The 72,089-nt window shown below is 38.0% G+C and overlaps 1 pseudogene; it reads left to right on the top strand.

Moving 5' to 3' along the window:
- Positions 1-50,494: 50,494 nt before the first annotated feature.
- LOC145035842 (notchless protein homolog) lies at positions 50,495-52,527 on the top strand (annotated as a pseudogene).
- The last annotated feature ends 19,562 nt before the right edge of the window (positions 52,528-72,089 follow it).

Genomic DNA, 72,089 nt, shown 5'->3' with positions numbered 1-72,089 from the left:
CCAGAGGGTGGGCGATAGCGGCGAACGTCCAGGGCCCATCTTTCAAAAGGACCCAATTTTTTTATGAAAATTGTTATATTTAGAAGATAGCACAAGTAATTTTCTTTCAATTATTGAGTTATTATAATAAAAATTTGACGACATTTATGTATTTTAAGGGCCCATTTTTTTCACTCGCCCTGGGCCCAAAATATGTTTGGAACGGCCGTGCGTGTATAGAAGCATTGTGAGTCCACACATAAAACTAATTTTCAAGTTTAACTTGATGAAATATATTTCTTTCCACGGGTTCAATTTGGGAAGTTATACATGGGTAGATTATGAGAAGGAACTTAAGAATATTGAGCACGTCTATCACTCCCCCAAACTAGAACGGCGGAAACGTTCGGGGGCGGAGGACGTCATATTCAGTATCATAACAGTTCATAGAAAGGAAAGTACACACCGCCATATATATTAAAGTTTCCAAGATGTTTACATAATTGTATTCATTACATGTTCAAAAGATAAATACATAAACATCATTCAAAAGAAGTAATTAACGCCAGCGCGTTAATCCCAAAAGTTGATTCCCAAACCTGCTTAGTGGTTCCCTGAGAATACAAGTTATTTCAAAGAAAAAGTGTCAACAATTAAGTTGGTGAGTTCATAAGTAGTTTAGAAAAATTGGATGCCATTCCAAAATGGGTGTATATTTTCCAGAAAACGCAGCATTCAAATGTAAAGAGTTGTGATTTGTTTTGTTGAAAGTGAATGTATTAAATCCAGAAAATCCCATATTTTCCCTAATGGTTGAGATACAAGTTGTTGTGTTTCCCAAGAAAAACCCTTATTTTCTTATAAAAGTATGAAATGCATATGAATGTTCGTGCTATAAGTTGTAAATAATTGCACCAGGAAAATCCCTTATTTTCCTAACATAAATGGCAGTCTCTAAGACCAAAACTTTGCAAGAAACCGACGTTCAAAAGTTGTGTCATAGTTTTATATAATAAAGCTATACGAAGATCGCATTTGTTAGATGAAGAATAGCTTTAATAGCTACTCGTTCATAAAAGCATAATACCATAATAATTGTATATCCGATGAGTTTTATAACAATACTAAACATAATATGCCTGTAACGACGTTCTTCAGGCGTCGCAGCGTTATGACAACTGTCACCCCAAAAGACGGACTGTAGCTAACAGTCAGGGCGCGGGATCATGACTTCCCGTATAGATCTATACACATTTGACACGTTCTCCGAACGGGAGACTCTGGTTATAGACAGGACTTGCAGCATTACTTTCTAATAAAGAAAAGTAACGTTTGAAGATATACACGTCTCATGGATTCTCAACTAAGCCTGTATTAAAGTGATAGTTTTGTATGCAAAGTTTATCCTTTTTCACAATGTTTGACAAAGCAAAATCATAAGTTTTTAGAATGTATAAAACGACTTAACAATGAAATGTACTTTGAAATCATTATATACTTTGTATAAGTCTAATGCACACAAAGTATGACAAGAGTTTTCCATAATAGTAATGAATTCCAAGTGATTTATTCGGTAAAACAAGCGAAGTGAAACTTTATAAAATACACGATAATAACCGTATGTTTACTTGTATTCCCCCCTAAAAGAGTATAAAAGCATTTAAAATGTATTTAAAGTGTGTTTGAAAGGGGTATGAACTCACTTGAAAGCTTGAAGATAGCAAGATGGAAAACCGGGCAGAGTTTCGTCTTGGGAAATGGATTTTCCTCGGAAATCTCGGGATTCCTCGGGAGTAAAATCGACCTTCAGGACTTGCACAAAATGACCAGGGCTTCGGGGTAGTGCGAGCACGGAAAACGAGGTAAAACGGAAGAAAAAGGAGAGAGAATGAGCCATTTTCCCGGGAACCCTCGCATGCTATTTATAGGGGGGCCTGAGAAGCCTCGTACGCGGGGCGTACGCTCGTACGCGGGGCGTACGCTTGTACGCAGCGCGTACGCATACGTCATGCGTGACCGAAGCCTCGATTGCCTCGGCCTCGGATGGGACGGCTCAGGCTGTCGGGTCGGATGGGACGGCGGGTCGGACGGGCGGGTCGGATGCCTCGCATAGGGCGATGTGGACGGTTTGAGGCCAAGCTCCTCGGATACGCAGGGCGTACAGGGGTACGCAGCGCGTACCTCGGATGAGGACGCTGACTCCTCTTCGGATAATACCGAAGTTTTAATAAAAATTATATATAAATTATTTATCAAACTTCGAAAATTCATATCTCCTTCATACGAACTCCGTTTTTGATGTTCTTTATATCCCCGCGAAGGTGAGACTACGATCTACAACTTTCATTTAGATTCCGTTGGCAAATTCCGGAATTATTTTTATTATTTATTTATTAAAATGACATGATTAAGGAATTTCTTTAAAAATTCATAACTTATTCATACGATGTCCGATTTGAGCGTTCTTTTTATGCATGTTTGTAGTTTAACGATATCTACGACTTTCATTTAGACACCTAAGGTCGGAAAGTGTTTTATTGAAACTTTGCGTTTTTACGCAACTTCGTATTGCTGGTTTTTGTCGGAAAACTTAGAATGATCATAACTTCTTCGTTATAACTCGGATTTTTGTGTTATTTATATGTTTGGAAACCTTAAGACGATAACTAGCACATAGTGTACTCCAAATAGAGTTTTTGAATACTTCATTTTTCGATGATATTCTAATTCCTTTCTCAAAGAGGTTACAGGACTCGATTTTTACTGACTTGAAATAACGGGCTGTTACATCATCCCCCCGTTAGAGGGAATTTCGTCCCGAAATTTTAATAAAAAAGAAGAGTCTTAGGGGCTGGGGAAAAGATGTGGATACTTCTGTTGCATTTGATCTTCTCGTTCCCACGTGAACTCAGGTCCCCTCTTAGCATTCCATCGGACCTTTACTATTGGAATGCGACTCTGTTTAGTTCGTTTAACTTCCCTATCCATGATCTCGACGGGTTCTTCCACAAAGTTAAGATTTTCATTTAGTTCGATCTCATCGAGTGGAATTACAAGTGTTTCGTCGGACAAACACTTCTTCAGGTTTGATACGTGGAATATTGGATGTACTTTGTTAAGCTCGATTGGAAGTCGGAGTTTGTAGGCTACTGGACCAACCCTTGAAATGATTTCGAAAGGTCCAATGTACCTAGGATTTAGCTTCCCACGCTTTCCAAAGTGTATCATGCCCTTCCAGGGTGAGACCTTCAGTAGTACCCGATCGCCAATCTGAAATTCTAAGGGTTTACGTCTTTTGTCGGCATAGCTCTTTTGCCTATCTCTCGAGGATTTCAGTCGTTCTCGTATTTGCACGATCTTTTCAGTAGTTTCTCTGATGATCTCTGGACCAGTGAGGGTGCTATCAGGGACTAGACCTTTTGCTAGTTGTGTGTCGCCCACTTCCGTCCAGCACAGAGGTGATCTGCACTTACGGCCGTAAAGGGCTTCAAATGGAGCAGTATTGATACTAGTATGATAAATATTGTTATAAGAGAACTCAACCAAAGGTAAGTGAACATCCCATGCTGTACCAAAGTCAATTACACATGCTCGTAACATGTCTTCCAAGGTTTGGATCGTTCTTTCGCTCTGTCCGTTAGTTTGGGGGTGATAGGCTGTACTCATGTCCAGTCTTGTTCCCATGGATTTTTGCAATGATTTCCAGAATCTAGACGTGAATCTGCTGTCTCTATCCGAGATGATAGACATTGGCACTCCTTGGAGTCGTACGATCTCTCGGATGTAGATTCTTGATAGCTTTTCCATTTTATCTGTTTCCTTGATCGGTAGGAAATGAGCGGACTTGGTTAATCTATCGACGATTACCCAAATAGTATCTTGGCCACCCTGAGTTTTGGGTAGTTTCGTTATGAAGTCCATGGAAATCTGCTCCCATTTCCACTTAGGAATTTCAGGTTGTTGGAGTAGTCCTGAGGGTTTCTGGTGTTCTATTTTGATCTTGGCGCAAGTCAAACACTTGCTCACATATGTAGCGATCTCTGCTTTCATGTTTGGCCACCAGTAGAGTTGTTTGAGATCTTGATACATCTTGTCTGACCCGGGGTGTACGGAGTATGGAGTCTTGTGTGCCTCGCTCATAACTACCTCTCTAAGTCCACCAAACTTGGGTGTCCATATTCGGTTCATGAGGTAGCGTGCTCCGTCACTCTTGATTTCTAAATTCTTGTCCATTCCCCTAAGGGTCTCACCTGTCACGTTTTCGGGTTTTAGGGCCTCTATTTGAGCTTCCTTGACTTGTGTCGACAGGTGCGAATGGATTGACATGGCTAATGACTTCACTCTTCGGCCAGAGTACTCCTTACGACTAAGGGCATCTGCTACGACGTTAGCCTTTCCTGGATGATAGCGAATCTCACATTCGTAGTCGTTGAGCAATTCAACCCAACGTCGCTGTCTCATGTTCAACTCCTTCTAGTCGAAGATGTGTTGTAGGCTCTTGTGGTCTGTAAAGATAGTGCATTTGGTACCATATAGGTAGTGTCTCCAGATTTTAAGAGCGAAGACCACTGCCCCAAGTTCTAAATCATGAGTGGTGTAATTGACCTCATGCGTTTTCAGTTGTCGTGAGGCATATGCAATAACCTTTCCCCTCTGCATTAGTACACAACCCAGCCCTTGCTTCGAAGCATCGCAATACACCACAAATTCTTCGGTCCCTTCTGGGAGAGAAAGGATGGGTGCACTGCAAAGGGCTTGTTTCAAAATCTGAAATGCCGCATCTTGCTTTTCTCCCCAATTGTAGGTCACACTCCCAAACCAGAACGGCGGAAACGGTCGGGGGCGGAGGACGTCATATTCAGTATCATAACAGTTCACAGAAAGGAAAGTACACACCACCATATATATTAAAGTTTCCAAGATGTTTACACAATTGTATTCATTACATGTTCAAAAGATAAATACATAAACATCATTCAAAAGAAGTAATTAACGCCAGCGCGTTAATCCCAAAAGTTGATTCCCAAACCTGCTTAGCGGTTCCCTAAGAATACAAGTTATTTCAAAGAAAAAGTGTCAACAATTAAGTTGGTGAGTTCATAAGTAGTTTAGAAAAATTGGATGCCATTCCAAAATGGGTGTATATTTTCCAGAAAACGCAGCATTTCAAATGTAAAGAGTTGTGATTTGTTTTGTTGAAAGTGAATGTATTAAATCCAGAAAATCCCATATTTTCCCTAATGGTTGAGATACGAGTTGTTGTGTTTCCCAAGAAAAACCCTTATTTTCTTATAAAAGTATGAAATGCATATGAATGTTCGTGTTATAAGTTGTAAATAATTGCACCAGGAAAATCCCTTATTTTCCTAACATAAATGGCAGTCTCTAAGACCAAAACTTTGCAAGAAACCGACGTTCAAAAGTTGTGTCATAGTTTTATATAATAAAGCTATACGAAGATCGCATTTGTTAGATGAAGAATAGCTTTAATAGCTACTCGTTCATAAAAGCATAATACCATAATAATTGTATATCCGATGAGTTTTATAACAATACTAAACATAATATGCCTGTAACGACGTTCTTCAAGCGTCGCAGCGTTATGACAACTGTCACCCCAAAAGACGGACTGTAGCTAACAGTCAGGGCGCGGGATCATGACTTCCCGTATAGATCTATACACATTTGACACGTTCTCTGAACGGGAGACTCTGGTTATAGACAGGACTTTCAGCATTACTTTCTAATAAAGAAAAGTAACGTTTGAAGATATACACGTCTCATGGATTCTCAACTAAGCCTGTATTAAAGTGATAGTTTTGTATGCAAAGTTTATCCTTTTTCACAATGTTTGACAAAGCAAAATCATAAGCTTTTAGAATGTATAAAACGACTTAACAATGAAAGGTACTTTGAAATCATTATATACTTTGTATAAGTCTAATGCACACAAAGTATGACAAGAGTTTTCCATAATAGTAATGAGTTCCAAGTGATTTATTCGGTAAAACAAGCGAAGTGAAACTTTATAAAATACACGATAATAACCGTATGTTTACTTGTATTCCCCCCTAAAAGAGTATAAAAGCATTTAAAATGTATTTAAAGTGTGTTTGAAAGGGGTATGAACTCACTTGAAAGCTTGAAGATAGCAAGATGGAAAACCGGGCAGAGTTTCGTCTTGGGAAATGGATTTTCCTCGGAAATCTCGAGATTCCTCGGGAGTAAAATCGACCTTCGGGACTTGCACAAAATGACCAGGGCTTCGGGGTAGTGCGAGCACGGAAAACGAGGTAAAACGCAAGAAAAAGGAGAGAGAATGAGCCATTTTCCCGGGAACCCTCGCATGCTACTTATAGGGGGCCTGAGAAGCCTCGTACGTGGGGCGTACGCTCGTACGCAGCGCATACGCGTACGTCATGCGTGACCGAAGCCTCGACTGCCTCGGCCTCGGATGGGACGGCTCAGGCTGTCGGGTCGGATGGGACGGTGGGTCGGACGGGCGGGTCGGATGCCTCGCATAGGGCGACGTGGACGGTTTGAGGCCAAGCTCCTCGGGTACGCAGGGCGTACAGGGGTACGCAGCGCGTACGTCGGATGAGGACGCTGACTCCTCTTCGGATAATACCGAAGTTTTAATAAAAATTATATATAAATTATTTATCAAACTTCGAAAATTCATATCTCCTTCATACGAACTCCGTTTTTGACGTTCTTTATATCCCCGCGAAGGTGAGACTACGATCTACAACTTTCATTTAGATTCCGTTGGCAAATTCCAGAATTATTTTTATTATTTATTTATTAAAATGACGTGATTAAGGAATTTCTTTAAAAATTCATAACTTATTCATACGATGTCCGATTTGAGCGTTCTTTTTATGAATGTTTGTAGTTTAACGATATCTACGACTTTCATTTAGACACCTAAGGTCGGAAAGTGTTTTATTGAAACTTTGCGTTTTTACGCAACTTCGTATTGCCGGTTTTTGTCGGAAAACTTAGAATGATCATAACTTCTTCGTTATAACTCGGATTTTTGTGTTATTTATATGTTTGGAAACCTTAAGACGATAACTAGCACATAGTGTACTCCAAATAGAGTTTTTGAATACTTAATTTTTCGATGATATTCTAATTCCGTTCTCAAAGAGGTTACAGGACTCGATTTTTACTGACTTGAAATAACGGGCTGTTACAACATCTAACTGTGTATCAACCTTTTATTGTGTATTCATGTTATAACTTTGATTTTTAAAACTTTATATTTATTTATTATAACAATCAAATTCTAAATCTTTCTGTTATGGCATTGTTTGACTATGAATGTGAAAGAGAAATCTTTTGTATAAATAATAAAAATGGTATTTTGACTAAACAACATATGGTTAATAATCCATGCCATTTCTTCTAAGCAATTAACATATAAAATTAATGTGTAAATGATTTTTTCAATTGGCAAAGTAGGCAAAGAAAACTTAAATTATTTTGTTTTTAGTCATTTTTATATCTATTTGACATTGAGATTATTCCCATTCCATTTATACCAGAGTTTTAAATTACCTTTTTTTTTTTATTTAATAGGTTTTGATTTATACTATTATTAATAAGCTATATCAACTTATAATTCATTAGAAACATATAGATAAAATTTTGCTTAAATATGTTTATTGTCAGTGAGTTGCAAAGAAAGATACAAATAGGCATTATTTTGTTTAAATGAGAAAACGCCCAGATCGCACGCTTAATTGGTTATGCGGGTTCACGTTATGCGGTTATATTATTGTTTTCGATTTTGTTTTCAGATTAAGTATTTTGTTAATCAATTTGTTGGGAAACTATGATTTCATTTAAGATAATTTTATTTTTAACTAAAACAATTTATTTATATTTTTGACCACAAATATCAATTTGCTTATATTTTTAAATGAAAATAGAAAGGTATAATTATTTTTAATCCAAAACAGACAATACTTATAACATTGCAATTGATATTTAAATATTCGTAATTTATGTTATTTAAAATATCACATGTATCCAAAAGAAAATTAATCGTAAAACTTCACTAAAATTAATATTCACCGTCTGCAATAAAGAAACGAATCACCACTATAAAACTAAAACTATTCGCCGAACGGTGTTTTTTTGAAATATGATATCTTATCGAAATCAAAACCAATTTTTATATAAAACACAGTTTTTATCTACCAACCAAAAAGAAACTATCAAATTATCATTTTAACCATATTAAAGTATGATTTGTTGTTATAACATGTTTACGAATCGAACTAATTGTCGAAAAAAACTATTCACCGCCGCTGTATTTTGCGGACAAAGACTAGTGTGTATATATATATATATATATATATATATATATATATATATATATATATATATATATATATATATATATATTGAAAAAGAAAGATGCCAAAATATACAAACTAATGATAATACAATGCTCTAACTGGCCTTCTTGGTTGAGTTCTTTGAATCTGCAAAGCCAAGACATTAAAGAAACATAGTAAGAACCTTTTTAGGAGCAAACCTAATATAATAAAGCCTTCACCTAATATATTTATAAGATAAAAATACAAAAAGTTAAAAATGATGAAATCAATTACAAGTAAAGATTAAAATAAAACCTGTTAATAAAGAACCATCTGAAGGAGAGATATTTGAATCAACATGTATTTTCTGATGGTTTCAAATTTTGAATTATCCGAAATTCAGGGAAGGAGATAGAATTTGTTGAGAGATATAAGGATTCAAAACACAGGTTAAAATTTAATATTATTTTATTGATGACTACTTGTAGTATTAACTTAATGATTTGAACGTTTTAAAAAAATAATATTATTATATTCAATATATTTTTAGAAATAGTGAGATTTTTTTTATAAGATAGTGTGTATATATATATATATATATATATATATATATATATATATATATATATATATATATATATATATATATATATATATATATATATATATATATATACGGAAGAGTTATATGGAAAATGATTGATTAGGGCAACATATATTTGAACCAATGAAAACATGACAACACATCACTTCAACAATACATTACTTGTGAAGAAAGAAATGGACACATGTCATTTAATTATTGGTTCCGTTAGATGTTGTCTTAATTATTTGTTTTCCATAGAACTCATTCCTATATATATATATATATATATATATATATATATATATATATATATATATATATATATATATATATATATATATATATATATATATATATATATATATATATATTGAGATCCTTTAGGAATAATACCACACCAGGGTATCCTTGGTTGGTTTAAGTCACTGGGTTAAGTCGTAGAAGAGAGATTACAACTGAATTGGATTTTTTTAATAGATAATGCTCTAATCTTAACCTCTTTTTTTTTTTTTTTTTTTTTTTTTTTTTTTTTGGTTTTTTATTTTGTTAATCAATTTGTATTCTTCAGATATACAACCAAAGCTTTTAAATTATCTTCTCCCAAGTAATTTTATGAGTCTTCTACTTCTCGTTTGTTTAGATAGTGCTCTAATCTTAACTTTTTTATTTCAATGTTATAATTTGTAAATCCTAAATTTTTTGTTCGACGTGTTGAAAAAGAAGACTAAGAAATGCTACAAAGTAATCGTTTCCAAAGGATGAAAAATTATACATGCCGATTATGACGTCGAAACTTTTAATCGAGACCGGTATGAGGTCGATTGGAAATGAATAACTATCTAGAGTTAGGGTCAATGTTTTGAAAACCGGACCGGACGTCGAACCGGCCGTCCCGCCGGGTCGATGGTTCAATTGGTTCGACCGGTCGAACCAGTCCCAAAAACCGGATGAACCGGATGACATCATATATATATATATATATATATATATATATATATATATATATATATATATATATATATATATATATATATATATATATATATATATATATATATTACGATTTAAAATAAAACAAGACATTTTTAAGTTTTGTGTTTTAATAATTTATATGATTCTTTCTTAATTGTTTGTTATAAAGATAATAGAAAAAATAAAAAGAAGAAAGAAAAAAGCTATCCTAGTATTGAGTGTAGAGTGGAATACGGAGACTCCATTGTAATTGTTATATGTTTATTTACTTTGCTCCCACGTCCCACATCGCCAAAAAACTGAAGTTGGGGCTTTTAGAGTCTATATAAAGAACGCGAGCACTAACAATGCATGGAAACAAAGAGTGGACGTCTCAAATAAAAATGGGACCCTTCCCTTGGTTTTCACTCGGTACAAGTTTTATATCTATCTTTTTAAAACCACCGGTTTTTTCGGGTTAGACCACACCGGTTTTTGGTTGGACCGTCGGTTTTTTCCAGTTTGGCTTACAAGCGGTTTTATGGCCTTAAAAAACCGGTACCACAGCCGGTTCCCGGTTAAACCGGTTCAACCGGCCGGTCCGGTCTGGTTTTCAAAACAGTGGTTAGGGTACATACTATGTATATGCTATTAGTGCTCTCAGTTTTCCCATTAGCCATTTCTACAGTGAATAGTTCCTTAAGTGTGCGTGGTTTTTGTTTAATTAGGCGAGCAAATTTACGATTCACGAAGCTTCTCTCTGCTCCGCTATCAAACAGTATGCATGCATAAGAGTTCTCGAGGAGATTTGTACCAGTCACCACCGTAGGGTCAGCAACTGCTTCTCTGTGGCCTATAGTCAGAACTCTTCCCGCTCCACCAGCATTTCTTGCTTTGGGGCAGTCCCTTTTGTAGTAGCCCACTTCGCCACATCCGTAGCAAGCCTGGCCCACACCAGCACTGCGAACTTGGGTGATTGGCCTTGCCGGAGACTTGCAGAAACGAACAATGTGTCATTTCTTGTTGCAGTTAGAGCACTGCATTTCACGGCATGGTCCGATGTGGTGGAAGTTACATTTGTTGCACTTTGACAAACTTCCAGCATACTGCCTTATTGGAGTAGCAGCGGTAGGTTCGATCGTAGCATGAACCGTCACAACTCTCTGCTTTTTAGCAGCTCTTTGTTTCTTCTTATCATCCCAGAACTTCTGCTTATTGTCAGCGGATTTGGAGGGTTCTGAGATGGCCAGGGTTGTTGTTGATGATGGGGATTGGACACCATAGTCGATGAGTCGATGTGCCAATCATTTGGCACTGTCGAAGGTAGCAAGGTGTGAACCTAAGACATTTCCCTGATACGGAGGCACCAGCCCCCGGATGTACCTTTCGACATTTTCCCTTCGGTGGGAACCATGTTGGGACAGAGGGCTAACAGTTCACTGAACCTGGCGGTATACGCGACTATGTTGGAGCCCCTTATGGTTAGGCTCCACAACTCCTGTTCCAACTTCTGGATTTCTCCCCTCGGGCAGTACTCCTCAATCATGAAGTCTTTCATAGTTTCCCAACCCATGTCGTTTGCCACTACAAGAGTGAGTGACTTGACATGGCTGTTCCACCATGCCAGGGCTTTCTCCTCAAAGGTGCAAGCGGTAAACTTGACCTTATTCGCGACAGGGTAGGAACAAATCTGGAAGACCGACTCCGTATTTCCGAACCATTGCGAGAGGGAAATGACTCCTCCAGTACCCTTGAAGGACTTTGGCTTGCAGTTAGTGAAATCCTTGTAGGAGCACTCTCTCGAGCGCACAAGGAGTTCACCTTGAGTAGAGTTAACATGGGTTCCACATCTGCTGGCATTAGTGGAGTGATATTGAGCCATGGTCGTAGCCACAACCGCAGCCACTGCAGCATTCAGAGTTGTCGCATCGAATTATGGAGGAGGTGGTATTGGAGTTGGAGTACTTGGAGGATTACGCCTTGTTGATTTGCGAGGAGCCATCCTTTAACTATAAGTTTAAAGGAAAGATGTACATGGTGGTTAGAATCAATTGTAAACATGGTGAGAGTGTTCCATGGGCTAAATCGCCATAGTCCAACAATTGAATGGGTGTACGTTTGAAATAGCAGTATAGCAGAAGAATGGGAAAAACACCAGAGTACAGATTTTTCCAACAAGTTAGATAACTGTCAATATTACTGGTATTACTGATGTAAACGAGTTCGGGGAAAACGACCTAACAGTAGGTCTTACATCAAACAATATGAGGGAAAATGTTTGACAGCTTAGTAGACTAGATAGTGTACTGAAATATAGGAATATTTTACAGACAAGTGCTTCATAGAGCACAGATACGAAAGGCTATTCCTTAATCAAAAGAAAAGATGTGCTAGACATCTTTTAACGGTGATGGGAATCCCTCGGGCGAACCCTAAGGTCTTCCATCTGACGAACCACTTCTTGGAGGTGTCGTTCATGAGCCCTCTGGCGAACTCGGAGTTATATGACTTCAGCTCGAGAGGAAACTAGTTGTTGCTGCAGAGTCTCATTAGTCCTTCTGGTCCTTTCCATTCTCTCTTCGAGATGGCGAATGCACACCATGTTGACACCAGGGTTGGCATCAATCTCCACTACTCGGCCGATGGCTGCCCGACCTTACTTCACATTCCGAATAATCCTACGGACCAAGATGGGCAGGGCTCGATCAACCGAGCCACCATCGCTTATGTTATAGAAGTTTTGGTGCCCGTTGTAGGGTAAGGGTTGAATTTGTTCGTCGCTCCAGCGATTCAAGTTTGTTGCCTACAAGGGTGTGGGACCCTGAAACACTGGTCGGGGGTTGTTAATTGGGGCTTGACCTACTTGGGGTAGGTTGTTGACTTTTGGCTCGGAGTCAGATCCATCCGAGAAGCCTTCTGCGTGATGATCATCCAAAGGGATTTGATGCTCATCGTCGGACTCTGCTTCAAGCCATCCAGCATTGCCGTGGGGTAGAAAGTACGGGTCGTCATGATGATGGAATCCAACCATGATATCTACGTGAGAAAAGGGGTATAAGAATCTTATATAAATAGACGTACTACTTAAGATAATTATAAGATGATCTTTATCAGTTATGTCAATACTTGTGTAGTGTATACTAGTTATATGAAATCGAAGTAGGATAGTCCTTCGAATAAGTGGTCCTAACTCCAAATCCACAACCAAACAAGGATAGGAAGTGAAGCAAAGATCACAGATTTTGAGTCTATAACACCTGAATTTCATATTACCATAGCATATGCACTTAACGACTATTGACCTACTTGATAGAGACCTTTTTAGTTCTCAGATAAGTGATTATAGTAACACAAAATACTCCAATAGTTTGTACATTAATATTTAGGTGAAGTGATCACCAAATAAATGTAACGGGTAAATTAATGTAGTACTGTAGTGTTGTATTATAGGAACTACTGCTGTACTAACTACCTTAAACTGGATTTATATCAAGGTATTATGTGATTAATTGTACCATACTATCGAGTAGAAAACACGACAATGTAAGTCGTCAAAAGGTACGACATTTAGCACCCCGAAGACCTGCAGGTCCCGCTGTAGCTAGCAACAAGGTGTAGGATAGTCAATCCAATATAGATCTATATGCAAACTCACGCTCTCTCTCTCTCTCCAGAAGATTCTGGTTACAACTCGGGCCATGACAATGAAGGCATGCTCCGATACAGTGGATCACATTTATGTTAAAGTATACTTGTATATGTAATATATTGTTTCCCATCATAGTATCGTTGTATATGTTCTCATACTAGTATAGTTGCATATGTTCTCATCCTAGTATAGTTGTATATGTTCTCATAGTAATAAGTAATGAATCATGAATGAACTGGCTCTTGTATGCTTCATTGGACTAGAAGTAGTAAGTAGTATAACTCTAAACTATACCTATTATAGTTTATTAGTAAACTTGTTTGTATGACAGAATGTACTGAACTGAGATAAAAGTCTTTATATCTATACATATATACATAATATGTAACTAAGGATTCAACGACACTCAGACAAACAACTGGGTACTTTAAGACCACAACCAAACAAGGACATAAAGTAAAGTGGGTTATCTCTCCTAAGTCCTTCAAACCTTATTTATATAACTATATATGTAGTAGACATGGTTTTAACAATATAAGGTTGAAAACTATAAAAGAAAGGTTTAGTATACAAAAGTGAGTTTTATAAAGTGTTGAACTTGTAAAATGGTTTGATAAACAGTTTGAAGTCATTTGTTTGGTAAAACAATTTAAAGTATGATAAATCCATTTGTATGCTAGTTATTAATCACATGTGATTGATCTAATAACTAACATGATTCAACTTGTATCCCCCCATAAAGCATTTAAAAACATTTAAAAGCATTTCAAAAGTTAGTTAAGGGGTATGAAGTCACTTGATTGAAGTGGTTGTTTTGAAGTAGTCGAGAGAAGAATTGAGCATAACTTCGACTAGAGAAAACGGGTTTCTCGGGAATCTTGGGAGCGTGAAACTTCCTTCGGGAATCAGATATGAAAACCAGGGCTTCGGGATATTGCTTGCATGAAAAACAGAGTAAAAATGCAGGAGAAAGAGAGGAATTGAGCAAATTTACCCGGAACCCTCTCACCCCTTTTATAGGAGGCGGAACCACCTCGGTACGCTGGGCGTACGGGGTTACGCAAGGCATACTCGTATGTCATCACTTACCGCATCCTCGGATGAAGCATCTCATGGGAGGGCATAGAGGCGTAGGGGGAAATGTGGACGATCCGAGGCCTAGTACCCGAGTATGTTGGGCGTAAATCGGATCAGTCCAGTGACTCCTCCTTCGGTTAATACCGGGTATTTAAATTAAATTTTATATTTTATTTATTTAATAAACTTCAAAATTCATATCTTCCTCATACGAACTCCGTTTTTGACGTTCTTTATATCGACGCATAGGTGAGACTACGCTCTACCACTTTCGTTTAGACTCCGTTGGCTAATTTTGAAATTATTTTTATTATTTATTTTTAATAGGCTGGGACAGGAAAAGTCCATTAAAAATCCATAACTTTTTCATCCGATGTCCGTTTTCGTCAGAAATTTTACCGTTGTAATACCATTAATGATATCTACGGCTCTTATTTAGATACCTAAGGCTAAAAAGTATCTTATTGAAATTTCTCGTTTTATGCTTAACAATGTTTTACTGGTATTATTACGAATCTTTGATTGGTCATAACTCCTTCGTTATAATTCAGATTTTAGTGTTCTTTATATTTTTGGAAACCTTATCACGATACCTACCACATAGTATACTCAAACAGAGCTTTTTGAGCATTTCATTTTCGATGATATTCTTTTTACTTTTCAAAGAGGTTACAAGACTCGACTTTTAGTCATTACATTGACCTGAAATAACGGGTTGTTACATCATCCCCCCGTTTGAGGGAATTTCATTCAGAAATTATAGTTTACGAAAATAAGTAGTTACAAATAAGTAAGTAAATATATGAGGATAGTTTAGTTTCATCTAATCCTCTCGCTCCCAAGTGAATTCAGGTCCTCTCTTGGCGTTCCAGCGAACCTTCACTATCGGGATGCAGCTTTGCTTCGTTTGCTTGACCTCATGGTCCATGATCTCTACAAGTTCTTCCACGAAGTTGAGGCTCTCATTGATTTCGATCTCGTCGAGTGGAATTACAAGAGTCTCGTCGGAAAGACACTTTTTCAAGTTTGAGATGTGGAATGTAGAATGTACGTTACTGAGCTCGAGGGGTAGGTTGAGTTTGTAAGCTACATGGCCGATTTTAGCGAGAATCTCGAAAGGCCCTCTGTATCTTGGATTGAGCTTTCGGAAGCGTATCAATCCCTTCCAGGGTGAGACTTTAAAAAGAATGCGGTATCCCACCTGGAATTCCAAAGGCTTCCTTCGTTTGTCTACGTAGCTTTTCTATCGGTCTCTAGAGGCCTTCAATCATTCACGAATCTGAACGATCTTCTCTGTCATTTCCCATATGATTTCCGGACCTGTGAGAGTGCTGTCAGAAACTTGTCCTTTAGCTAGCTGGGTGTCACCCACCTCAGCCCAGCACATAGGGGATCTGCACATCCGTCCATAAAGGACTTCAAATGGAGCAAGTTTGATGCTCGTGTGATAAATGTTATTGTAGGAAAAATCAATAAGGGGTAAGTGAGTATCCCATGCTTTCCCAAAGTCGATCACATAGGCTCTCAACATATCTTCCAGTGTTTGGATAGTCCTCTCACTTTGTCTGTCTGTCTGAGGATGGTAGGTTGTACTCATGTCCAGCCTTGTTCCTTGGGAACTTTGTAGTGACTTCCAGAACCTTGAAGTGAACCTACTATCTCTTTCGGAGATAATGGATATAGGAACACCATACAATCTTATGATTTCCTTAATGTATGTTCTCGTAGGCTTCTCCATCTTGTCAGTTTCTTTGATAGGCAGGAAGTGTGCAGACTTGGTCAATCTATCGACGATGACCCATATGGTATCAAGTCCACCCGTTGTCGAGGGAAACTTAGTTATGAAATCCATAGTGGTCCGCTCCCACTTCTATTCTGAAATCTCTAGTTTTTGCAGCAAACCAGAGTGTTTCTGGTATTCGACCTTAACCTTTGCGCAAGTAAGGCATTTACTCATAAAGGTAGCAATCTCCGCTTTCATGTTAGGCCACCAGTATAACTTTTTAAGATCCAGATACATCTTATCTGAACCTGGGTGAATGGAATACCGAGTATTGTGTGCCTCGGTCATGACCAAGTCTTAGAGGCCACCGTGCTTTGGTGTGCAGATCCGGTCCATGAAATATAAGGCTCCGCCACCCTTGGCTTGTAAATTCTTATCGATTCCTCTAAGGGATTCACCTGCTATGTTTTCAGGTTTCAAGGCTTCAAGTTGAGCCTCTTGAATTTTTGTAGACAAGTGTGAATGGGTAGTTATTGTAACCGATTTGACCATTCGACCATAATATTCTTTCTGACTTAGGGCGTCTGCTACTACGTTGGCTTTCCCCGGATGATAATGAATTTCGCATTCGTAGTCATTGAGTAGTTCGACCCACCGTCGTTGTCTCATGTTGAGCTCCTTCTGATCGAATATGTGTTGTAAACTCTTGTGTTCTGTAAAGATTGTGTTTTTCGTACCATACAGATAGTGTCTCCAGATCTTCAGGGCAAACACAACTGCCCCCGGCTCAAGATCGTGTGTGGTGTAGTTGACTTCATGTGTCTTCAGCTGTCTCGAGGCATAGGCGATGACCTTACCTCGTTGCATCATAACACAACCGAACCCTTGGTTAGATGCATCGTAGTATACAACGATGTCTTCTATCCCTTCGGGAGGGAAAGTATCGGTGTGGTGCATAAGTCTCGCTTCAGTGTTTGAAATGCTTTTTCTTGTTTCTTTTCCCAGTCAAAGGTCACTCCTTTCTGGGTTAGTGTAGTAAGAGGCTTCGCAATCCGGGAGATGTTCTGTATGAACTTGCGGTAGTAGCCAGCAAGACCTAGAAATTGATGAATTTATGTAGGCGTCTTCAGTGCTGACCAGTTCTCAATGGCTTTAATTTTGGATGGGTCCACATGAATTCCCTCTTTGCTAACCACGTATCCTAAGAATTCGACTATTCGGATCCAAAATTCACATTTAGAGAACTTCGCATAGAGCTTCTTCATTCGTAAAGTTCCTAGAACTTGTCGCAGGTGATCACCATGCTCTTCCTTACTTCGAGAGTAGATCAGAATGTCATCAATGAAGATGATGATGAACTGATCCAACAAAGGATGACACACTTTATTCATTAAGTCCATGAACACTGCAGGCGCATTGGTCAGTACGGATGGCATCACCACAAACTCGTAGTGTTCGTAACGAGTTCGGAAGGCTGCCTTTGGAACATCCTCCCCTAGCACTCGTAACTGGTGATAACCGGATCTTAGATCAATTTTGGAAAAGTAACTCGCCCCTTGCAGTTGGTCAAATAAATCTTCTATGTGAGGCAGAGGGTAACGATTTTTGACCGTCAGTTTGTTGAGTTCTCTGTAGTCGATATACATACGGAATGATCCATCTTTCTTCTTAATGAACAAGACCGGTGCTCCCCAGGGTGAAAAGCTTGGTCTTATAAAGCCCTTGCTGAGCAGTTTGTTAAGTTGACCAGATAGTTCCTGCATCTCTGTTGGTGCTAATCGGTAGGGCGATTTGGCTACTGGGGTAGCTCTTGGGACTAAGTCGATTCTGAACTCGACTTGTCGTTGCGGAGGAAATCATGGTAGTTCTTCAGGAAAGATTTCGGGATAGTCGATCACTACCGGAATGTTCTTTGGTTCCTTCATTTCTAGTCTCGTATCGACAACGTGAGTAAGGAATGCACAATATTCCTTACATAGATACTTCCGTTCTTGAATACTTGAGATGATACAAAGACTCATGCCGTGTTTGTCGACATAGATAATGAGAGTTTCGCTAGATGGAAAATTAAGGCGTACAACTTTTTCGTAACACATAATGTTGGCACGATGAAGACTCAACCAATCCATGCCGATTATGACGTCGAAACTTTTAATCGAGACCGGCATGAGGTCGATTGGAAATGAATGACTATCTAGAGTTAGGGTACATCCTATGTGTATGCTATTAGTGCTCTCAGTTTTACCATTAGCCATTTCTACAGTAAATCGTTCCTTAAGTGTGCATGGTTTTTGTTTAAGGTGAGCAAATTTATGATTCACGAAGCTTCTCTCTGCTCTGCTATCAAACCATATGCATGCATAAGAGTTATTGAGGAGAATCGTACTAGTCACCACCGTAGGGTAACCAACTGCTTCTCTGTGGCCTATAGCTAGAACTCTTCCCGCTCCACCAACATTTCTTGCTTTGGGGCAGTCCCTTTTGTAGTAGCCCACTTCGCCAGATCCGTAGCAAGCCTAGCCCACACCAGCACCGAAAACTTAGGTGATCGGCCTTGCTGGAGACTTGCAGAAACGGACAGTGTGTCATTTCTTGTTGCAGTTAGAGTACTGCATTTCACGGCAGGGTCCAATGTGGTGGAAGTTACATTTGTTGCACTTTGACAAACTTCCAGCATACTGACTTATTGGAGTAGCAACGATAGGTTTGATCGCAGCATGAACCGTCACAACTCTCTGCTTTTTAGCAGCTCTTTGTTTCTTCTTACCATCCTAAAACTTCTGCTTATTGTCAGCGGATTTGGAGGGTTCTGAGATGGCCAGGGTTATTGTTGATGATGGGGATTGGACACCATGGTTGATGAGTCGTTGTGCCAATCGTTTGGCACTATCGAAGGTAGCAAGGTGTGAACCTAAGACATTTCCCTGATACGAAGGCACCAGCCCCCGGATGTACCTTTCGATATATTTCCCTTCGGTGGGAACCATGTTGGGACAGAGGGCTAACAGTTCACTGAACCTGGCGGTATACGCGACTATGTTGGAGCCCCTTATGGTTAGGCTCCACAACTCCTGTTCCAACTTCTGGATTTCTCCCCTCGGGCAGTACTCCTCAATCATGAAGTCTTTCATAGTTTCCCAACCCATGTCGTTTGCCACTACAAGAGTGAGTGACTTGACATGGCTGTTCCACCATGCCAGGGCTTTCTCCTCAAAGGTGCAAGCGGTAAACTTGACCTTATTCGCGACAGGGTAGGAACAAATCTGGAAGACCGACTCCGTATTTCCGAACCATTGCGAGAGGGAAATGACTCCTCCAGTACCCTTGAAGGACTTTGGCTTGCAGTTAGTGAAATCCTTGTAGGAGCACTCTCTCGAGCGCACAAGGAGTTCACCTTGAGTAGAGTTAACATGGGTTCCACATCTGCTGGCATTAGTGGAGTGATATTGAGCCATGGTCGTAGCCACAGCCGCAGCCACTGCAACATACAGAGTTGTTGCATCGAATTATGGAGGAGGTGGTATTGGAGTTGGAGTACTTGGAGGATTACGCCTTGTTGACTTCCGAGGAGCCATCCTTCAATTATAAGTTTAAAGGAAAGATGTACATGGTGGTTAGAATCAATTGTAAACATGGTGAGAGTGTTCCATGGGCTAAATCGCCATAGTCCATGATCATTTTGGGTGAGATCACATCACCCAATATGATCATTTTGAATTGACTCTTCATCATATTCTTAAACTCACTCGACAATGTAGGGCCAGTAGAGCCAAAAATAATGTGATCGACATAAATTTGAACAAGCATGATATGATTCCCAACTTTCTTTCGAAAGAGAGTGTGGTCAACCAATCTTTGTTTAAATTTTGATTGCTTTAAAAAATTGGTAAGAGTTGCATACCAGACTCGTGGTGCTTGTTTTAACCCATAAACATCTTTATCGAGAATATAACAATGATCAGAGAATTTATCATTAATAATACTCGGTGGTTGTTCAACATACACTGTTCTTCCAGTACACAATTTAGAAATTCACACTTGACATCCATTTGATAGATATCAAAGTCCTTGTGTGTGAAGTGTCGATTGAATCAAGTAATAAAACAGAATCAGAGTATGTAATGATTTAGAACAACAAATCTAAATATAATATGTTTGGCACGTTGTATTGCTTGATCAGTTGAATACAAGAGGTAAAGATAAAATCATTACAATCAGAGAAAATTTCTTAACCTCTAAAAGTATCATTCCGATATATATAGGGAAAACTGAAAGCAAAAAAAACTATAAGAACATTCGACATCTAAGCTTCGATACAAAACTATTCCTTAAAATAAAATACAAGCAAACTTTCGATATTACAAACAAACAAAGATAATTTCAACATCTCACAACCTTCGAACCCCAACATTCTTCCCTTTGTGAGAAGTGTCGAATCTAATTTGTAAACATCTGAGCTGGTTGATGTAACACCCTTCTTATCTCTATGTGCCAATTCACTATCTTCCGAATTTCTGCCTTTTCCTTTTCATTATTCTTTACGCAACTATTCATTATGATCAAGAGATTTGTGTATTGCGAAGAAGTATACTTTTCAATGTCACTCACTTGAAACAAAAACTTTGTAACATTACCTTTCTTGTTCTTTCTGAAAAAAACGATTCCAAGGGGTTTCATACAAATTTCCCCATCTTCATAATCCCTCAGTGTAGCTTGATTCTTTAACATCGAATTGGGAACATAAACTTTTTTCCCAATGTTATAGCCAGCTCAATATTTGTCAATGCCAAAGTTCCATAATATCCATCAATGAAAACTCTCAGATGTATAAAACCAATCATAAGATCATATTTATAGGTTATTTTCAATTTTGAAACATCAACTGACTTCATAATCTTCGCAACTATCAGCAAGTCAAATAGTTTCATCAACGGAAGTCGGCAACTGAGAAGTCAAACATGACATTATTTGATCGGACCGCATAAAACCGCTAGTTTTGCAACATGCCCTCGCACAACACGTCTTTGGTCACATTAAAAAATTGAATTATTTGGACTAATGACCAAATATCCTCTTCATTTTTCCCCAGAACTGCATGGAACTGAATCTTCATGCATTTGAACTCGAGTTTATCTTTGAAATTATTGGCAAGCTCGAATTGTTCATCAATAAACATCATATGATTTATTGGGAAGCCTAACTGATTGAATTCAGTGTTTCCGATATCATAGCTTTTCTTTGGATTTTTACTGAAAGCATACATCTCATAAGAAACAACAGTCGCTTCAATATATTCATAATTGAAATATTTTGCAGGATCACCTTTGTTTAGATCTGGTGGATCATTAGCTCTGAGTCGAAGTATACTTTGTATCTACCTTTGTCTCTCCAATTTTTGACCCACTGCCAACACTCCGCTTTCCTCCCCCTTGCACCCCTTTGGAAATAGGCGGGGCATCGGTTGGCATGATATTGATCAACTTTGAAAGTGGAGCTAATTTCTTTTGAATAGTCGACACTAACAAAGAAAACTTCTTGGATAAAAGTTCAGGAGTAATTAATGAAGACTAAAAAAAAGTCGACTTCAATACTAACCCTTTCAACTCAAATAACAATGTATTGATGTTCACAAATCTTTGTACATCAGCATTGAGCAAGAGACCCATAAAGATGAACAAACCTGGTGACAACATCCGCAATGACGTCACCCTTCTGATGAAGAAATGAAAAATCATGTTGCAAAACTTTAACTTCTTTCCCCATATCCTCACAAAGTTCTTGAAGTTTCAAATTCACATCTTCTTGAACTTTCTTCACATCTTGAATAAACAAAATATGTCTTTCTTTTGAAACATCCTTTAAGTTCCTCACTTCATAAGTAAATGACTCCGACTGTGCCTTCACCCTCTTCTCATTGTTGCTATCAACATGATCAATTGCATCTTGAAGGAGATGCTCTTGACGTTTCAACAACATATCCACCTCAAGACTCGACACAGAATGTTTACCCCATGTATCAGCTTGAAGTTGTAGCAGATAGTTTAGTTTTATGTTTAGAATTTTGAATTGTTTTCCTATGAGCAACATATTGACTGGAATGTTCTCTTCCTCGAGGGCAAACTCAATGTCAGCAAGGGTACCATCAAACACTTCATCATCATCATCTTCTTGAATCAATTGAGGATTAGTAGACTAGGAGGAAAACAAGGATGTAATGGGTTGATTCTTGACATTATTGAAAGTAGGTGAATGAGTTGTTGGAGGTGATTTGGTTGAAGTAGGAACAATGAATGGAGTTAACAAAACTGAGGTAACAACTATAGATGTTTCGAATGTGGAGGGTATAATAAAAGAAGGATTACCTTGGACAGTGGTATTCGATACTCCTTCACCCATATCGACATTTGCGTCCATATCAGATATGTTCGTAGTGATGTCTGAAGTGCACACCTCATAATAAAACGATTCGATATTCAACACTCCGGGTGGTGTGACTGAAGTCTTCTCAGGAGTAGATTTCATTGGTTGTTCACTTGTAGTAATGGGTGTGTCTACTTGAGAAGTTTCCACAGAGCCATCAAGATTCCCAATCGCCTTGATATTCGAGTTGAGTGGTGAATCCCTCACAGGAGACGAATGGCCAATTTGTTTGTCATGTATTAGAGAATCAGGTACAGTGTCCTCATCCATGGAATCATCATGAATTACCAATTTCCTGAGTTTCTTCTTCTGCTTCTTGGAAAGATGTTTTGACATGTCTTCTGCCCTTCTTTTCTTTAATGCGGGAGAAACAGGTACTTGAACTCCTTGAAAGATAAACCCCTTGTGATTAACTTGTGGCTTAACTTTATAAGTAGGAGAAAAACTTCTCATCCTATCAGGGGAATGTGGAGGTTTGTGATCCATCTTTTTCAAATTTTTCAGAACACTAGACTTCGAAGGTAAAACTTCTGAAACTGGTTTCGAAACAAGTTTAGGAGCAACTAGCGGTGGTGGCTCAGTGTGCACCTTCTTCTTGGAAGTTGGCTTGATAACCTTTTCAACTTTTCCAGGTTGTGGTTTTGTTGGACTATGAGTAGTGATTTTCTTCGAGCCTTTCTTGGACTTCGAAGACCCAGTTGTTTGATGTAACGAAACTCGAGTTTCGATATCTGGATTGATCATCTTCAAATAGTTCACCGGGACAAGATTAGCTGGATCAACCTTGCGAAGCATGGCATCTGAAATTCTAGCAACGCCTGGAAATATTTCAGCGCCATCTTCAACAGTTTTTGGAAGTTTAAACAACGAAAACTCAGCAGTATCATCATTCTCAGAAACTAAGATGCCTTCTTTCTCATATGCAAACTATACAATGATGCTCCGATATCGATCACATGAAGTTCCATCAAGAGCATTGGTGTTTCGAACACTCTTCACAAACTCATTACAGAGTTGAGTAACATAATCCACCTCTAAGTCATAGTAGAGACCTACCACCATTGCATACACCCCCAATCTTCCTTTTGTCTAACCCTGCTTTTCTTCTAGTCAGACAACGAATAAAAATACCAAAGAAGAAATTCCACAAGCATGGTAATTCGGACTATTTGAACTCATTGATTTTGGTGAGAGTAGGTTGATAATCCATCTCATTGAACATATGAATTATCTGTTCATTCGTTACCTTATAGAAGGGTTCAACATTTGGAATGCTCAGGATTTAAGCAAAATTCTTCTTCGTTAGTAGAAATTTCTTTTCATTTATTAGAGAAAAAGTGACTGTGTTCAACGTTTTGCTGTAATTGGATATTGAACCGGCAAGAGAAAGCCATGAAAGAGGTACATAAAAATAATAGAACATAGACTTGGAGAGAACAAAATTTTGAAGAGCAACCACGAGCAACGTCATCTCTTCAGGGTAAACCGTAACATCAATTTGAACTTGGAAATTTGTACTCTGAATCTTCATCAGAGGTTGTGATGTGATATCTTCAGTTGTTTAGGAGGGATCAACATTCACGTTTGGTGTGGCCATTATTAGGGTTTGAAGAATGAATGAAGAAAACATAGATTGCTTATGATTTGGGGATTTTCTGAATATGTAAAGTTGTAATGAACCCCAGAAACCCTGTTTATACTTGAGCGGAATTTGAATTTGAAGTAGTTTCAACATTAAATGCAACTAACGTGTCTTACTTGAAAATGACACCAATCATTGTAAAACTAGCCATACGTGAAAAAGTGATGTGCACTTTTTCCTTGAAAACCGAATTGGAACCCCAAACATTACATTAGTCAGACGTTTCACCTGCCCCCATAGAATGAGAACCGTCAATAACCTTCGGTTTGGAGGTTAGACTCTTACACTTTTGGGTTTAAAATCGAAGTCATGTGTTAGACTTACGAAATCATCAGCTTGGGTTGGTATTACTCATAACCTCAAGGATTTCGTGAGTGCATAAATGTTCCAAAGAAAAATATTAAAGCAACGAGAAGACGAAAATCAGTTCAGTCAAGAAGTGTCTGATTGAATTAAGAGATAAGCAAAAAGATGGAGAGTCGATTGAGTTGTTCTATGATCGTCTTAATGACCTAATCTAAAAGTGCACTTAGTATGGCATCACAAGGACGACTATGGAATACAACTTTCATAATAAGTTGGAAATCATCTCTGATACCAATTGAAGTGTCAATTGAATCGAGTAATGTAACAGAATCAGAGTATGTAATGATTTAGAATAACAAATCTAAATATAATCTGTTTGTCACATTGTATTTCTTAATCAGTTGAATACAAGAGGTAAAGAGAAAATCATTACAATCAGAGAAAAATTCTTTAAGTGTACACCATATTTGTTTTGAAGTTTTACAACTACGAACGTAATTGTACACCACAAGAGGAAGGGCTCCACGAAGCTCTCTCATACACCTTTTCTCATTTTTCAGCAGCCATGCAATTTAATCATTGACATTTGCATTAATTGCAAAAGTTCCAACACTTTGAAGAGAAGGAGGAGGATGACCATCATCAGTAATGCACTTCTGTAGCTCTTCATCTATTCCGTTCAAGTAATCCTCCGTACGATCTTCCCATTGATCGTAATATTCTGGAATAAGCATAGGAATCTTAGTTAAAGATCCTAACATATGAGAGTAAGAAGTCATGGTATTCATGTTGAAGTTCGCCATTGATATACGAACAAATTCAGAGAAAAGCTTGAAATTTTTTTGATTAACTGGATGAATCAAACAGAACATGAACAACGAACACTCAATTAGTCAATTGAAGTGCAGAATCAAATCAAAACTGAAGATCTACAGAGATTTTCAGAGTCAAAAGTGTGGAAAACTTTTGAATAAAAAAATGAGATTCAAAACTTTCAAAACAGATAAAAATCAGATCAAATCATAATGATTCCTGCTCTGATACCAATTGAAGTGTCGATTAAATCGAGTAATGAAACCGAATCAGAGTACGTAATGATTTAGAACATCAAATCTAAATATAATATATTTGGCACGTTGTATTGCTTGATCATTTTAATACAAGAAGTAAAGAGAAAATCATTACAATCATAGAAAAGTTCTTAACATCTAAAAGTATCGTTCCCATATATATAAGGAAAGATGAAAGCACAAAAAGTATAAGGACGTTCAACATCTAAGCTTTGATACAAAAGTATTCCTTAAAATATAATTCAAGCAAACTTTCAATATTACAAACAAACAAAGATAATTTCGACATCTCACAACCTTCGAACCAAAACATTGTGCTACATAAGCTAAAAATATTCGATCAGCCTCGAGTCTTGCGACAGGGGCGAAGGCTTCTTCATAATTAATACCTTCTTGTTGCGCATACCCTTTAACAACTAGCCTAGATTTGTTTCTAACAACGTTTCCTTATTTGTAAAATTTATTTTTAAAGATCCATTTTAAACCAATTACTGACACATCATTTGGTTTTGGAACAAGACGCGAAACTTTGTTTCTTTCATATTCAGCTAATTCAGATTGTATTGCAACAATCCAATAAGAATCATGCAATGCAACCTTAACTGTTTTAGGTTCTAACTTTGAAATAAAAACATTAAACATGCAATACTCTTGATACACATTTAGTACCTCATTTATAGAACAAAGTTGGGCTCTTGTCAACACTCCAACTTGAGGATCACCAAGGACTTGTTCTTTAGGATAATTTCTTGTCCGTTTGTCCAATGGTGAATAGGTTGGATCGAAATCTAAAGGCCCATCTTTGAACATATCATCTAATTCTGAACCATCACCTACATTGGATACCTTATCAAGTATATCAAGAAAAACATCAGTGTGTGTAACACTGATATTTCAAACAAAATTTTCGATTTTTATATAAAACATAATTCCACTAATATTCATAAAAACACCCATTTTACTTGTTCAATAAAACAGTACAAATTCCCAAGATCAACATGTAAAACTCCAAACGTGTATGTACGGATCAAGCCGGCGCCTTCCCGCGGTCGTCACTAACACCTGAAACAAAGAACATCAACACTGTAAGCACAAAGCTTAGTGAGTTCCCCAAAATACCACATAAAACACATATTAGCCACTCGAGGCTATAACTCTGTGGGTCCGTGCACCCAAACTCTGTGAACCCTCAGGTTCTAGCTCTGATAAACATGCACCACATAAATCACATATAAGTCATGCAGTACAACACATAACATACATAGCATACAAATACTCTATCACATAACTCTGGTTACCTACTCAAGGTAAAGTATAGTGAGGAGACTCACCTCGTGTGTCTCGGTAACTCGTAACCCTGAAATCACTAAACACTCGATCCGCCGAGCTGTAGTCCCCCTATAGCACAATACATCTCTAATTAACACTCTCCCAATTAGGGTTGATCATACTATAACAAATCACTCTTGGTCAACGCTGGTCAACGGTCAACTCTGCCGGACTCGGCGAGTGCACTATGGCGACTCGGCGAGTCCGTGCGCATGCACCAATTTCCCTGGAACCCTCCCTTGACACGTCGAGTATTTCCCCCAACTCGACGAGCTCCACCTGGCACGAGTTGTGGGGCCACCACGACTCAACTCGCCGAGTCTCAAGAACAACTCGGCGAGTCCAGTTTGACTCGGTCCACCTGTCCATCCTGACTCTCCCTTGACCCACTGAGTTCACCTTTCCCAACTCGGCGAGGCCACTCGCTGAGTGGTCGCGCAACATTCATGCTACTCGCCGAGTCTGTTCTTCGGACTCGGCGAGTCCGTGCCATGCACTGACTCAATCTTGCTCTAAAGGTCAGATCCAGTCCACTAATCCCTAGATCCAGTCCCTCCATGCTTATTTAGCACGTAAAGTCACAATCTTGATGCATAAATAACCTCCACATGATCACAAATGATGTTTTTGACTCTATTACTTCAACACAAGGCCAAGGACTCCATTTCCACTCATAAAGCTTGATGAGTGAGGCCCTCTGGACCTCTATGGATCCAGATCCATGGTCTCAACTCAAAGAGGGAACAAAAGGGCACCAAATCACCCCATAAATGATCATATTAAGCCCTAACTTGCATCAAGTTTCACCAAACAGAAAATGGTCCGAAAATATTACCTCTAAAGTGATGATCCAAGCTCCAAATCCACGAAATAGCAACCTCCTTTGCTTCCTCTTGCCTAGAGCCTCCTTCTTCTTGCTAAACAACACCCACAAGGTCAAGATTTGCTCTCAATCCTTCACCAAACGCTCAAGAACTCTAGGGACACACTCTGGGGGTTGGATGAGCGCAAATGACGGCCATAAGGCCCTTTAAATAGGCCACAAACCCGGAGATTTAGGGTTTCATTACACAGCGCAGACTCGCCGAGTCCATACCTTGGACTCGCTGAGTCCAAGCGCGCACCATCGATCAGTTCCGCATCCCTACTCGGCGAGTCTGAGCCCCAACTCGCCGAGTCCCTCACACAATATAACGAAGTTAAAACTTACAAGATACCTGGTAAAAATCCGGATGTTACAACTCTCCCCCACTAGAACTGGACTTCGCCCTCGAAGTCCCACTCTAAAACAGCTCCGGATGCTTCTCTCGCATCATACCCTCCGGCTCCCAGGTCATCTCTGATCCCTTCCGATGTTGCCACTGAACCAATACCAGAGGTACCTCCTTGTTCCTCAAAATCTTGATCTTCCGATCCCTAATAGCCACTGGTCTCTCCGCATAATTCAGGCTCGCATCAACCTGAATATCCTCAAGTGGAACCACTGCCGACTCATCGGCTATACATTTCCTCAACTGCGATACATGAAAAGTGTTGTGAATCTGTCCCAACTCTGCTGGTAACTCCAGCCGATAGGCTACCCGGCCCACCCTGGCGATCACACGAAATGGGCCAATAAACCGGGGTCCCAATTTACCCCTTTTCCTGAACCGGGTCACTCCTTTCCAAGGAGAGACCTACAGGAGAACAAAGTCGCCGACCTGAAATTCCAATTCGGACCGGCGTCTATCCGCGTAACTCTTCTGTCGACTCTGAGCGGTCAATAACCTCTGCCTGACCAGCTGTATCTGCTCTGTCGTCTGATTCACGATCTCTGTACTGCCCATTACCCTTTGCCCAACCTCTCCCCAACATATGGGAGTCTGACACCTCCTACCATACAACAGCTCAAAAGGTGGCATACCAATGCTCGAATGATAGCTGTTATTGTAGGAAAATTCCGCCAAAGGCAAATACGTGTCCCAACTACCCCCGAAATCCAGTACACAAGCTCGAAGCATGTCCTCGAGTGTCTGTATCGTCCGCTCACTCTGACCGTCGGTCTGGGGGTGGTATGCGGTACTAAAATGCAGCTTAGTACCCAATTCCTCATGAAATTTCTTCCAAAAACGGGAAGTGAACCGCACATCGCGGTCTGAAACAATCGAGATCGGCACCCCATGCCGAGATACAACCTCTCTCACGTAAATCTCCACCAATTTCTCCGCTGAAGAACTCTCACTGATGGCAAGAAAGTGAGCGCTCTTTGTCAACCTATCCACGATCACCCAAATTGCATCAACTCCTCTGGCAGTCCTCGGCAATTTGGTGATAAAGTCCATAGTGATCTGTTCCCACTTCCACTCGGGAACCTCCAATGGCTGCAACTTGCCATGCGGTCTCTGGTGTTCGGCCTTTACCCTTCGACAGGTCAAACACCTCTCGACAAACCATGCTACATCCCTCTTCATACAGGGCCACCAATACTCCTTCCTTAGGTCCAAATACATCTTTGTGGCCCCGGGGTGGATCGAAAATTTCGATCTATGAGCCTCCTCCATCAATGTAACACGGGTACCGCCCACAAACGGTACCCAGATCCTGCCCTGATAAGTCATAAGGCCTCGACTATCCGATATAAACTCAGAAACCATCCCAACAACCCGCTCTCTCTTCTGCATCTCCGGACGCACGGCCTCGGCCTGAGCCCCACGAATGGCGTCCAGAACTGGAGCTATCACGGTCAGTCTCAAACATACATCTCGCAGGGGAGTACTCTCCGCCCTGCGACTCAACGCGTCGGCTACCACATTAGCCTTGCCCGGGTGGTACAAGATCTCGCAATCATAGTCCTTGACCACGTCTAACCATCTCCTCTGCCGCATATTTAGGTTAGGCTGATCCATCAAGTACTTCAAACTCTTATGGTCCGTGTAAATCGTACAACGAACCCCATACAAGTAGTGCCGCCAAATCTTGAGGGCGAACACCACTGCCCCCAACTCCAAATCATGCGTGGGGTACCTCGTCTCGTGAGGCTTCAACTGCCTCGATGCATAAGCTATCACATGACCCTTCTGCATCAATACCGCTCCCAATCCTAGGATCGATGCATCACAGAATACCACAAAACCTTCCATACCTTCCGGAAGGGCTAATACTGGAGCTTCGCACAACTTTTGGCGAAGCGTCTTAAAGGAGGTCTGCTGCTCGGGACCCCATGCAAATGCCACACCCTTCCGGGTCAATCTGGTGAGAGGAACCGCAATCTTGGAGAAATCCTTAATAAACCTCCGATAATACCCTGCCAACCCGAGGAAACTCCGTATCTCAGAAGGTGACCTCGGCACCTCCCACCTCATCACTGCGTCAACCTTGGCTGGATCGACCAATATCCCCTTCTGGTTAACGAGATGTCCCAGAAACTGGACCTCCCGTAACCAGAAATCGCACTTGGAGAACTTTGCGTAAAGTTTCTCCGATCTCAAAACTCCAAGAACCTCCCTCAAGTGCTCCTCGTGCTGCTCTCTAGATCTCGAATATACCAGAATGTCATCAATGAAGACGATCACCGACCGATCCAACATCGGTCGACATACCCTGTTCATGAGATCCATGAACACAGCCGGGGCATTGGTGAGCCCAAAAGGCATCACCACAAACTCATAATGCCCATAACGCGTCCTGAATGCTGTCTTCTAGACGTCCTCGTCCCGCACTCTCACCTGATGGTATCCCGACCTCAAATCAATCTTGGAAAACCAAGATGCCCCCTGTAGCTGATCGAATAAGTCGTCGATCCTCGGCAGCGGGTAACGGTTCTTGACCGTAATCTTATTCAATTCCCGGTAATCAATACACATGCGATGCGAGCCATCCTTCTTCTTCACAAACAAGATGGGTGCTCCCCACGGCGAGCTACTCGGCCGAATGAACCCCTTCCCCAGCAACTCCTGAAGTTGCGAGGATAATTCCTGCATCTCTGGAGGCGCAAGGCGATACGACACCTTAGCAATAGGCGCGGCTCCAGGAACCAAATCGATGCCAAACTCCACTTGCCTCACGGGAGGCACACCTGGTAGCTCTTCGGGAAATACATCAGGAAACTCCCGCACCACCGGAACTTCATCCACAGAGCTCGGTCTCTCCGAAATCACTCGCGTATCCATCACATACGCTACATAGCCCTTACAGCCCTGCTGTAAACACTGCCTCGCCCTAGCAGCCGAACAAAAGGCTGATCCAGAACGTGTACCCTCGCCGTATACTGAAAGAACTCCCCCACTAGGATCTCGTATAGTCACCAGCTGACGCTCGCAATCGATAACCGCACCGAATCGGCTCAACCAATCCATGCCCACTATAACACAAACATCACCCATCGCAATCGGAATCAGGTCGATTGGAAACTCGACCCCGAATATCTCCAATACACATCCCCGGAAGATCTCTGTAGCACAAATCACTCTGTCGGCGGCTATGGAAACCCGCAGGGGCCGACTCAATACTCCACGACTAACACTGATACGCTGACTAAATGCCAAAGACACAAAAGATCGACTTGCACCCGAGTCAAATAACACTAAAGCAGGTACAGAATTCACAAGGAAGGTACCTAAGCATATCATGATATAAGCATAATATTTCAACATCATAAACAATAATGAAAAGGAAACATACCAGCCACAACGTCGGGTGCGGCGCGGACCTCTTCCGCAGTCAGCTGGAAGGCTCTCCCCCGAGCCCTTGGTGCCTCGGCCTTCACGGGCCGACTCTCTGTAGCAGCAGCTCTGATGGCGGCGGGGGCAGACCCCTGAGATGCCCCGCGCAGCAGTGGACACTCCGCCTTCCGGTGTCCGGTCTGGTTGCAGTGGAAGCACACTGCAAATCCCTTGGGGCAGTCCTTAGCCATATGCCCCTCCTTGCCACATTTGTAGCAAGACCCTGCCCGACAGACGCCATCGTGACCCTTGCCGCACTTCCCACAAGTGCGGCCCTTCTGGCTTCCGGGTCTGGGATCAGCGGGCTTGGCCCGCTTGGCTGCCGGCTGGGACTGTGCCGGCCGCCGATCCCTCCCCATAGACTCCGCCTCCTCCCTGGCCTGAGTCTCAAGCTCAATCTCCCTTTTCCGAGCATTTGCCTGAAGCTCGGCAAATGTCCGGTACGAGGAGTTCGCAGCGAACTCCCGAATATCCCGTCTCAAAATGCTCAGATAACGGCTCATACGTGCCTGCTCGGTGGATACGTGCTCAGGGCAAAACATCGCCCTCTCCTGAAACATCCTCGTAATCGCTGTAACTGACTTGGTACCCTGCTTGAGGGTCAGAAACTCCTGTGCTAGACGTTCCCTCTCCACCTGAGGAACATACTCATCTCGGAACATGGAAGTGAACCTCTCCCAGGTCACTGCCGCAAGCTCGGTCGGTGTGAAATGCGCAGTCACAAACTTCCACCAGTCCTTCGCTCCCAAGCGAAGCTGGTTCAGCGCGAACCGAACCTTCAAATGCTCAGGGGATGAGCAAGTGAAGAAGCATCCCTCCATATCAGATATCCACCTCATAGCCGCCACCGGATCCTGTGTACCATCAAACTCTGGTGGCTTGGTGTTGCTGAACTCCCTAAACAACATCGCATGACCTCCCTGGGGTCTCGTCGCAGCAATCGCTGCGGTAGCCGCTGCAACCGCAGCCTCAGAAAGAGCGGCATAACGCTCATCAAACGTCTCAATCAAAGCGGTCTTGATAGACCCGAACATCTCTGGTATCTCAGCTCTGATGACCGCAGCCACCTCCTCATGAATGATCTGTCGAATCTCCTCATCACTAGATCCGGCATCCTCCGGCATGTGTCGTGTCCTCACCATGATCAACCTCTGAAATACAACATGCGATAATTAGAATTCACTCGAACACTCTTACATTCAACAATCCATCCCTCCTTGATTCTTGGCATCCCCAGATTCTTATTTGGACTGTGTACCGCACCGGTGCTTTGAGTAGTACGGGCCCAATACTACTGTCCGCACCGTCTCAGTACACACCCCAAATCGTCCTCTTCGGATCCCAGTCCCCAAGTACTCTATTATACTTAAATCACTCTGGAACAAATCTCACACAAAGCCCTAGCTGCTACCTAATTACTCTTAGCATCTCATCGCAGCTCACCATTCCCTAAGCTAAGGCATCACAAAACAGGCCACTCTAGTCCTATCAGCAATACCTAGCCTGCTCTAGCATGCAAACACATCACAGTAATAATTATTTCATAACAAAAGATATTTTGGGAATTCACCGTTCGGGCGCTGACTGATCGTACACACGTTTCTTCCTGGAAAACCCTTTACTCTTAGAAAATTTTGGTTTTTATTTTTGAAAATATCTCTTTAATTCCTCAGTTTGAGTTCAAATACTCCCGAAGGTGTACCCGAATCCCTCAAACCAAGGCTCTGATACCAATTTGTAACACTGATATTTCAAACAAAATTTTCGATTTTTATATAAAACATAATTCCACTAATATTCATAAAAACACCCATTTTACTTGTTCAATAAAACAGTACAAATTCCCAAGATCAACATGTAAAACTCCAAACGTGTGTGTACGGATCAAGCCGGCGCCTTCCCGCGGTCGTCACTAACACCTGAAACAAAGAACATCAACACTGTAAGCACAAAGCTTAGTGAGTTCCCCAAAATACCACATAAAACACATATTAGCCACTCGAGGCTATAACTCTGTGGGTCCGTGCACCCAAACTCTGTGAACCCTCAGGTTCTAGCTCTGATAAACATGCACCACATAAATCACATATAAGTCATGCAGTACAACACATAACATACATAGCATACAAATACTCTATCACATAACTCTGGTTACCAACTCAAGGTAAAGTATAGTGAGGAGACTCACCTCGTGTGTCTCGGTAACTCGTAACCCTGAAATCACTAAACACTCGATCCGCCGAGCTGTAGTCCCCTTATAGCACAATACATCTCTAATTAACACTCTCCCAATTAGGGTTGATCATACTCTAACAAATCACTCTTGGTCAATGCTGGTCAACGGTCAACTCTGACCGGACTCGGCGAGTGCACTATGGCGACTCGGTGAGTCCGTGCGCATGCACCAATTTCCCTGGAACCCTCCCTTGACACGTCGAGTATTTCCCCCAACTCGACGAGCTCCACCTAGCACGAGTTGTGGGGCCACCACGACTCAACTCGCCGAGTCTCAAGAACAACTCGACGAGTCCAGTTTGACTCGGTCCACCTGTCCATCCTGACTCTCCCTTGACCCACTGAGTTCACCTTTCCCAACTCGGCGAGGCCACTCGCTGAGTGGTCGCGCAACATTCATGCTACTCGCCGAGTCTGTTCTTCGGACTCGGCGAGTCCGTGCCATGCACTGACTCAATCTTGCTCTAAAGGTCAGATCCAGTCCACTAATCCCTAGATCCAGTCCCTCCATGCTTATTTAGCACGTAAAGTCACAATCTTGATGCATAAATAACCTCCACATGATCACAAATGATGTTTTTGACTCTATTACTTCAACACAAGGCCAATGACTCCATTTCCACTCATAAAGCTTGATGAGTGAGGCCCTCTGGACCTCTATGGACCCAGATCCATGGTCTCAACTCAAAGAGGGAACAAAAGGGCACCAAATCACCCCATAAATGATCATATTAAGCCCTAACTTGCATCAAGTTTCACCAAACAGAAAATGGTCCGAAAATATTACCTCTAAAGTGATGATCCAAGCTCCAAATCCACGAAATAGCAACCTCCTTTGCTTCCTCTTGCCTAGAGCCTCCTTCTTCTTGCTAAACAACACCCACAAGGTCAAGATTTGCTCTCAATCCTTCACCAAACGCTCAAGAACTCTAGGGGCACACTCTGGGGGTTGGATGAGCGCAAATGACGGCCATAAGGCCCTTTAAATAGGCCACAAACCCGGAGATTTAGGGTTTCATTACACAGCGCAGACTCGCCGAGTCCATACCTTGGACTCGCCGAGTCCAAGCGCGCACCATCGATCAGTTTCGCGTCCCTACTCGGCGAGTCTGAGCCCCAACTCGCCGAGTCCCTCACACAATATAACGAAGTTAAAACTTACAAGATACCTGGTAAAAATCCGGATGTTACAGTGTGTATGTTTGAATCATTATGGATAATTACAATTTTCTCCCCTCAACAATAGGATTGGAGTGGTGATGCTCCCCTTCGACATTTGTATTCAAAATATGACGCTCCCTCTCGACATCAGTACTTAAATATCCATGTCCCCCCTCAACATTAGTACTCAAATATCCATTCTCCCCCTCAACATTAGTAGTCGAATTCAAGTGTTCCCCTCCCCTTGATCACCTTGTAACACAGGATGACTATCGACATGACATTGAGTCGTAGAGGTTGAATAAGAATCATCATCTTCCTGAGTTAATGTGGAATCATCAGAATGTTTCGAAGCTTCGGGAATCCGATTATCCTCAACATGAATTTATGCATCTATGACCCTATCAGGAATACCAAAAATTAAGTCATAATTAAAATCAAAAGAACTATTAATTTTTGACTCAATAGCTGTTTCTAAAATAATTAGCTTTCGATAAAATGGATTTTTCAACTTGTTTAACATGATAATCATCAAAATTTAGAATATTGAAAGTTTCTTCAATCTTCCTAGTTCGTTTATTCAACACTTTATATTCCAGCAAATTATGTGAATATCCCAAGAATATCCCTTCATCAACTTTGGACTGAAAATTTAGAAGATTATTTTTGAGATTCATTATGAAGCACCTGCAACCAAAAACATGGAAAAATTTCACATTTTGGTTTTCGGTTATCGATAATCTCATATGGAGTGATGTTAGAATGTCGATGAATGAAAGATCTATTTTGAGTGACACATGATGTAGATACTGCTTTTGCCCAGAGATACTGAGGTAGATTTGCATATGTGAGCATAGTCCTTGCTACTTCGCACAATGATATGTTCTACCTTTTCACAACACCATTTTGTTGTGTGTGTAAGGAGATGAAAAATTATGTGCAATTCCAAGATCAGTGAGAAATGAATCAAGAACTTGATTCTTGAATTTTGAGCCATTGTCACTTTTGATTTTTCTCACTTTCTTGTGTAAAATGAGTTCAATATGCTTAATGAAATTGATCATCACTTGAGCAGCTTTAGACTTTTGTCAAAGAAAGTAAAACCAAGTTAACCTTGAAAATTCATCAACAATGACCAAAATGTACCTATTTTTGTTGAGTGTTTGAACAGTCGAAGGGCCACAAAGGTCGATGTGAAGAAGTTCCAATGGTTCGATGATCTTCGAATCAATGGTAATTAGATGGGCCTGTAAATGTTGATTGCTCTGTTTACATGCTGCACATAATGAATCATTATCAAATTTTAAAATAGGTAAGCCTCCAACAAGATCATGTACCACCAATTCGTTGAATTTTTTGAAATTTAGATGAGATAATCTTCTATGCCACAACCAGCTTAGATCAGACGATGCCTTCGAAAGTAGACATATAGAGGGAACACCAACTATGGGCTTGATATCAAGGGTGAACATATCTCCTTTCCTTTTTGACTTGATTAAAACTTCTTTCGTTTCTTTATTGGAAATGACACTCCCTTCCTCATCGAAGACAACTTGATTGCCAGTGCCAACAACAGGTTGCGAAACACTTATCAAGTTGTGTTGAAGTCCTTCAACATATGCCACTCCATTAACCGTGAACTTTCCATTTTTTACTTTTCCGTATCCTTTAACTTTTTATTTATTGTTTTCCCAAACTTCACCACTCCAACATTTTCTAAACTTTGATAATCGTGCAGATTTTCCTTTCGACCTGTCATGCGAAAAGAGAAACCACTATCAATGTGTGACAACCGTCAAAATTCGAGTTAGTTCCATATTTGAATAAACTTAGTTGCACATATAGGCACTACACATACTAGACTTAGTAACTAGAAGCTAAGTTATAACCTACTAGAAACTTGGAAACAATTAGAATCAATGGATAGTGTGCATAGAGTTCACATTGATATGTGAATTCTATAACTACTTAAATGTAGAGACTATCCATATTCGGGTCACTCTTTGAATCGAACACCTTTTCATGAATCATATAAACACATCATGAACTTAAACTAGTGGTAGAAATTAGGTCAAAGTCTCATAGAAACTTAAGTCAAAGTTGAAGACTAGGACTAGTATATTTGATTCCTCAATTTCGCTTGAATCTCGGAATCACTACATAGAATGCCAATAAACCGATAAAAATAAATTACAAACATTATTTATAACTATAAAAGAGTTATAATACCATAAGATAATTTGAAGTCTCAAATATTCAATTTATTTTGATATTCAAAGTTTATTAATCTCCAAAATCCTAAAATCCCTAAAACCTAAAATTTATAAAGTTTAACAACAAGAATTTTATAAAAATAGTTATGAAACTTATAATATTATCTTAAAATAATTAAATTCAAGGAAATACAATCAAGGAAAATAAAAATTGAAGTCATTAACATTTATCCTTAATTTATAAGTCAAAAATCAAGGTTTCATGAGCAAAAACTTGGTTAGGGTGTATATTTTATAAAAAGTTTGATATTTTTATAAAAGAATTGAAAGTTTTATAAAATTAAAAGGGAAGGAGGGCAAAATACTCTCAAAACTGTCCACCCTCTTTCCAAGAAACCTTCCCTCTTCCCAAAACACATAATCACTCCTTTCTCTCTCACACTCCACTTTCTTTCTCATTTTCTATCATTTCTCTCTACCTTCACCACTCCATTTTCTCTCTTCACTTCTCTATACCCACGAAATTTTCTAGAGAATAAGTCCAAGAACACACCTCAAACTCAAAATCTTCATCATCTAGTGGTGTTCATTAAGGTAGAACACGATTTCCCTTCATTTTCCTTCAAAATTTTGCTATTTTTCTTACACTCTCTTTTTCTTCTACTCCATTATATTATAAAATCATGAACACTTGCACCTACTCATGGTTTTGATGATGATGGTGGTAGGATTTCAAACAAAAACAACATGCATGTTGTAAATGGTGAAATCCAAGGACCTAAACCTAAGTTAAAATCAAGGAAATGCACTTTTCTACATGTTTTAGTGGTAAAACACCACATGCATCCAATGTTTTCTTTCAAAAATGATTTTTGAACATTTCAAACTCATGAATGGTCTTCAAACAAACATGCATGTGATAATCTTCAAGCTTAGATGCTAGATCATCAAAGTATGTTGTTAAAAGCTTTCAAATATGTTTATGAAGGATTTATTTCCAAATAAATATCTAAAACACCTTTTCTAACCAAATCCGATTTTTCCCAGATTCCCATAAACAAAATGAGATGCTCTGTAAATTTCCAGAAAATAATTCATTTTTCTAGAATTATTATAATTATTGCAACAAAATAGGGCAATAAATCATATAAAATACTTTCTGAGGTCTATAAATCCTAGGTAAATTTGTGGATGACCCATATGCTAAATAATGACTTCACATTAAATTTCGTCGATTTTTGTTACTGTTTAACATGCTTTTGAATTTTCTTTTTGTTTGGATCCAATAAGTTATAAAACAAATTTAGAGAAGGTTAAAGGGCTACCTAACATTTTTCGCAGCTCATACTCTCCGTGGAAGACTTATAAAAATATTTTCAGAATTTTTCATAATGTATTCATATTTTTCTCCGATTTTTGAATTTATAATGGACTAAAAACAGGAAAAATAAGTTTACTCATCCAAAAATTATGAACATTTACCAGAACACCTTGTAGTATATTAGGAGGCTACATAAAAATTTGGATGATTTTTCTCTTATGTATATTATTTTTCTCCTATTTTCTAAAATTAAATACACTTAAATACACAAAATCGAATTTCAGTATATGAAAACCACATTTGGTATTTTTCCCAGATTATTTATTCTTTGAATGAAGTGTACAAAATTTTTGGTAATTTACTTTAACTGTTTAATAATTATTATTCAATTAATGATTATTTAAGAGGATTAAACAAGGAAAAACAGAAAGATTAATTGAAAAATATCTTTTATATTTTTCACAGCTTGTACATGTATGATAAAAGTGTTACACAAATTGTGGGCAATTTTGGAAACTGTTTCCTATTTATTTCAATTTTTATTAGAATAAATACTCAAAAATCATAAAATTTGGTTAAACAGTTTAGAAATCAATTTTTATATTTTTTACAGTTTAATAATACTTAATAATAGAAATACAAAAAGTTTGGGTAATTTTGGAAACTGATTTCTATTTTTCATGAATTTGTATCTATTTAGAGAATTAAATATATGAAAAATGGTTATACATATTCATAATCCATGAAATTTTTTCTAGAAGTCTTTTAGTACATTTAGAACCAAAATATGAAGTTTGGTAATATTTATTAACTGTTTAGTATTTTTCTTGATTTTATGGTTATTCAAAAAGCCAAAATCGTGAAAAATAGTCAGACAAATCAAAAATTCAAGAAAATTTATCTTGAGGTTATTGACTTCAACTAAAACTAAAATGCAAACTTTGGGAAATTTTAGAACTAAATTAATTTAGTTTTTGAATATTTAATCATTGGAACGCCTCTTAAAATGTTAAATATTAGCATTTTAATAATGGGAAATTTCCATTTAAATTGTTATATAACAATTGATTCATTGAAATTCAATTTTCACAAAAAAAATTTTGTAACTTATCAATATTAATTCTTGACACACTATTGGCATAATTCTATTGTAGTAGTAAGTATACTAATGTTAGATTTCGATTAGAGACTCACTAGCGAATACCATTATTGTAGGAATCGATAGTGGTACGAGTGGAGCATAATCAAGGCACCAATTGCATCATCTCAATGCATATTGTGAGTATTCACGCACTCCCCTATTTTCAGTTTTTATGTTTTGGGGTGGAAAAACATGTCCTGAAAAACTATTACTTGTTCGTTGTATTTAAATTGATTTGTATCAAACATGATTGCTATTTTATTGCTATAACTTGAAACATGAGAACTTATCGTATGAAGGCCCTTCCCTTATATTTAACCATTAACTCTTTGAGGCAATGGTCATTATGGATAGCACTATTAAGAATTGACAACTCCTCACTCGCCCTATTGTTGGAGTGCATGATACCATATTCATCTATAGGACGATAAGCATAGATCTTGATAGGGCTTCAGTCATAGGTTTGGTTGAGAACTCATTGTTTGCTCATACACATACAAACTCGTTTCTCGTTATAGCAATACACTTGTTATTTACTATGGCAATAAGCTCGTTTATCAATTATAGCAATCAACTTTGTTTCTCATTATAGCAACGAACTTTATTTCTCATTACAACAATGAACTTTTACTACTGAAAACTTATATACATGTTTTAGCAATGAAATTGTTTGCTCCTTGTAGCAACGAAATTGATTGCTCGTTTTAGCAATGAAACTTGTTTACTCGTTTGAGTAACGAACTTTATCTTCCATGAGAATATGAACGTTGCATCTTATTTGCACAACATGCTTTATCTCTCATGATGACAAAGAACTTTGTTTTTTTTGTACAAACTTATTTTCTCAATTTAACAATATACTTTTATTATTGGAAATTTTATCAAAACATTGATTTCAATTCATGGAACCAAAATTATTTTGTTTATCTGTGAGTACTCACCAACTATTTTTATAGTTGACGCTCATTTTACATGCTTTTTCAGGAATCATCGAGTAAATGGCAGCTAGGGACACTTCACTGTTAGAAGCATTCACATGTGTTGTATTCCAATTTTCATTGTAATTTCTTTTAAAAGTTGTTCAAACCCATCATAGAATTGTAATGATTATTAATACTATGGTTGGTGTTGTCTTTTATCTTTTGCTATGAAACCCTTTATACTGCCACACCTCATGTTTCCGCTTTAGCGGGGTGTGACACAATGTACCGATGTTCATCACATTGCTCGTCACTTAACACCTGCAATCAATTAAAGAATTTAGGTCCCCAAGGCTTTTTGGGTCATTGGTTATTAGAGCTGAATGCATTAGTAAATGAAGATCCTAAAACCCAATTACGAACTTTAGATTTCAAACTAACGATTAAGTCGACTTCCATAGACTTAGGTATCAAAATGAAATCATTCAATGGTATAGAGTCAACACTGACCTTCCCTTTACCATCGATAGTTCGTTGTGACTCAACTTTCTCTTTGGGAACAACTTTCCACTTTGAAAAGAGGGATTCGATTCCATTAACGAAGAACTACCAGTTTTGGATTTATATGAGTAGCTTTCGTAAGCATACTGGATTTCCTCCTGAGAAAACTTCCCACATTGATATGAATTTCATTTGCCTTTGAGCCAGTGATTAATACTCTTCACATCAGATTTCCCTTGGGCAACGAAGCTTTAAATCGTTGCTTCGAAACAGGGTAGGATAAGTGAGGTTGTGTGGGTTTGAATGATTCATTTCTCTTCCCATTGAATTCCATCTTTTCGAAATGTTGTTTTGGAAATGTTGGTTTTGCATGTGGTTGGTAACGGTTTTGAAAAAGTTTATTATAATCGACATTTGTTCGATTAAAAACTTATTGTCCTTTTGAAAATCTTCTTTTATTTTGAACTTGATGAAAAGATCTTTGTTCATTGTTTTGAAAACCACTTTTATGAAAATTATTTTGTGAAAACCTTTCATTTTGTTGATAGGAACAAAAGACCTTTGTTGTTGATTTTTAACATAATTCTCATTTCATGGTTTTTGAACAACCGATTTTTGACTTGGCTTTTGAACTTTGTAGTGACTTTTTGATAAATCATTTTGTTTTTGAGCAGGTTTGTTTTGAACAACAGACTTATTCTGAGAAGAAGTCTTAACTTGTTCAACATTTTTCTTTTAAGATGATTTTCTTAACAAAACTTTTTGTTTCTTACGAGACTCAACATTTTGCCAATAAACATTTTTCCTTGCTTTAAACATTGAAATTCCTTTATCTTTTAAATCTTTTGAATTTGTTCATAAACCATTTGAGCTTTGGTCTTTTGAGAAACGGGTTCATTTAAAGGTTTGTCGTAAATTATTTTTTCTTTCTTTACTTCCCAAATTCTTTTTGGTTTTTGACTTTGAAAAGTGGGAGAGTTTTTGTTAAGAGTGTTTTCAACGATAATTTGAGTTAAGAAAAACCCGTTTTCCGAAACTGCTTTTTTGTCCTCAACAACAATTTTGTTGATCTTCGGTTCTACTTTGTCACCATTTCCTTAGGTAACAAACACTTGATTGGGAAAACAATATCATCTGTGCATTTGAAGTTTGGATAAACGATAGTGTTCGATTCGAGATAATGAGGACCTTTTTCCTTAATTACCTTGTCAAACTTTTCTATTTCCTCATACATCTGATCAACAATCACTCTAGGAATTGTTGTTTTATTTGAAACATCTTCGTCATCATCACTATCGGTTTGACTATCTTCGACAGTCACATGATCAGAGTCACGAACTTTTGATGTTAAGGGTTGGTCAGAGTCAATTTTAATCATAGAATCATCACGAATATCTTTACCCTTATCCATCAAAGTGACATTAATAACAGATAGCTAAGAACAATCAACAAATTCCTCATTCTCAATTTCACTGATATTGGTAGAATCATCTTCGATATCAACAAAACCGTTTGGAGAGTAAGATGTCGAATGCTCAGTCTTTTGCAAAATTTTCATTTGTTCATTTTTGGTTAAGGTATTATTCACAATATTAACCAGATCATTTGCATATAATATTGCATCTATCTTAACAATACCATATGCATATGAGTCATTCAGGTCCTTGTCAAACTCATAAATATTTTTCTCATAGTCATAGGTAGTCGAATCTATATTTTCCCTTTCAAAAGTCAAGAAAGGTAAATGTTTCCTATGTTGTTCTTTACGTATATCTAACGAATGATGTAAAGCAGTCAACTTAGCAAAATGTCTCTTTGCAGAATTACAATAAATGTTTCTTTGTTTTAGCATAATACGATTGTCTATTCTCAAACCATACCTATCAAGAGTAAGATTCTTAAGCTCCAATTATAAATGATTTATCCTACTTATCTTCAACTCCAACTTTTTATGTGATTCTAGTAGTAACGATTTTGATTTCTCAGCTTCTATACTAATAGAAATAAGCATGTCATTAAAGGAAGATAAAGTATTATTGAAGTCAGACAAGATAGCATCATATAGACAAAAAGCGATTTCAAAGGATTTGGGAAGAGTATGTATCTTAAAAGTCATTGGAGACTTGTCGGCACTAGTAGTAACGAAGCATTTTCTAGTCACCTTCTCTTCATCCTCACTTTCCTCATCATACTTAATAAACATAGGTTCATGCGTGGGGTTTTGGATTTCCTCATCATCTGATCCAGATGACTAGATTTGATATGGTCCATCCCCTTCGCCATTTCCTCTTGCTACCAAATACACCCCTTTCGTCTTAGCTCTCACTTCTTCTAACCTTTTAGTATAATATGCCTCTTCCTTCACCCTTTCTTTCTTCTCTTATCTCTTCCTCAACATGCAATCAATTGCCATATGGTTCGCACCATTACAATAATGGCAATCGAAACCAGAGTCACCTTTGAATTTATTCTCTATCTTCACAACCTTAGACTTGTTATCTTTTATCTCCACTTTCGTCTCATTTCTCATAGCTTTCACATTTGATGAGTTCCCTTAAAATCACTTTTTCCTTTGAACTTCCAATTGAATGGCTTCTTGAAAAATTTTCTTCACTTTCTTGTTTGAGTAAAAAGCCACCGCTTTGTCATCAGAATTAACAATCAGACCTTCATCTTCCGATCCATCATTCTCAGCTGACTTGACCTTAGCTTCTCTAACAGTCACCTTCAATATCAACGCTAGAGGACTACCCAAACTCATTTTTGTTTCTTGAGTTGTTTCATTGATCTCACTTTCATGAGCCTTCAAAACATTGTAGAGATCACAAAGAGAAAAGTTGTCAAAAAAAATTTTGTGTCTTAATTATCAAAATGCTTTTACGCCATTCTTTACGAAGCCCCATCCGAAAAGTCAAGTTGAATTCAATAGTAGTACGATTGACTCCATATCGACTGCATTTGAAGATTATTTCATTCAGACGATCATAGTAGAGTTCAATATTCTCACCTTCCTTCTTTTTGAATTCTCCTAATTCACGCAGACACTGCTTAAGAAAACTTATCTTTGTATTCTTGCTCCATTGATACTTATCTTTCAAAGTATCCTAAATCTCTTTAGCCATTTTACATCCACGAACATAGTTGTACACCACCGATGGAAGAGCTCCATGTAATTCATGCATACAACGTTTGTCACGTGATTTGTTTTTGTTAGTTTGAGTAGCAACATTAGAAGATGAACTAGGATTTCCGATTTCAGTGAGCATCGAAGGACGAAAGTTTACACTCTTGACACATCTCCATAGATCTTCATTGATCCTATTAAGATAATCTTCCTTCCTATTAGTTCATTGATCATAGTACTCAGGAATTAACATAGGAATTTTGGTTGAAGAACCGAGGAAATGAGAAAATCCAGTCATCGTGTTCATGTTGAAGTTCACCATTAACATACAGACCAAATTAATGAAAAGCTTCAGAAAGAAGAAATTAAGGAGTAAATCTTCCAGAAATTAATTACCGAACACTTGATTTATCAAACTAAAAGCATAATCGGATCAATATAGATGATCAGAAAAGATTTTCAGATTCAAAAGTACGGAATATTTTGAATCTAAAACGAGATTCAAAAACTTTCCAAACCTTGAGAAAATCAGAAATCAACTGTACGAATCTTGCTCTGATACCAAATGTAGTTCGTACTGATCGAGTGAATGAAATGAAATCAGAGTTTGAAATGAATCTAGAATACAAGAGTAAATATAATTTGGATGGCTCACTTCAACTTCTGAACGTTACAAGAGTGAATAGAGTAAGAACACGAAATGCCTAAAAGTTACTCTATCTCTATTACCTATCCCTATTTATATGAATTACAAAAGCTTACAAAAAATACATAAGGGCTAAAACTATTATTCTTCGACATTACAAAAGTACCCTTATAAAATATGTACAACGAAAGATGAAATACAGACTTCGATACTAAGACGAAAACATGACACTTTGACACCCCACAACACAATTTTACCTTAACAAAATCATTGAAATTGGAGAAGAAACACCTCCAAAATCATATTTGTCGTCTAGAGCCTCAGGAGTTGAATGGTGTATCAACTCTCTTTGCTAAAATGTTATGCGGGTCTATTTATACGTCTAACTGCAAAAAACAGCAATACATGTGATCGCATAAGGCTAGGTTGCGATCACATCTTTTTAAGAAAAACGCATCTCTGGCCTTTTTAATGAAGTAGGATGCTATTCTGGGCTCTTTTTTTTTTTTTTTTGGCAAAGTTGCGATCGCATAGAGGGAAGTTGCGATCACATGTACATAGGTTGCAATCGCATGTTTTGAGTTTTTTACTTCATATGATTTCCATACGACTTATTTTTACCCTGGGAAGCTTCGTGGCAAACATGCGATCGTAGGAAAAACTTGAGATCATACATGCGATCACATTTTTAGGCCATGAAATCACAAATTTTGCCTTTTTCACAAACATGAACGTTGTCCCAAATTGTGTCTAATTTTTAGAACATTTTGAATCTCATCAATTTCACTTACGTTTCATGATATATGGTGAAAATACTGACATGGGGTCAAAGATGCCAGTAACATCCTCTAGCTTCAGATTGCAGATTCTATCTTCGTATGATTAATTCGATCGAATGTTTCTCAAACAAATAATCTTTCAAGCATTCCGCAACATACTCCTTCAGTTCCAAGCTCCATTTTAAGCTCCAAACGTGCATCCAACTACTCCTAAAGCGTTGCTCCACTCGAACTATCTGAAATTGACATAAAACAAGAGCAGTACGAAAATTCTAACGAAAAACATGAGTTGAACATTATTTAAATAAATGACATGCAAATGTACAAAACATGATGCTAAATGATAATACAAACTACCCTATAAGATGCATAAAATGGCATCTAACAAATCTCCTAAAACTTAAACCGTACTTGCCCTCAAGTAAGAAAAAGAATAAAACATTATAAAAAATGGAAAGATTTAAATGAATAGAATTCAAATAAAATAAAAGAAAATAAAAATAATTCCCATTATACATACATACATACATATATACATACATACATACATACATACATACATACATACATACATACATACATACATATTACGATCAAACTTTACATCGAGGGAATTCTAATTAGTACCACCTAGACGACCATCTTGCTACCTTTCATGTATCATAGAATCTCAAAGTGAGGAATAACATGAAACGGTGTAACCCAATAGTCCAGCCATAGTTTTATTTAAACTTTACACCTTAATTATCTTTGTGAGAAAAAACCACACAGTCCAGGATCTCATGTCATTAAGACTAGATAGTCAAGAATAAGAATCGACACATCCTTCAGAATCAGTCACGGCGAATCATCTTTCGTTGAAGCAGTGGGCCACCCATAGGGCCTAGCTCCTATGCTTTCACTTTTTCAAGAGCCACCGATATCAAATCACGCATTTCTTCATTCGCCAAATTTAACTTTGAGATGGCTTCTGATTTGATTGAACTTCAATTTGTATCTTTGTTTTTGGCTTGAGTTCTTCCATCAACTTTTGAATTTCTTGAGATTTCTCTAAGTAAGTGTTTGAAATTTTGATTTGGGTACTAGATATGACAGTTGTACCCTCTCTTCCTTCTTGATTGTGTGGATCTGAAATAAGGGCTCTCTGTTACCACGAGGGTAACGCATGTCACCAAATAGGTCCATGTTCTATGGGTTTAGAGTTGTCGATAAAGATTCTTTTTAAATATTCAAAAGCAAATCATGAAAGCTATTATTACTGCCCACAAAAATGTGTCAGTATGCTATTTTTTTTTTATTTTCTATGGCTGGGGTCTTAGATTACGGTGTTTGGGTCCCTTAGTTATGACATCTGATTTTAGACTTCCAATAAAGACCCGGACGCTTCGGATTTTCATTTTCCATTTTTGCAGATCAATCGAATGTAAATGTATGTCTCTAATGTGAATGTATTTATTGAATGTAAACAACATCCACATCTCATATATTTCTAAATTTTTAATTTCTAAAAGATTTTTAATAATTTAAAAATGCAGAAAATAAAAATAACTACAAATAAAATTTTTTGGGGTTTTTTTTTCATTTTTTTATAGATGTAGAAAACCAAAAAGGAATTTATTTATTTTTTTGGATTTTCGAATTTTTTATATGCAAATGAAATGCAAAAAATAAAATGCAAAAAGAAAAATAAAATTTGCAATTCTTTTAACCTAAAAACTGAAAAATTAAAATTTTTAACAAAAAAATGTTAAAATTTACACTAACCCCTCCCTAAGCTTAAAATAATACATTGTCCTTAATGCTTAGAGAGGAATAAACAACTCAATAAAGCATATAAACACAGAAAATGTGCAGCTAGGAATGAATATACCTGATAAAATTGCATAAATATTGATTTTGACGAAGATCCAGCGAAAAATCTGAATTTAAGTAACTCTGTAGATCCTCTGTTTTCTGCAAGTTTGCTTGGAACTACGACCATATCTTTATTGAAAGCGTAAAATAAATTAATAACTACTCATCGGGTTGCCTCCTGGAAAGCCACCTTTTTTAAGGTCGTTGGCTCGGCCATGTTTGAAGACTAAATTACCTGTACGTAAAGATTTTGGAACAAAACAATTAGCAGTATCGTGTCCCCGACAATAGGCCAATTTGTTAACACGTTGTTGCAAATGTATTAATCAAATAAACTTTTATCACTACTGGTTGCATTAAAAATATAACATAGGGAAGTAGGGTCGAATCCTTTGGGACACAACCTAAAAGTCATTATATTTTTGCATCAGGCACATTCTAGTCAAAACATAAATTAAAAAAGGGGGTTTTGATTAAAACTAAAAACGAAAATTTGCAGTGATATTAAAATTAAATGAAAATCAATATTAGAAATGGTTTCAGCTCTACTGCGACTTTCCTAATCATGCAACTAACCCATATCTGAATATTTGAGATGCGTTTTATCTAAGCTGGTACTAATAAAAACTAACAAGCTCTAAAAATTTCTCTTTTACCTAAATTAGTTAATTAAAACAACCTCTTAGAATTAACCCTAACTTTTTACAGTTCAGTTAAACAAGCTCTTAATTAAATCAGAAAAATGACATTAAGTTCTATGTAAAATTCCCAACAATACCTAATACTTCTCACAAGCTCGGAAGCGTAAATGTATGATTTTTCAGTTTATAGTCAAATCCCAAACACGGAATCAATTTATTCCTTGTTACTTATTACCAATTAATTAGAACAATTATAGATTCTATTAACTGATTAAGTGGAATAATAAAACCCTAACTAGGTGATCAGACTAACAAAATTTTAAAACCACACATTCATTAAGAACAAAACTGAAGAATCTAGATAGAAATACAAATCAAAAAACAGATTCAATGATCAATCACATGAGAGGTACTAGTCTAATGTAGAACTGAAAACTAGGGTTTTATCCAGACATGGCTAAAATTTGATGAAAATAGATGAAAAGAGACATCATATAAATAATCTTACTAATTTAATTGAAGGAGATGATCGTAGTGTTCAGATCTGTAGAAATCATTGAAATCGAAGAAGAAACGCCTCCAAATCGTCTTTGTCGTTGTCTGGAGCCTCTGGAGTTGAATTGTGTATCAATTCTCTTTACTGGAATGTTATGTGGGTCTATTTATACGCCCAACAGAAAAAACAACAATACATGTGATCGCATAGGGCTAGGTTGTGATCACATCTTTTTAAGAAAAAACACGTCTCGGGACTTTTTTAATGAAGTAGGATGCTATTCTAGGCTTTTTTTTTGGCAAAGTTGTGATCGCATAGAGGGAAGTTCTGATCGCATGTATTAAGTTTTTAATTCAGATGACTTCCAGACGACTTATTTTGACCCTGGGATGCTTCGTGGCAAACATGCTATCGCAGGAAAAACATGAGATCATACATGCGATCACGTTTTTCGGCCAAAAAATTTCAGATTTTGCCTTTTTCACAAACATGAAAGTTGTCTCAAATTCACTACTGGGAAACAGCCTTTAATGACATACAAACAATGACACACACTGATAGAGGACATGCATTTGTTCGTGCCCTAAAAATTAATGTCTATTTTCCAAAATTTTAAGGATAGAGGACATGCATTTATGCGTGCTCTAAAATTAATGTCCAACAAAAAAAATTAAAAACAAGGAGGGTACCTATCATAAAAAGCATGTCATCTAAAACTGTTGTTTTATAATATTTTCCATGAATGTGTGTTCTCCAATTTTTTTAATTGCCAAGGGGGGAATGAAATCCCAAAAAATAAAAAACCCCGCCTGATACTCTCCTCCTCCTTCTTCGTATGTTATAAAATCATCTTCATTCAAAAGAAACCCTAAAAGCATTTTGTGGCTTCTTGATATGCGATTTTTAGTTGTGACGTTCCTGAAATCATATTTTTGACTTCCAGATATTCGATTTTTCGGAATTGGTATTTGGTGTGTACGAGATCGATAATTTCATATTTTTTAAGTCCCTAAAATCCTCTTCGATCAAAAGAAACCGTAAAACCTCGCCTGATACCCACCTCCACTACCTCCAACCCACATCGACTCTTCAGGCCTCACACAACAACAATGTACCAACCTTATTGACCAACACTTCATCCACCATCACCGTTTGCAACTCTCTCACCCCATCCTCAAGGAAACTGAAATCGATTCTCGATCTCGATGTCTTATCTTTACAACCTTATCGCATCTCTGCCACCACCATCTACAACCACTCACCAGGCACCATTTAATTCCTCATCAATCCAATAATTCGACTTCCTATGTACACCGATTCACATAATTTTGGAAGTTTCAATTGACTCGCTTCTCCACTTCATGTCTAGATAACCATAGGAATTAATTTGGAAGAATTGAATAAGTCTGATGCAATTCAAGAATTTAAACCATTGTTTCTTGAAAAGATTGGGAATTCATGGGAGGCGTGGGAACAAAAGAAACTTCAAAAGTAGCCCGGACGATTCTACCCCTTGAAAATTGTACTTTCAATCTTCTCCCTGTTTACTTTCGTTGTAGTATTTTGATTTAAAAGATTCTCATAGATTCTCATAAATATTAACATTAGAAGAACAAAATTAAACATGCTAAAAGCCAACTTGCTCATGCTTTAGAGGAGTTGATGAAGATATTGTTTAACGTGGATACATACTAGTTAATATGATTCTATCTTCATTATTTAGTATATTAGTTGACCTGGAGGGAACGTTGCTCGGTGCTTCCATGTATCTTGCCCAAAGCGTTGGCCCGAAGGAGCTTCAACAGATTGCTAACAAGTTGCTCAACAATGTAAACCCTTCTTATTTACGATTTATTCTATCATTTCTACTAAACTTTCAATTTAAATGCGTAGCTTTGGAATTGGTATCTCCCCATGACTGTGAATCCTTTTCCGTTGTTTCAGGATGAAAAGCTGCCATATATATATATATATATATATATATATATATATATATATATATATATATATATATATATATATATATATATATATATATATATATATATATATATATATATATATATATATATATATATATATATATATTCAATCCAGAGCTTGATATACAAGTAGGAGATTATTTGCAAAAGAAGTAAGGTAAAAAGAAGCCCTATAAATTCAAGTATAATATCGTCTTGAATGTTATATCAACTCTTGTTGAATCATGAAATATTATTTCTACCTCCTTCAGTTCCTGTAGAGAAGGTAGTCACAATAGTGTGTCAACCACAAGCAGTCTTCTACATTCGTCCAGTTAATCGTTGCTATTCTACAATTGGGTGTACCTTTTTAACACTTTGCTAATAAATTTCAATTGGTGGACATCTTTTGAAGATGAATTCGACCACAATGCGTTCATTTTATCCCCATCAAATACAACCCAATACGTTATTATTTCATTTCTTCTAATTTTTTGTTTGTAGGTCATACATAGGCTGTACTTTCAGTTGTCTTTAGCCCTAATGGAAAATAATTACCTAGTCGTTTAGGTGACACAACTGTCCAACTATGGGACTTGAAGACCCAAATACCTATGTTCACCTATACAGGTTAGAAACCATCATAATAAGTTTACTTTCTTTAAAGAGATAAAAAGAACATTTACAAAATCAAGTTCTATGTAGTGAATATGATGGCTGTTATCATCACTTCATAATCCAAAAGCAAATGGTTCTATTTTGATATATCCATTCAGGGCACAAGAATTGGGTTCTCTATGTAGTGGAAGTCAGTACGGAGAAATCCAAATCCGGGACCCACGGACAGGCAAAGCTTTTGGCAATCTGCTTACTGTAATTATATGCTCTCTTTATCCATCTGTCAATCTTGTTATTTGATTACTTTATATGTTTTCATCTCACATTAATACATAAAATTTCAGGGCCACAAGAAATGGATAACTGGTATATCCTGGGAACCAGTACAGCTTCGATCTCCATGTCGTCACTTTGTTATCCTAAGTGGTCATACTCTTGCAATCCCTTGTGTAAAGTGGGGTGCAGATGGATTCATATACACATGATATTTATTTATATATCATATCTTGTTCCAAACTAAAATTATACCAATAAATGGAAATTACAAAAGCGAACAACATTTTACATGATACAGATCTCAAGATTAGACAACCAAACTATGGGAAACCACTCAAGGAAAATTGATTCATGAGTTAAAGGTATAATAATAACTAATACGTAAAAACCACAAAATGACACAAGCTAAATAATTCGTGTTCAGTCATACATGTATTAATCTGTAAATGTTTTGTATTTTTTTTTTTAAATTATGGGGTCATGGACATTGGGTGAATTCTTTGGCATTAAGTAATGAGTATGTTTTAAGGACTGGAACTTTTGATCATGCACGTAAACAATATTCATCTCCAGAAGAGATGAAAGAGGTAAATTGATGTTTCTTTTTGTGTTTTTAGTACTCATTTATTGGTATGAGAATTGAATATATATATATATATATATATATATATATATATATATATATATATATATATATATATATATATATATATATATATATATATATATATATAATAGGCAGCTTTAGAGAGATACAATAAGATGGGGGGGGGGGGGGGGGGGGGAGGTTAGTTTCAGGTAGTGATGATTTCACTATGTTCCTCTGGGAACCTTCTAAAGACAAGCGTCCCAAAACTCGATTGACAGATCATCAATAGGTACTAGTTTTATGTTTCTTCATTTTGTTAATCAAAACATACTTTACTCTTTTTTATCAATATGGCCAATGTGATTTTTTTACTCATAACAACAACATGTAACTTTTTATAGCAATAAGTAACTTTTAAAAGCCAAAACTCACCGTTTTTCTTGTCGATGCTCTAAAGAGATACTTGAATGTGTCCATGGAGTTGATGCTCCTTATGTGATCGGTGAAGTTGCAAGGCATAACACTTCCATGGAGACTACCAAAGGAGAACTTTCTCACGAGTTCCTTTTAATGTTGTGTTTTGTTTTTTTTATAATAAACAGTATTGGAATGATTATTTGTATTTGACATATGATATTTTTTGAAATGAATTATCATTCTTATGTATGGTATTTTATTTTGTATTATGATAATTTCAATCTGTTGTTTAATTTGAAAATTAGTAATTCTATAATATATATATATATATATATATATATATATATATATATATATATATATATATATATATATATTTAAAACATTTAAAATTATGATACACAAATGCGTTTCATCTTCATTAATGACAGGGGTTTTAATGATATACAATGCGTGTCCTAAACACCAATCGTAAGGTTACGGCATGCAAATGCATTACGTATTCCTTTATGACAGGGTCTTCCTTGATACGCATTGCATGTCGTAAATGAGCATCGTAAATATGTGTTGTAGTTGCGCATCTTTAATGAATGTCATAAATAGACAACACATAAAAGCATGTCATCTTTCGTTATGATAGGGCCTTCCTTGAAACACATTTGCATGTCGTCTAAGCATTTTATGACACACATTGCGTGTCGTAAAAGGGTGTTTTTGTAATAGTGATTTTGTCTAGTTTTCAAAACATTTTGAATCTCGTCAATCAGAGTTACGATTCATGAGATATAGTGAAAATACAGATAGGGGTCAAAGTTGTCAACAACATCCTCTATCTTTAGATTGCAGATTCTATCTTCGTATGATTAATTCGATCGAATGCTTCTTGACCAAATAATCTTTCAAGCATTCCTCAACGTATCCAATTGCTCCCAAAGCATTGCTCCACTCGAATTATCTAAAATTGACATAAAACAAGAGCAATAAGAAAATTCTAACAAAAGACATGAGCTAACCATTATTTAAATAAATGACATGCAAATGTACAAAATATGATGCTAAAAGATAATAAAAAATACCATATAAGATGCATAAAATGGCATCTAACATGTATATATATATATATATATATATATATATATATATATATATATAAATAGGTTGGGTTCAAATAAGGTCATCATATTTTGTGACACATAGGGATACGATCCTAACCACTCGTTCTTGAATTTTGTTATATCCCAATGATGAGGTAGTTCTAATTTTGACCCTATAATTGAATTATATTGCATTTTTGGTCCATAAGATTAAAAAAGAGTACAAAAGGGCTTATAGTGGCATTTTGGTATAATTTGGGACTTGAGGAGTACACTGTGCGTATGTGTGTACGCTAAGTGTACTAGGGCGCACCTTAGTACACTGGGCGTACACCTCGCATGCAGGGCCTACGTGGGAAGCATGAAAACCCAAATTTTTAGGGTTCTGGGTCATATATAAGCATCGTTAGGGTCTCGTATCTTCTTGTTACTGTAAGTCCCGTAGATCCGTGCTAGTCAATTTAGAGATGATAAGCATCAAAAATGACTCTTTGATGGAAGATTATTTATAAGGAGTAATTGTTGGTGATTTGATATCATCAAATATTATTTAAGTGTAATAGGATTAAATTTGTTGACCAAAAGTGATCTTGTTGAATATTGAACAAGTTAGGATGGTGTAGGAGTGCACACTTGTTCAAGTTTTTCAAGATTTAAAGTATATTGTTGTTTAGGGGCGAAGCCCCTAAACGAACGGGGGTTCGGGGGCAACGCCCCTGGGAGCGGGGTCCCAGGGACGATAGCCCCTGGCGGGGTCCAAGGGGCAGAGCCCCTGGCTGGGATCGAGCTGAGTGTTCCATGACATCTGTTTAATGACAGTTTGGTAGTTTTATGACAGTTTGTAACTGTCTGTTGACAGTTTTCAGACAGTATTGATATATCCGTTTTTTGGTCAATATTCTGGTACATGTTGAAGAACATTTTCATATACATTCTTAAATTTCATTCTCTGAATTTCATCCAATTGAGTGTTCGATCTGTACCATCGAAATACTTCAATTTGATAGTGAATCACGACTTTCAGAGAATCCAAGCAATCTATTCATCCCTTTTTCTAACAATAATCTTAACTAAGTTGTAGTATATATTAGAAGGATTTCGTGCATATAAAGAACGTCGAAATCCGAGTTATAATGAAGAAGTTATGACCCGTCAAAGTTTCGCGACAGAACCAGCACGACGCTGAATGACGTAAAAAGTGAATTTACGTTAGAGCCATATTTAGCCTTAGAAATCTAAACAAAATTCATAGAATAATTTAAACCAAAAGTGTGCATACAAAAAAACGCCCAAATCTGACTTCGTATGAGGAAGTTATGATTTTTCCAAAGTTTCGACTTAGTAGTATGTAGCCCGAATCCTCGATTTGAGATCGAGTGATTTTTAGCAGAAACAATCTCAATGAGAATCGAAGATCTCATCGATAGTAGTGAAACGATAAAAAGATTGGTGGAAACAGACGTCAGATGAAGAGGTTATGAATTTATAACGAAGTTTTCTTGTCCCGGCCTACTAAAAATAATATAAAAGTAATATATTTATAATATATTAAAAATAAATTCAAAATTAGCCAACGGAGTCTAAAAGAGAGTTGTAGATCATATTCTCACCTACATGTCGATATAAAGAACGTCGAAAACTGAGTTTGTATGCAAAATTTATGAATTTTTGAAGTTCGGGGGGGGGGGGGGGGGCCCAAAACTGTTAGCCACCACGACAGGGTAAAAGTGCTACGACGTGGCAAGAGCTCTGGAGTCTATCAGACCCACTTGCAATGATGCATGCAGTGACGACCCAGCCACCACGACGTGGTAGACCGTACCTGTGACAACCCGAAACTTCTGTCTCGCACACTTAGTTATTTCAATCAAAGTTAAACATGTTTTCTTGACTTTTGGCATTGTTTGAGGATTCATTTAAGTGATTCTAAGCTTGAGTATGACCAAGGTTGAGTTTAGGAATGAGTCAGCAAGTCGTATACTGTCAAAACAGGGCCATACACACCATTAGAGGGAGTGTACAGCCGTACACATGGGTGTGCGGCCGCACACACACCTACTGGCAGCACACTCCTTTCTAGGCAGCACACCCACCCTATATAAAGGGTAGACCCCTTTCCTTTCATTCCTTTAACGTCCTGGCAGAACACAACACCTTTTCTCTCAAGACTCTTTAACCGCAAACCCTCCCAAGGCTTCAAAAACGTGAGTAATCCATCCCTTAGCTTGTTATACTTGAAGAACCACTTCATATAAGCCTTGATTCATCAATATTCATCATGTTCTTCATCCCTTGAAGGAGTGCGACCGCACACCTTCATAAGGTTGGCTGCACACTCTTGAAACACCCTCCAAAGTGAGAGTTTGACTTTTATCCTCAAGTTAGACATGACTATAGCCTTTCTACACTTTGGAAATGCCAATTTGGACATTTTTGTGGGGTGTATGACCGCCCACACCTGTGTATGGCCGCCCACACCCTTGTGCAGCAGCACACCCAAGTGTGCGACTACATACTCATTCTAGGACCATAAACACACTTCTAGGACCCCTAACTTGCACTACAATTGAGTTCGGACCAAGAACACTCCATGGGTTGCAAGTATTGTGACATCCCCAATTTCTCGGCCAGAAAAGACCGATTTGTTTATACTTTGTTTTTATAAAATCACAGTAATCTTTTAAATAAAAGAGTTTCGGAATTTGTTCCCAAAACAAAATATGATAAAAATTATCAAAGCATTTCTGTAAAGAAATGTATTTTCATTATATAACAAAATATAGGGATGTCATGTTCAATACAGACCAAAAGCATAAACAGAACAAAATAGACCTTACAACAGTTATTCATAACTACTGGCCTATAATCCAAAATCTCTCGTCAAGTCCACCAACTTATACTCTTGTGCCATTATCTATAATGCAAAGAAAACTGAGTAGGTCAGGCTTGGGAGCTTGGTGAGCATATAGGGTTTTCAACCCACAATAATATAATTATTATATTTAATTATCAAACAATCAATTCAAATACCCACCCCCATTATCACCATTTATTTCTTAAAGATTTATCCTAAGAACCAATTACCCTTCTCCCATTCATTCCTAAGGATTGCCCTAAGGAACTGGCAAAAAGTCTAGTGCTACCAAGGTTCTTAGATTATCTCTGGTGAACACACAATTCGCAATAATTAATGAACACCTAGTTCAAGAACACCTAATGAACAGATAGTTCCAATATTACCCAATGAACACCTAGTTCACAAACACTTAATGAACACTTAGTTCAATTATCCCTGATGAACACTAAGTTCAAATATCTAATGAACACTTAGTTCGAATATCTCTGGTGAACCTAATCACCTAAGAAACACAGAGAATGAAAGCTCTTAGTTTAAACAACGTGATAATAAAGTATATCTCGATCTTGTGAAACCACTAATGTTATAGACACATATAAATTATATTTCTAAAACAATATATCCCATCCCGTCGATCCCCACATACTGACCCTATACAATGATCTTACGAGATCTAGCCTAAGGAATCGATATGAACCACAAACTGACGAAGGTGCTTCGGAAATTCCCTGGCAGCAAACGAGGATCAATAAAGACATCAAATGAGGGGAATGGAATTAAGTTTCACCACGAACCTTCGTTCGTAAAAGAAAGAACTACAAGACAATTAAGTCAGGGGTAGTTATCTAGATAACAATGCCTAGGTATGGTCCGACTATCATGAGGTATTATACCCCCAAACTCTACCTATCCCAGCATCGAACTTTGCCTAGCAGTGGCCTGAATACATGAGGTATTTAACCCCCAGACGCACCCTATCCAACAATATAACACCAAACATACCTAGCAATGGTCTATTACCGACACACTTTACTAGGCAGTCTACGAAGTTCCCTTAATTACTTCATGAAAGAAAACGCTGACATATGAAGCTCAGTCGATCACCTCATAAAAGAAACGCTGACTCCAAAGCTCTCTCAAAATAAAAGTATGGGGAAATACTACTAGAGTACTCCCGTACGCTCCCATAACCGACACACAAAATTGTCAAAAAGATTTTGTACATGATAGTACTTCTGGCACATTATAGTACTTTGGTATGCGAAAGAATCGTACCCGAGAACATAATAGTACCCTGGCACAAGCAGCACCCAAGACACAGAGCTTTGAAAAATACTTTGTACATAAAATGTACTTCTGTACGTAGGACGTACTCCACCGATCATCAATCTCACCCAACACGTACTCTTAATAAGAGACTACCCAAAGTCCAATCTTAATTGAACTAAACATCCCGTTTAAGTCTTAACCCATCACTAGGCAAACCTACAATGTTTATAATCAATTTTTTTGATACTATCTCCGTTTAGGAAATGCTAACTAGTGTATACTTAACACAAGGTTTTAAGTAATAGTATCATATATACACATCTTAACACATATTGAACCATATCATATTCGCACTTTGTATATTATCAAATATATCCAACTCGTATTTCGGACAATGACAAATACTTCACATACATATTATAATCAATACTCGTATTAAAACCATGTTCCTAAAAGGGACTATACACATTATACCTTATCGGATGAATACGTAGTTCTAAAATACATAATCCGTACTCCCGGATCTTAAATTTGCCTCATTACCTAATCCATATTCCCGGATCTAAAACTAACCTCTTGATCTGATCCATACCCTTGGATCTAAATCTAACCTCCTACTCTGATCCATACTCTCGGATCTAAAACAAGTTTATCTCTTTATCCTTTTATCTCATGGTCCAACCCACCTTTTATCCCCTACCAACAACCTCATCTACTCATGTTCTACCCAACATATTTTTAGATACAAAATACATATATAGTTTAACTCATTAAAACTTATATAATTCGTCCAATTCCACAATCATCTCAAATAAACCACAATATATTATACACATAGCATGTATTTCATAGAAAATACTTAATATTTATGCGTTAGAAGAAAGTGACCACACACTCACCTGATTAGAAGATGATCGGACAGCACTACGGCTTGTAGAAGTAGTATTCTTTGGTAGATCTGGAAGATCTTCACAAAAACCGGGCTCCTCGCGGGCAGAGCTTCGGCTCGGGAATTTGACTTCTCGGGATCTTCAGGGCTTCGAGACTTGTTTCGGGGCTCGGGATTGATACCGGGGCTTCGGGATATTTCTTCCACGAAAAACGATGCAAAAACGTGAGAAAAAGGGAAAAAATGAGCAAAGAATTCGGTTTCCCTCGACACCCTTTTATAGGGGGCTGGAAACCCATTTACACTGGGCGTAAATCTGCATTACGCTGGGCGTAATGTGGATCAGATCGCTGATTCCCCCCATGGATAATATCGGTTAATTTATAATTAAATTAAATATCGAAAATATTTAATAAACTTCAAAAATTCATATCTTCGTCATACGAACTCTGTTTTCTACGTTCTTTATATCCCCACGTAGGTGAGACTACGGTCTACAACTTTTGTTTAGACTCCGTCGACTAATTTTGACTTTATTTTGATTATTTATTTTTAGTAGGCCGGGATAGGAAAACTCTGTTATAAAATCATAACTTCTTTATCCGATGTTCATCTTCGCCTATATTTTCATCGTTTCACTACAATTAACAAGATATTCGATTCTCGTTTAGATTGTTCCGGCTAAAAACCACTAGATCTCAAATCGAGTATTCGGGCTGCATACCGCTAAGTCGAAACTTAGAAAAATCATAACTTCCTCATACAAAGTCAGATTTGGACGTTCTTTTTATGCACGCTCATGGTTTAACGAACTCTATGACTTTTGTTTAGATGGCTAAGGCTAAATATCACTCTAACGTAAATTCACTTTTTACATCATTCAGCGTCGTACCGGTTCTGCTGCAAAACTTCGACATGTCATAACTTCTTCGTTATAACTCATATTTCGGCGTTCTTTATGTGCACGGAAACCTTGTGACATATACTATAACTTAGTTTAGATTATTCATTCTAAATAATCTTTCATCAAAAATTCATTTTTTGATGCCTATCGTCTCTAAATTGACTAGCCCGGATCTATGGGCGTTACAAGTATGGACCTTGAAACACCCCAAGAATACCTTCCATCATAAGTGTACCGCCGCACACCCATGGCTGCACACACCTTAAAGGTGGCCATACACTCCCCTCATGCAATCCTTTAAGGTTCTAACACTTAGTGCGAGTAGTCCCAAGTTCTTAGAGTGGTTCTTCATCACATCTAGTGATGAAATACCTTCATTTGACTCTGTTATGTGTCATTACATGTTAATTAGGATCAAAGCATGTTCAAGGCTTCACTTGAACATCCAAAATTTTGTGTCGATCCTTCATTCAAATCACCCGAGGTGAGTTCATACCCCTACGCTTTTTCCGAGTTTTTCATGTTTTCAGGGGGAATACAAGCAAAAGTACAAGAAAACTTGTGCTCAAAATATATTATTTCATTTAAGATAATTATATTTTCAGTATGCTTTTAACATAGAAAACATTTTTACCAACCGATTAAGAAATCAACACGTAGAAACAGTTTTCAAAACTAGAACAAAGAACTTGTGAATCATATAGTAAAATGTATTATTTTATAAAGGATTCATGCAAATCATAAACAGGATTTTCGGTATTTTTACTTGTAAATTTGTTATGCTATGTTTAAGACACGTCCTTGGTAACAGTCACCACAAGAAACACAGTGGAGGACTAGCACTCGTGACCAGAGTCTCTTGTAGGGAGAGTGTGACTGTTGTGTATAGATCTATACGGGACTGATAATCCCGCACCTCACTGCTAGCTACAGTTAGAGCGTCAGGTCTGCGGGTGACAAAGTCATTAAGGATATCGGGCATTGTGGGCCATATCCAGTCAGTTATGGTCATGAAACTCAAAGCCTAGATAGCATGAATATACATTTGTAATAATGAATCAAATGAACTAACCTCAAAGTAATAACCGATAGATTACTGGAGGGTATTACTAATAATACCTTCAGGACTTAGTTCATCACGGTTTTCTTTTATTTAGTATTATTTATATAATAAGGCTAATATACCTCTCTGGGTGTAACCAGGGTTTTTAAAAGAAAACTGCTTTTCGAGTATGGTAGATACTTGCACACCTCATTTTAGAACGGATAATCAATTATCAACCTTTAAGGAAAATATAGGAATTTTCTGGGATAACCCGGCTACTCAAAAACAGATTGTTTAATATGAAATTAATGGATATTCATATTCCTTTCACGACTCCTTGGATTGTACTATCTTGTATGAATCTGGAAGTCATGGAAGGAATGGGTTTTCCAAACACGCTTTTCATTAGAAAATATAGGATTTTCTTAAAGAACACTTTTTAAAAGGATTCAAAGAACACTTTTCCACCAAAACTAAATGCTTATGAACTCACCAGCTTTATGCTGATATATTTTCAAAAGTGCTTGTATTCTCAGGGAATTAGTAGATAGGTATTTCCAGGAGTTCGGAGAAGTCGAAGCGTTAGAGTCGCACCTTTCTATTTTACTTTTCATAAGAACAAAACTACATATTAAACAATGTAAACCTTTTTCACATGTGTATTCAATGTCTAGTTGTGTTTACTGTGCTTGCAATGATACAATTGTTGTGATACTACGCATGACGTCAACCACCCCCGAACGTTTCCGCCGTTCTGTTTTGGGAGTTGGACAGTACCACGATGTGGAAAGGGAAAAATTTTCCCTATAAATAGATTTGAAGGGCCAGTCGAGTTTGGGTTGCTCCAACTCCTCTCTCTCACTCCCGATACCCTCTATAGCCATCTCGAAGTACCCCTGAAGCCCCAGTTTCATCCCGAGACCCGAATCAAGTCCCGAAGCCTGAAGATCCCGAGAAGTGAGATTCTTGAGCCGAAGCGTTGCCTGCGATAAGCCTGGTTTTTGTGAAGATCTTCCAGATCTACCGAAGAATACTACTTCTACAAGCCGTAGTGTTGTCCGATCATCTTCCGATCAAGTGAGTGTATAGTTACTTTCTTCTAACACATAAATATGAAGTATTTTCTATGAAATACATGCTATGTGTTTATATATTGTTGTTCATTTGAGATAACTATGGAATGGATGTTTTATATAGGTTTTTTTAATGAGTGAAATTGTATATGTATTTTATATCTACAAATATGTTGGATAGAACATGGGTAGATGAGATAGTTGGTATGTGATAAAATGATGAGGTAAATGATGAGGTATGAAAGATGATTAAGCATAATATTGGTAGATGCACCAAATAGAGAATGACTTAATGCTAGCAGATGCGCTTAAGCATAATATTGGTAGATGCACCAAATAGAGAATGACTTAATGCTAACAGATGCGCTTAAGCATAATATTAGTAGATGCACCAAATAGAGAATGATATAATACTAGTAGATGAACTTAAGCATAATATTGGTAGATGCACCTAAAAGAAAATGTCATAATAGTAGCAGATGCGCTTAAGGATAATATTGGCAGATGCACCTAATAGTGAATGCCGTAATCCTGGCAGAGGCGCTTAAAGGATAATGTTGGCATATTTTCCTTCTGTATCATTGGAAGTTTGAGTTGATTCCTTAGGTCAATCCTTAGGAATGAATGAAGGAAGGATAGTTGATTAATAGGGTAAAACCTTGAGAAATAAATAAGATAATGGGGATGGGTAATTGGGTTGATTGTTTGATGATTGAATATAATAATTATATTATTGTGGATCGAAAACCCTATATGCTCACTAGGCTCCCAAGCCTGACCCACTTAGTTTTCTTTGCATTACGGGTAATGGCACAAGAGTATAAGTTGGTGGACTTGACGAGAGATTTTGTATTATAGATCAGTAGTTATAAATAACTGTTGTAAGGTCTATTTTATATTGTTTATGCTTTTTTCTGTATCGGAACATGACATCCTGAGATTTTGTTATTTAATGAAAATACATTTCTTTAAAGAAAGGCTTTGATAAATTCTTATCATATTTTGTTTTGGGAACAAATTCCGCAACCGTTTTCTTTAAACGAATACACTGATTTATATAACAAAGCATAAAAAATCGGTCTTTTCTGGCCGTGAAATTGGGGATGTCACAGTTGGTATCAGAGCATTAGTTTAACCGGACTAGGAATTTTGTAGGAAATTTCTAGACTTAAACTTAAAATGCTAAGTAATGATCATGAGGTGTGTGTCTAAAATATGCTAGGTAGTACACCTAAATTGACACGAGCACTAGTATATTTTAGGAATGATTCCTAAAATGTTTTTATGTGCTAAATGTTATATGTTTTCCATATAGGATATTATTTGTTCGGATCTATTGTCTGTTGCCGACCGGATCTGGAAACCTTATGTGTGTAGGATTCTAAGCATATGATTATGATATTAGAACTAGCATGTTCGGAGTGATAAGGATGACTTAATTATCTATCGTGATTGAGGATCTGAATTCACCATATTCAGTGTGTAGATCAAAAATGGTAAGAACCAGAAGTGGAGTTGGAAATGCAAATGAAAACAGGAATCAACCACCAGTGATTGAACAAATACTTGTTGTAGCTGCTGCACCTGAGCCAATAACGATGGCTGGTGTAAAAATGATGATTCAAACGATGTTGGATCGTCAGATGGAGGAGACCAGGCAGTTGCTTCAACAGAATCGTGAAGAACTGTCAATTCAAGTGGAAGAGCCTGAATTAAATGAAGGGCACTCGGAAGAAGGAAACTTCAGTGCATCTGTTGGTCAAGCCAACCCACCGATAGTTAGGCAATACAACTAGAATGGAAGGAATGATGGAATGGGATGCAAGTATAAGGATTTTCTAACTTGCAAACCATCGACCTTCACTGGAAAGGAGGATCCGATCGAAGTTATTGATTGGATATCAGAAATGGAGCTAGCCTTCATGACGTGTGGTTGCAGAGGCAAGTTGCAGACCACTTTCGCAGTACGTCAGTTCAGGGGTGGGTCTGTTCGTTGGTGGAACACTTTGGGGAAGATCCTAATCCCTAATGAGCCACTACAACTAACCTGGACAGAGTTCTTGGTGCAGTGCAAGCGCAAGTTCTGCTCGGCCCAAAACCTGCTAGAGTTGGAGAAAAAATTTCTAATATTGAAGAAAGGCAGCATCTTAGTGGATGAATACACTAATGCCTTCACATATAAGATGGAGTTTGCTTTGCGTATCGTCCCAGACAAGCTGACAAAATTCGACCGGTACGTAATGGGACTCCCATGGGAGTATGCGGTGCCAGTGCATCAAGCACATACTCTAGAGGCAGCTATTTGGGCTGCCAAGTCTGTTGAGAATATGATCAAGGGGAGAACCGCCATCAAGGTTGAAGTTGGCGAGAAGAGAAAGTTGGAAGGAACTTCAGGTTCTAATGAGAAAAGAAAATTCTCGAAGTCTGGAGGAGGAGGAAGAGATGAAGCATGGTGGTTCGATAAATGCAAGAAGAAGCACTTTGGAAAATGTGGTGCGAAGGTGACATGTTTCAAGTGTGGAAAGTATGGGCACTACGCTAATGAATGTATATTCAACAAAAAGGTGTGTTACGAATGTAACAAAGAGGGGCACTTTAAGCAAGATTGCCCAAGGAAAAAGCAAGCAGCAAGGCTAGAGGCACCACCAAAGCCAAAGGCAAGAGCATTTCAAATGATCCTTGATGAAGCAGATGGCAATGCAAGGAATCAGGAATAAGGATTTTTTTATTTAAAGATCAAGTTATAAATTAGCGACGTGAATAGTAACATGTGGTGTAGCCTATTAGAGGCATAGTATAGGGTGAACTTGAACTTTTGTGTAATAGTTTCAAGGGAATAATATAAATCCTAGTTTTGTTATCTGGTGTGTTGAATGATTGTATGATTTTTCTTGTATGGTGACTTGGTTGACTGCGGGACAATACTTGGGACAGGTATGAGTAGGTTTGAAAGGTATTAGATGCATATACTATCGGAAGCACAAGACTTACACTTGGATCGGGGAAAGTCACAAGGTTACCAAGAAGCTAGTAATTGATTCTGTTTTATTCTGGTATGTCATTACCATTGTTTCAGTAATGACTAGTAAGATAGTTGTTATTCTGATCCTAGTGGTCATGTCCAATTGGGGTCCGGCTACGGTGAGTATGTTACGGGGTTCAGATAACCAAGTTCGATGTAACATCTGACGTAAGTCAGAAGATTGTAGTCAATGCGATCATTGGTATCGTGCTCGTTGTTAAAAGAAGTTTGCAGGTAGAAATGCTACATGCTGAAACGTGATTATATCACATTAGAATACGAAGGAAGGTATATTCCTTTCTGGAATTTAACTCTAAGAGACTTGAGTCTAAGCGTTGCATCATACGATGAGAGGTCATTAGAACATGACCTATCGGTCTATTACAATAGATAAAGGAAAGTACTTATCCTAAGAAGAAGAAGGAGTCATTAATAAGGATTTATTTTGTAACTCGTAGGTTACGATTAAAAGTCCAACATGGTACGATAAGCAGATGCAAAATTAGGCATCGTCTTCGGTCAAGAAAGCCATAGAGTTAAATACTCATTAGAGGAAACATGGAAGTTATGATTATTACTTAGGATGAAGAGGTAACGTATGGAATCATTATCCAAGCCCTATTTTCGTTGATCATTCCGGGACTTAATCATCCAAAGGGGGAGATAATTGTATCACCCGTAGATCCGGGCTAGTCAATTTAGAGACGATAAGCGTCAAAAATGACTTTTTGATGGAAGATAATTTAGAAGGAGTAATCTTAACTAAGTTTTAGTATATGTTACAAGGATTCCGTGCATATAAAGAATGCCGAAATCCAAGTTATAACGAATAAGTTATAACCCGTCGAAGTTTCGCGACAGAACCGGCACGACGTTGAATGACGTAAAAAGTAAATTTACATTAGAGCAATATTTAGCCTTAGAGATCTAAACAAAATTCGTAGAATACGTTAAACCAAAAGCATATATAAAAAGAACGTCAAAATCTGACTTCGTGTGAGGAAGTTATAATTTTTCTAAAGTTTTGACTTAGCAGTATGCAGTCCGAATCCTTGATTTGAGATCGAGTGATTTTTAGCCAAAACAATCTAAATCAGAATCGAAGATCTCATCAATAGTAGTGAAACGATAAAATGATAGGCGGAAATGGACGTCAGATGAAGAAGTTATGAATTTATAATGCAGTTTTCCTGTCCCGGCCTACTAAAAATAATATAAAAGTAATATATTTATAATATATTAAAATAAAGTCAAAATTAGCCAACGGAGTCTAAGCGAGAGTTTTATAGCATATTCTGACCTACGCGTCGATATAAAGAACGTTGAAAACGGAGTTTGTATGCGAAAGTTATGAATTTCTGAAGTTCAGGGTGCGAAACGCCAAAATTGTCAGCCACAACGACGTGGTAAAAGTGCCATGACGTGGCAGGAGCTTTGGAGTCTGTGATACCCACTTGTAATGACACATGCAGTGACAACCCCGCCACCACGGCGTGGTAAATCATACCACGACGTGGCAAGGGCAAATTTTTCCCTATAAAGAGATTTGAAGGGCCAGTCGAGTTTGGGTTGCTCCAACTCCTCTCTCTCACTCCCGATACCCTCTATAGCCATCTCGAAGTACCCCCGAAGCCCCAGTTTCATCCCGAGACCCGAATCAAGTCCCGAAGCCTGAAGATCCCGAGAAGTGAGATTCCCGAGCCGAAGCTCTGCCCGCGAGAAGCCTGGTTTTTGTAAAGATCTTCCAGATCTACCGAAGAATACTACTTCTACAAGCCATAGTGTTGTTCGAGCATCTTCCGATCAAGTGAGTGTATAGTTACTTTCTTCTAACACATAAATATGAAGTATTTTCTATGAAATACATGCTATGTGTTTATATATTGTTGTTTATTTGAGATAACTGTGGAATGGATGTTTTATATAGTTTTTTTTAATGAGTGAAATTGTATATGTATTTTATATCTACAAATATGTTGGATGTGATGGGTTTTGAGCATTCTAACACTTCCTAAGTGTACATGCAACCCTAATAACCTTGGATCTATGTTTGTCTAATTATCATGCAAAGTTGAATTCCAAGGCTATATTCCTATCTAGCATACATGGGGAACAATTTTAACTTGAATGATAGATAGAATAACTTACCTTGTTGTTGCTTATGTTCCTTGAAACCTTATGAGCCTAGCACCCCAAGTGTGATGCCTCAAATGCTTCACACAACACCAAATGCTCTTGGAAAGACTTTTGAGAGAATGCACACTTCTTGAAATCGGCCAAGCCCTCTTGTTTCCTTAGTGTAACCGATTTTGGTGGAGAATATGATTCTTATATAGTGTTGACACATCTAGGGTTACACCATGTAAACCCTAATGTGTCATGACTCTTCATTTCCAAGACCCATGGGTTTGTAACTCCCATGGAGCATCCATGGAGCATCCTATGGGTGGAACCCAACTTAATAATCCATAGAGCCTCTTAGCCCACTATACAAGATATGGATGATTTACATAATCAACCCATATATTTAATTGGTTATCTTTTGATCACTTAATTAATTCTAAATTAATTCTTGATCAAACTAATAAAATAATATTATTAACATATTAGAACTTATAATATATTAATAATCTCCAAGTGTTATTTCTCTCATTTAGTCTATCCAATTGCATGGTGGCATGCAACCCAAATGGACCATGCCGGGTCGGGTCAAGTACATACCAGAAATAGTTATGGACTTAGACACCTTATCCAACAGTCTCCCACTTGGATAAGTCTAATAACTATTACTGCAAGTATGACTTCAGGAACCGATCGGTAATTGTAGCTCTTTTCAAGGTTTCTCGGAACTGAGAAGATGATGGTACACCATTTAAGATAAGTGATCATATAATCCTCTGTTCTTAGATATCAGTCGGACAAATACATGGAACAATGTCTTACTTGTTGTCCAACAGTTTGTTTCCCGATTTCCGATTTGTTTGACAAAGAACTTAATTGAACACATCAACTTAGTTCTGACCGGGCCCGGTACATGGGTCAAAACAAAATCATCGAGGGGCCCAGATATCAGCTTCTAATCCAAGAAGGAACAGATAAACTTCGACTCATATGTTTGTTCTACCACTCATTGAATTACACACAAGAGCACGATTTATAACATCGAGTTACCAATGCGTTTTCGTACAATCAATGCATAACCAACTTGTAAGTAACAAATCATATCTCTAGGTTTGAAGGATTATATGATATTACCGTCTCACGATCACTCGAGATAGAATTCCATGAAGTGATTCCAGTGAGCGTGGGTCGAGTCCAATGCTCAGAACTTATGAGCACTCATGATTGTTGTAGCCTTGTCTAACACCTTAGACCTCTGCAACCAATCATGACAGTCTTGATTCATACCTACTTCCAACATATGACCGACTGTGGAGGTTTGAATAATATGTTATACCAAACCAAATTATTCTGGAAGTCAAAACATGCAAAAGAAATATAGTAAACGATTGACAACAGATCACAACACTTTACTCATAAATAAAACACCTTTTATTCATCATCTAATGTCAATTACACTTTACAAATTTCGAGGTTATCTAACTACTAAATCTAATATCATCCTTCAGCCCTATGCTCCGAGCATGCTGGAGATGCTTAACCCGAGTCAGTCCCTTCGTGAGGGGATCTGCTGGGTTCTCATCCGATGATACCCTCTTTGCCACGAGGAGTCCTTCTTCTATTTGATGTCTAATAAAATGGTATTTTCTGTCGATGTGTCTGGATCTCCCGTGATCCCTTGGTTCCTTGGCTAAGGCAACAACACTTTCACTATCACAGAAAAATTCCATTGGCTCTTTAATAGCTGGTACAACTTCAAGGTCTCCGATGAAGTTCTTTAGCCATATAGCCTCCTTTGCCGCCTCGCTCGCTGCAATATACTCTGATTCACAAGTAGAATCTGCCACTGTCTCTTGCTTGGAACTCTTCCAAGAAATTGCTCCTCCATTTAGGGTACAGACCCAGCCTGACTGAGAGCGGAAATTATCCCTATCAGTCTGGAAGCTAGCATCACTATACCCTACAACTCTCAAGTCATCACTCCCACCGAGGGTAAGGACCCAGTCCTTAGTCCTTCGTAGGTACTTGAGAATATTCTTTACCGCAGTCCAGTGTGCCTTGCCAGGGTTCCCCTGAAACCTACTAACCATGCTCAGGGCAAAGGCTACATCAGGTCGAGTACACGTCATAGCATACATGATCGATCCTACAACCGAAGCATAAGGTATTCGACTCATTTCTGCTATCTCAGCCTCAGTGCTAGGGCTTTGTGTCTTACTCAATTTGGCATTACTCTGGATGGGTAACTCTCCTTTCTTGGAATCCTGCATGCTGAATCTTTTCAGCACCTTATCCAAGTAGGTACTCTGACTAAGTCCAATTAGTCTTTTACTCCGATCTCTCAAGATCCTTATCCCTAAAATATAGGCAGCTTCACCAAGGTCCTTCATAGCGAAACACTTCCCAAGCCAGGACTTTACTTCCTGCAGGGTTGGAATGTTGTTTCCTATGAGTAGTATGTCATCCACATACAATACCAAAAAGCTAACTATACTCCCACTAGCCTTGACATACACACAAGATTCATCTTCACTCCTAGAAAAGCCAAATTCCTTGACCTTTTCATCAAAGCAAAGATTCCATCTGCGAGGTGCTTGCTTTAATCCATAGATGGATTTCTCAAGCTTACACACTCTATTAGGGTACTTGCTGCTGACAAAACCTTCGGGCTGACTCATGTAAACATCTTCAGCCAATTTTCCATTAAAGAAAGCGGTTTTGACATCTATTTGCCAAATTTCATAGTCATGAAATGCTGCTATGGCTAACATAACCCTAATAGACTTAATCTTGGCTACTGGAGAAAAGGTCTCATCATAATCCACTCCAGGAATTTGTGAGAACCCCTTTACAACCAGTCTAGCCTTATAAGTGTGTACATTACCATCCATGTCGGTCTTCTTCTTGAAGATCCATTTGCACCCCACCGTCTTACGACCTGGTACATTTTCAACCAAGTTCCAAACTTGATTGTCATACATGGATTGTATCTCGCTATCCATAGCCTCTTTCCATTTAGCAGACTCGGGGCCTGCCATGGCTTCCTCATAGCTGTTAGGGTCATCTTGACTTACTAGTGTCCCATCACTAATAAGTGTCTCACCTTCTGCAGTAATATGGAATCCATAGTAATGCTCAGGTGCACTCCTAACTCTCGTGGAACGTCTCAGAGGTACAGATTCGTCAATTGGCTCAACAGGAGTTTCCTCCTCAAGTTGAGGGCTAGAGTTTGAAGTTCCTTCATCACTTGACTCTTGAATTTCTTCAAGATCAATTTTCCTCCCACTGTCTCCTTGGCTTATAAACTCTCTTTCTCGAAAGACTCCTCTTCTTGCTACAAAGACCACATTGTCACTAGGTCTGTAGAATAGGTAACCAAAGGATTGTTGTGGGTAGCTGATGAAAATACACCTCTTGCTTCGAGGTTCGAGCTTATCATGAGTCTCGCGTCTCACGAAAGCCTCGCAACCCCAAATCTTGATGTGTTCTAGTTTAGGTACTTTACCAGTCCACATCTCGTGAGTAGTTTTGGCAACTTTCTTTGTAGGGACTAGATTAAGAATATGGGCGGCAGTCTCTAAGGCATACCCCCAGAATGAGATTGGTAGCGAAGCTTGACTCATCATGGAACGAACCATGTCTAACAAGGTTCAATTACGCCTCTCAGCCACACCATTCAACTGCGGTGTCCTGGGAGGTGTCAATTGTGAGACAATCCCACATTTCCTTAGATAGTCGAGGAATTCTGAACTAAGATACTCACCACCTCAATCGGATCGAAGCATCTTAATGTTCCTACCCAATTGATTCTCAACTTCCTGTTTAAATTCCTTAAACTTCTCGAAAGTCTCTGACTTATGTTTGATTAAGTAGATATATCCATATCTACTGTAATCATCAGTAAAAGTCAAATAATAATGATTAGCATCCCTTGTGGCATGTTTGAATGGTCCACACACATCCGTGTGTATAAGGTCCAACAAACCTTCACCCCTTTCACACGAGCCTGTGAAGGGTGACTTTGTCATTGTTCCAAGTAAGCATGATTCGCAACTATCATCTGACTTTAGGTCAAACTACTTCAAGACTCCATCTTTTTGGAGTTGGCCTATGCGTTTCTTGCTTATATGTCCAAGACGACATGTCACAATGATGCTTTATCCAAGTTATTATTATTAGTAGAATCAATACACAAAACATTATTTCCTAAGTGATATACAACAGATACAGCTTCATACACACCATCACAAGGTAATACTTTAAAATAAAGAACATTATTAAAGAAAACATTAATCGAACCAACTTCATTATCAAATGAAAAGGTGAAACCTTGTTTATACAATGCATGAAAGGAAATAATATTTCTTGCCATTTCTGGCGAATAACAACATTTATTCAAATCTAAATTTAACACACTACTTAGCGATAAAGTATAAACTCCAATCTTGGTGACAGGTGTAACTTTCCTATTCCCCATGATTAAGTTTATTCTTCCTTGCTCCACATTCTCACTTCTTCTTAGTCCCTGCAAGTCACAACAAATGTGAATACCACAACCGGTATCAAGGACCCAAGATTTCGAATGGGGTGAGTTATTAGAAATGATAGTGTAAATACCTGCATGGTTGGGTTTAACTTTCCCATCCTTCACATCTTGCTGGTATTTTGGGCAGTTCCGCTTCCAATGTGATTTTTCATGGCAATAGAAGCATTCAGCCTCTTTTGGGTCAGAAGAAGGAGTGACAAAACCTTTCTTGGTTCCACTTGAAGAAGAGCCATCAAGGGTCCTAACCTTGGTACCCTTCGAATAACTCTTTCTCTTCTTCCCTCGACTTTTCCCGATTGCCAAAACCAGAGTGGAGTTTGGAGTAGGAGTGTTAACAACCGACTTCCCCTTAAGACCCGATTCTGCGGTCTTGAGAAGTCCCTGAAGTTTGCTGAGTGTGACCTCTTCCTTATTCATGTGATATGTCATGCGGAATTGATCATAGCACGATGGTAAGGAGCGCAAAATTAGATCTATTGCAAGCTCCTCAGGGAAGTTCACATTAAGCTTTAGCAATCGATCCACATACCTTTGCATTTTCTGCATGTGGCTCGTGACGGAATCCCCGTCCTTCATCATGGTTGTTATCATGGAGCAGATGATTTCGTACCTCT

The sequence above is a fragment of the Lactuca saligna genome, chromosome 3 (genome assembly GCF_052625555.1).
Source record: "Lactuca saligna cultivar CGN05327 chromosome 3, ASM5262555v1, whole genome shotgun sequence".
Classification (NCBI taxonomy): domain Eukaryota; kingdom Viridiplantae; phylum Streptophyta; class Magnoliopsida; order Asterales; family Asteraceae; genus Lactuca; species Lactuca saligna.
The sequence above is the reverse complement of the archived record's forward strand: the minus strand, read 5'-3'. Positions and strand labels throughout refer to the sequence as shown.